This window comes from Stomoxys calcitrans, chromosome 4, assembly GCF_963082655.1.
Source record: "Stomoxys calcitrans chromosome 4, idStoCalc2.1, whole genome shotgun sequence".
Taxonomy (NCBI): Eukaryota; Metazoa; Arthropoda; class Insecta; order Diptera; family Muscidae; genus Stomoxys; species Stomoxys calcitrans.
In genome coordinates this window covers 37,724,570-37,785,517 of record NC_081555.1, presented here as the reverse complement: position 1 = coordinate 37,785,517, position 60,948 = coordinate 37,724,570, and the positions used below count along the sequence as shown (strand labels likewise).

General features: G+C 41.8%; 2 protein-coding genes across 3 annotated transcripts; one reads left to right on the top strand and one right to left on the bottom strand.

Moving 5' to 3' along the window:
* Nucleotides 1-410: 410 nt before the first annotated feature.
* LOC106083553 (calcyclin-binding protein) lies at nucleotides 411-1,626 on the bottom strand. Its single transcript, XM_013246642.2, has 3 exons — nucleotides 1,498-1,626; nucleotides 1,278-1,441; nucleotides 411-1,194 (listed from the first exon to the last, which is right to left on the bottom strand). Exons 1-3 carry the CDS (start codon nucleotides 1,513-1,515, stop codon nucleotides 696-698), a joined length of 681 nt encoding a protein of 226 aa, XP_013102096.1. The 5' UTR covers nucleotides 1,516-1,626; the 3' UTR covers nucleotides 411-695.
* Nucleotides 1,627-8,867: 7,241 nt separating this feature from the next.
* LOC106083569 (transcriptional activator cubitus interruptus) lies at nucleotides 8,868-37,056 on the top strand. 2 transcript variants are annotated; one of them, XM_013246683.2, is made up of 9 exons: nucleotides 8,868-9,418; nucleotides 9,604-9,755; nucleotides 9,874-10,086; nucleotides 10,160-10,208; nucleotides 15,960-16,342; nucleotides 16,431-16,975; nucleotides 33,641-34,108; nucleotides 34,192-34,356; nucleotides 34,595-37,056. In XM_013246683.2, exons 4-9 carry the CDS (start codon nucleotides 10,192-10,194, stop codon nucleotides 36,935-36,937), a joined length of 3,921 nt encoding a protein of 1,306 aa, XP_013102137.2. In that variant the 5' UTR covers nucleotides 8,868-9,418; nucleotides 9,604-9,755; nucleotides 9,874-10,086; nucleotides 10,160-10,191; the 3' UTR covers nucleotides 36,938-37,056. The 2 variants fall into 2 exon arrangements, with proteins under 2 accessions (XP_013102137.2, XP_013102136.2); XM_013246682.2 differs by having other exon boundaries at nucleotides 16,401-16,975.
* Nucleotides 37,057-60,948: the final 23,892 nt, after the last annotated feature.

Below are 60,948 nucleotides of genomic sequence, written 5' to 3'. Positions count from 1 at the left end.
CAAAATTTCCTATAGAAATGAAATTTTGACAAAATTTCCTATAGAAATGAAATTTTGACAAAATTTCCTATAGAAATGAAATTTTGACAAAATTTCCTATAGAAATGAAATTTTGACAAAATTTCCTATAGAAATGAAATTTTGACAAAATTTCCTACAGAAATGAAATTTTGACAAAATTTCCTACAGAAATGAAATTTTGACAAAATTTCCTATAGAAATGAAATTTTGACAAAATTTCCTATAGAAATGAAATTTTGACAAAATTTCCTATAGAAATGAAATTTTGACAAAATTTCCTATAGAAATGAAATTTTAACAAAATTTCCTATAGAAATGAAATTTTGACAAAATTTCCTATAGAAATGAAATTTTGACAAAATTTCCTATAGAAATGAAATTTAGCGAAATTTGTTCTGTATTTTTATTGACACTAAAAATATGATCTATGGCTAATAAAGTATTTATGAAACGAAAGTAATAATGTGGAATCAATAAATATTTGTACAATGCAGTTGTTTAAAGTTTAATAAGGGATGTTGCCCTACCAATAGCAATGTTTTCGTTTCAATTACCCGTTTATATTGGCTCTTCGAAGAGCAAAATAGAAAGAATTGTACATAAAACAATTCAAAAAAAGAACTCTAAGATTCATATGATACATGTTGTAAACATGGCGACGTAATGATTTTTTCTTAACTTAAAGACTCTAAAGGATTATGATCTCCTCCTTTTGCAATTTTTTCTTGACTTTCCGTCCAAGCTTTGGCAATCATTTGTTTTGTCGTTGAATCTCCTTGATTGTACATTTTCTTCATGATATTAACCAAAGCATCGGAAGGGTTTTCGCTACTTTGCTTCAATTCGTGATCAGCTTGATCTTTGAGACGCTTTTCGATCGAAGTCAGACATGGCCAGTGTTGGCCTTCAAGGGTTTTCTTCATGTAAATCGCCACCATGTCTGTTTTAACTTTGCGATAGCTCTTTGCAACGTCGATGGGATGTAGCAAGTTGTTAACCACCAAGACATGGTCTTTGCCATTGAAATTGTTTATATTCAAATTCAAAGAGTTTTCGGTGAAATGTATAACTACCGATGATTCATCGATATTTTGGATACCAGCCAATGTAACAAATATTTTCACGAACTTGTCACTTTGATCCCAACCGTATTCTTTCAGCTCGACGTAGAATCTATTGCAAGAAAAAAACACGTTGTAGCAAACAAACACAACAAAGAAATGTGGTCTTGAGAAGTAAAAAAAATTGTCTTCTACCTTTTGGGTCCTGCTTCCTTACGTTCTGCTGCCTGCTTTTCCTTCATTTCCAGATTAACAATCTCACGATCCACTTCAGCTTTTGCTTTTACCAAGGCATCCTTGACACGCTTCCTGGTTGCCTCTGCAAGCAATTTGCAGATTTCCTCGGAATCTTTTCGCAGCTGTAAATTACGTTTGTATTGAGTTTTTGATCCTTATTTGAGTTTTTGATCCTTACCTCTTCAGCAAGTGACATTTTGTTTAACCTTTCTCTTTCCTCTTGTTTCACAATAGACAATGTTATAAAATGTGGGAAAAACTGTTTGAAATTCGCGAAGTTTCGTTTTTAATGAAAAAACAATAACATATACCCAAGTAATTGATAACCAAATGGTACCTAATGGAAAAGCGTTCTAAACATGTGGGAATTTTATAACCCAACTGTTGTGAAGAAAATCGTACAACTTGTCTAACTTTGCGTGAACCATCCCTGTTGCCAAGAATATATCATAAAGGGAGAGTTTACACTTAAAGACCTGCACATATCATAGCCAGTAGAGGTACAAAATGTGGACTCACGCGAACAGCTAAAACAGTTGACCAGTTTGATGGTATTACGATGTAAATTCCGTATTTACATACACAGCAAACCACCCCATTTTATTGTACATTCTTTTCGTTTTTGTTTCTCTTTTCTCATTTTACCTTCACACCAGGTTAAGCCAAGCGATCAACCGACATAAAATTTTTTCATTTTTGGCAGTAATTGGCATTGAGGATGTCAACTTGTTTTCTTTTTACATTCATTCTTTGTTTACGTTTCTCCTATATGATGACATTTTCAATCGGCAGATTTGTCATCCTTAATGATGATCATTGGGCCTACCCTCTTTATGTTTTCGTAAGTGACCTAACCTTCTATTAGTGAATCCCGCATGCGCACGTATACACACAAGTTTCGTTGATGTGTTGAGAACAATCTCATTTTTGAATTGACATCTTGATAACGAGATGGCGGATTGCACCATATGATTTGTGGTTGTAGCATGACATAATTACCACTTAGTGTATCGTCAGGATTCACTAATAGAAGGTTAGGTCACATGTAAAAACATAAAGTGGATAGGCCCCATAAACATCATTAAGGATGTCAAATCTGACGATTGAAAATGTCATCATATAGGAGAAAACGTAAACAAAGAATGAATGTAAAAAGAGAACAAGTTGACATCCTCAATGCCAAGTACTGTCAAATAATAAAAAAAAGTATATCGGCTGATCGCTTGGCTTAACCTTATTCAGTGAATCCTGGTGTATCGTAAACAGCTGAGTACAATTTTTTCTCGCGAAGTCCACTACCTGTCAAAGAGTTTTAGTTGTGTGTGTATATTATAGTTAAAAACTATACACACACAAACAACGAGAAATGGCGCGTACTAGTTACATACACAAAATCAGAGTTGCACTACTTACTGTTTTTGACAGTAAATGTACTCAATAGTTTGTTATTGAGCAACTGTCACTACCTGGAAATTTTCCAGGGTTGTAGTACAAATGAGACCACCTTTAATTGTTTCATCATGGACTAAAAGTTAGCTAACTTTGTCCGTCAGATGCACCGGTGCCTTTGTTGTATTACTCAAACAATGTAAACCTACCTATTTTAACATTTTCGCAACTGTTTGGCGAATTTAAACACCTCAAATTGAACAAAATGTTTATGCAACGCAACATAACTCGCTGGTAGCGTTGCTGAACGACATGACGGTGGTCCCAAAAAACTACAAACACATCTGAAATGGTTTGGCGAGTGCAGGCTCGTATTCGACGAAATTCATGATCTGAAAATTTCCAGTGACAGAATGCAACATATGTATATTGAACAAGAACTATCATTCGAAAGAATTTACCATCTCAATCTTCCATCTGCCTTAGAGCCGTGAGCAAGTAAACATTTCGGTCGTGGACCATGAACTTACCAACAAGACTCAGGATAGTCACAAAAAGCATTTGGGTGGTGCTTGGTCTCCAAGAACGAAATTCACACGTAACCTGTTTTCCGCTTCGATATAGTATCCACGTGAATGCTATCCATATCCAACTGGTATACTGCTTGAATTAATGGTGCAGAATTGCACTAGTATTTGCGAAACTTCTGCTGTCAAATATGATTTTAAGTTTTTTGACAATATTTTCGGAACTGTAACACCAACAACTTAAGGAAAAGTTTGGACCTATAATGGTAGATATGGTTTTGTGTTCTGGTGAACAGCGCTTCAAAACTCCACCTACTGTTCGATACATATGTAGGCTTATGCCACTATGGGCATGCACCTAAGCCAGTAATCGGCGTCGACCGGAAAGGCTTCGGGTTAACCAAATTTATTGACGGCAGTCCTCTGGCCATCACCGCCAAATCGTCTACCCTTTCATTTCTTCTTACTCCGTAATGGCCCGCACCCAAACGATACGGATTTTGCCATTCTCAGAAAAGGCGTTATTATTATATATTATTGCCCTTATGACAATTTTACTGTCGGTAATGATGTTCACACTCGACGTCCTCGCGTTAGCACCACACCACTTACGCATTCCGTGATCGCCCGGATCTCCACCGTATTATGGTCAGGCAGTCTAAAAGAGATGTCCGTCCCTGGGTTCTCCCCCAGGCCCACTCTGTCCTATTGCTTTGATCCATCCGTGTTACATGATATTCCAGATGGCAATACTAGGGTTCCGTCAATCCAAGACTGTGCCGATGGCAGCAGTGCCTGGCACTCGGCTTCAAGGTTAATCTCAGATATTCGATCGGAAACCTCTTTCCTTCCTTCCAGGTTTCCTATCGTCGCCTCTATTATACCGCGATGGTATGAGCTGCTCCCATCCTCGATTCATTCTCCCATCGCCTTAAGTCTCATAGCCGCAGTGGCTGCCTCACACTTAATCTGTATGTTAATGGGTCGGATATCTAGAATAGTCTTCAGTGCTCCGCCTATGCCAAGACAACATGTTCTCTGAATCTGTTGTATGGTCCTTATGTTGCACTTTTTCTCCATAGCAGTCTTCCAAACTACTGAGGCGTAGGTAAGTATTGGTCTAATCACGCTCCTGTAGAGCCAGTCGACTATCCTCGGATTCAGACTACATAGTGCCTAACATCTGTGAGCCTTCTCAGTACGCTCCTGAATGTGACATTTCCAATTCAGTTTCCTGTCCAAGATCACACCTTAGTATTTGACCTTGTCAGATATTGAAATCGTCTTATTGAGAAAACGTGGTGAGGAAACGTTGGCTCACCTTCGTCTTCCTCGTGAGCAGGCATATTTCTTCTCTGGGTTAACATTGAGACCTTTGGGTCTAGCCCAGTCATATGCCATATGCAAGACCCTTTCGGCCCTTCTGCATTGCTCGTTCGGATCCTTATCCCTTAGAAGTATTAAAACATCGTCTGCGTAGCAGACGGGTTCAAATTCCTCAGTCAGCATCCGTAATAGTTCATTTATGGGGAGTGGCGATAAAATGCCCCCCTGTGGCGTGCCCTGTGCCACTTTCTCCCTTATATTTATGCCATGCGACACACAATTTATCCACCTGTTCCTTAGCATATGGTTTATCCAGTCTCTAAGGACCGGGTCTACCCAGTACTGTTCTAAGGATTTGATCAGTGTGTCGGTCCGCACATTGTTAAAAGCCCCCTCGATTTCAATGCATACCGCCAGTGTGTACGTTTTGGCATCGAAGGATTCTTCTATTTTATGCACAACCTCGTGCAAGGCAGTCTCCACCGACCTTCCCTTGACATAGGCATGTTGTTTATATTTGAGCAGTTCGCTGGATGTCCTACTCTTTATCATGGTATCCACAATACGTTCCATGGGTTTGTGTAGAAAGGACGTAAGGCTTATGGGTCTGTAGACCTTTGGTGTCGCATAACTTGCCTTGCCGGGCTTGGGTAAAAACACCAATCTTGCCTCCTGCCAGGCTTTTGGAGTGTATGAAAGTCCTATGCACGTTGTGAAAATTTTGGCCAGAAGAGGCGCCAGAAGAGGCGCCAGATAGTCTGCCTATTTCTGTAGTAACGCAGTAAACCATCAGGTCCGGGTGACTTAAATGGGTTGAAGCTCCTCAAGGATTCCTTCACCATAAATTCCGTTATTATAAACTTTCGATCAACGTCATTATTCCAAGATTCCGGTGTCTCCGTGAGTCCCTTCGTATCCTGTGGAAAATGGGTTTTCATCAAAAGCCTCAACATGTCCTCCGTTGTCCCCGGCCGATACGGGATAACTATGAGCATCACACAGCCTGGATCTTTGAGCTCCGACTTATGTGGTGCCCATCGTTATCACGGGAAGCTTAGCTGAAAGCTACCGGGCGCGTCCACAGGTTGCGGATGGTGGAAAGCTCCGTTTTTATTCGGAGTAGCTGCAAATGCGGCCTTGGGCAGTCAGCGATTTTCGAGAGGAAAGTCTCAGTGAGGAGTCAGGTGGCACTGGCTCTTAATTAAATACTGAGTGCCAATGATACTCGAGATGACAAGGCGAGTTATTTGCGCATTTAAATAATCAATGGCCAACATCAGCGTCTCTTCCCAGGTTAGGGGCGAATGGCGGATTTTGGAGCAAGCGGCACGCCACGACGAGGGATACGTGTGCAATCCCACAAACCAATGCGGTTGGGGCGCTTGGCCAGTAACCCGTCCCCGGAAAACTACTATGAGAAACAAAGGAATAGTAAAAACGGCGGAAGCACTGAGTTAGAGTTTGGTCCCTGATGTCTATACCGAACATATTGGACCATATTAAGATATAGCTGGCATATAGACCGATCTGACACTTAAGAGTCTTAAGCCCATATCAGCCGCATTTATTGTCCTTTTGGAACAATGAGTTGCAGTATTGATGTGCAGTTGATGTTCGGACAGAATATGATCAGTATCAGATATATATTTAAATATAGCTGTGATAATCTACCAATCTACTAATTTGAGCCCATTGAAGTAGAATTTTTTACCCGATTTGGTAAAATTTGCTACAGTGGTCAAAATAAAGATTTGGATATTCTGGCATATAGGCGTATTTTTTTCGCAGAAATTTAAAACAGTGTGTTGTACTAGACCTTAAATAAAGCCGTAGGCTCATAAAAACTCTTGTTGTTACCCGAAATTGTCAATATTTAGAATATTGGTCTCCTCAACATCTTTGCCTAATAGAGATCAGTATCACAAACAAAATAATTTCCTGTGTTACTACAAGGTATATTCATTTACAGGCAGTGGCAGTTGCCCAACAACAAAATATTGAGTGCACTGTCTGTCAAAATCAGTGATTAGTACAACTCTGATTTTGAGTATTTTACTACTTCGCGCCATTTTTCGTTATTTGTGTACACACACAACCAAAACTCGTTAATAGATAGCGTATTTTGCGAGAAAAATGTTTACTCAGCTGTTAACGGTACACTACCTGTTAATTATGTCATGGTGTAATGCTATCTTGTTCCATACGCCACTTTATTGAATTTTAGATCAACGCGCTTGAAGTTTGCAAAATGTATTGAAATCTGCCATATTTGGTATATTTACACCTTAATATCTCAAAAACCAAAAAAAGATAATTGAAAATGGCGTACACTGACAGAAAAATGACGTTACTTTGCCAATACCGTTTTTTTTAAGGACATTCTACATCAAAAACATGATAGTCTCTTGCATGACATAATTACCAGGTAAAGAGCTGAGTACCATTGTTTCTCATGAAGTGCACTATCTGTCAATCAGTTTTTGTTGTGTGTATGTATTGTAGTTAAAAACCATTACACACACAAACAACGAAAAATTGCGCGAACTAGTAACATACTCAAAATCAGAGTTGGACTAATCACTGATCTTGATCTTACTGCCACTACCAGTAAATGAATAACTTGGAATGTCTGAGAACTGGCCTGTTCGCACGGCACTGTTTTTTGGGGTTTTTTCCGTTTTGCACGATTGAACAAAAAATGTTTTTACTTTTCTTGTACGTGTGCAGAAAGTGTGCACACATGAGTAGATAATATGCGAAAAAGAAGATAACAAGAAAGAGAATACAAACAGAAATCTGTCAGTCAAATCTGGCAGGCTTCTAACAGCTGTCGGCTTTAATTAATTCAGCCATGCCAAAAATCCTAAAATGTACACGACCCATTAAGTGTGAACGCCCATTAAAGCCGCAAAAATTTGAATGTTAATTAATCCATGTCAAACAATTCAAATAATTAGACGATTAAACTAAAGCATATATGGTTAATATTGGGTTTAAGTTTGCACAAATCTGTTTTGTTAGCAATTTTTTTCAATATTTTTATTTTGTTATATTTGATTTTTTTTGTGACCACTGTTTCACCATCAATATTAGTACTGTTATAATCGTTATTAAAAATAACAATCATTTGCAAGCCGGTGCCGTAATGATTCTCCTTCCCTTATTTGGTTAATCTTTTTCACATATTACTTTTAATATACTACTGGAATTTAGCATAATTTATGTAAAAAGTATGTGTAATTATTCAAATGCGGTGTGTAGGCCTTGAATTACCGCGCTTCTGTAAGTATGGCAACCTGATAAATACGATATTGCCATATTATAGAATGTGTACAACAACAACTATTGTGATGTGCGTTTTATTTTTAGGCCTATAATGGCTTAATTAATGTTGGCTTTAAAACACACAAACACAATCACGACCAATACAGGGTTGCCATTTCTATGATAATGTGTAAGTATGTGGCATTCTATTCCCGAAAAATGCCCTGCGTATATGAAATGCATGTTTTCCATGAAATCTTTATATAAACAAAATTAAATCAAATTAAATAAAAATTAAAAAAAAAAAAATTAAAACAATTTAGCTGCCGTAGAACTGTCCATACTCAGGCATGTCAATATAACACAATGCATTAAATACAAGTTCATATATGTACATATATATTTATGAAACCTTTAGACTTTTATGGTTAAATTTGATATATTTTATTTAAATTGTACCAACATGTGTAAAATTTTATAGAATACATGTTTTGTATATACAAATTTTTATAATTTTTTTTATTATTATTCATTAACGACCGTACAAAACTTAATAAAGCCTTAAAATAGGTTTAGTTGACAGATTTTCTTTAGAGAATTGCCATATCAAATATATATAAAGTTTTATTATTACCGGTGTAAAACTTAATACAGTTTTATAGTAGGTTTATTTGACAGTTCTATAAAGGATATCTATCAAATATGCCTACTTTAACGCTACATTAAGTTTTGCGAATACGGGCATACCTTTTTTACCCTATATCTACCTTTGCATATTCTTTTCAATTATCCCGTTCCCGTTTATTCAGCCCTTTATGCTTTTACATTTATAAGGGTATTGGCAACTCTTTTAAGAAGAAACACGAAAAAATTTAAACAGGTTTATTTTGACGATCTTTGAAAATATCCTCCGTCACGTCACGCCTTCATTTCTTCTCTAGCTGGTAGCTGGTGGATGCCAAAGAGTTTAAACTTGCAATGAGATGACGTCCCTCTCTCTCAAGGTTTTTAATTGGATGCCAGCGCAAATGTTTCAATTAATTAACACGAAACTGAAACAGGTTATGTAGAGTGCCCAACTGGGCCATGTTAAATGCTGTGCACCATTGAAGTTCCACAACAAACTTCTTACCGCCACTCAACTCTAAACGGGGGAAAAATGAGAGCGAACGGCCTACCATCGTATAGAGAGAGATCTTGTACCAAAACAAAGAGCGCGACGAAACATCTTTATAATGCTGCGATGACATCTCTCTAACAACTCAATTATCTTCTGTATACCTACACACATATTAGTGTTGTTTTTTTTTTATAGCCGATATAATTAAGCCATCACAGCGTCTATTGTATACATACATTCATATGTATTTTCTATTGTTTTTGATCAGCTGCAATTATTTACATTCAACGAAGAAATGGCTAGCAACTCCTTCACACCTTCAACAATTTAGTAAAGTTAAAATACAAAATAGTTGTGCGCAAAATTCTAAATGAAAAGAAGACATTTCCTGGACCGCGAGATAAGTTCATTAACGCCGACAGCGCTCTATCAAATTACACGCAACGACGACGGAAGACATGATCAGATGAAAGGTAATCATAATAATGTAACATGCTAACAAAGTGTTATACATACTACATGGAGGTATTGGATTTATGTACATGGGAATAGCAGCGACAACAGTCCAGTCCATGAGCTACGCAAACGTGAAGGCTTGAAGTTTTTATTATTTCTTGTTTTTTTTTTTATTATTTTGTAAATTATTCCTCCCTCGAAGCGTGCATTGTGACAACGCGGTGACAACCAAAAGAACAAAGTGATCATTTCTTTGAATTCCATTCGGCCACAAAATTTATTTAGCTTTTGGATGTGGTCGAAGATTACTCTGGTTACATTTGTCGGTGTTAAAAGGCCTGAAGAAGCGACCAGGTGAGGCGGAAATCTTGTTTTTGTTTCAAAATACATAAATACCTGTATATATGTGAAAGTGAAATTGAAATTATTAATGTTTTCTTATGTATGCATTGGAATTTGTCCACTGATGAAGGATCCCCAAACATTTCGAAGGGCATACAATTGCACAGTGGCCATTTAACAGCAGCTGAGAAGAAAACCACCAAAAATAAGTTATAAAATCTAATTCCAAAGGTTTGGAATCTCAAGAAAAGAATTAACCTTCGTAAAGGCTGTGCATTAATCTTGCTAAGGAGGAAGGTCTATCATTTTCCCACTTGGGCCATACTACAACAGTTGGCCTTAGGTAAAAATTAGACAAAGCAAAGTAGCTTTTCATAAGGTTATTTGCTTTGTTTTTTTCTTCTTAATTTCTATAGGCAAAATTCTATAAATCCCTTAGATTTTTGATATGGCAGACCAATGGCCGTAAGTATTGAAACATATTTCCTCATTTTTATTAACATCTAGTTTTAACAAAAGTTTATTAATAATTTTCATGTTTGTTCATAACTAACCTTCAATTAAATGCCATTCTGAAGATAGTATCCAAAAATAGATCATTTTCCATTCACTAACAAGACAACATCACTATCTAATATCATAAAACTGAACTGAGAGTTCATGTGAAATCTTTCTGGTGTTGTAAATAATTTACATACATATTAAGTTACAAATATTTAAACGATTTTCTCTCCTCTTTTTATTTAGCCTTTTGTTTTTCCAAAGTCTTCCAAATATTCAAGAATTGATTTTTTTTAAGTGACCCATAACCCAATGTAGGTCAGCAATTAGAAAACTATCAAGAGGTTATACATGTATGCTTGCCCACCATAATCTGGCAAGGAATAACCATTGGAGTAGTTTAGATGGCGATGGACAAAACACAGTTCCAAATCCTTTCAGTTCAAGGCACTCAGATCGTATATAGTAGCACCTATGTTGACGCCTGCCTTGACGAAGTTGAGAATTTGGAAATATCTTTTGGATCTGCTTTGCTTTTGCTAGAGGTTAAGTCAATGGAGCTCTTGTAGCACAATGAGCTGCCAAATGGCAGGAAGTGTGGCATCTGTTCTGAAGAAGTTAGGATATTTAATGTTTATTCTGCTTGTGATCGACTTTTGCTCGGAGTGAAGTTCGATTTGATAGTAGGAATATGGCTAAGGATAAATACGTCCCTAAGTATAAATCCATCCCTAAGTGTAAATACGTCCCTAAGTATAAATACGTCCCTATGTATTAATACGTCCCTATGTATAAATACGTCCCTTTTCGGCACGGGAAAACTATGATGATCACACAGGCTAGAACTTTCAGCTCCGATCTGTGTTGTGTTCATTGCTATCACGAAAATAACGATTTGATAGTAGGAATATCGCTAAGGATAAATACGACCCTAATTATAAATACGTCCCTTTTCGGCACGGGAAAACTATGAGCATCACACAGGCTAGAACTTTCAGTCTCAGTGAAAGCCGAGCTGCACCGGCTCTTGCATAAACACTGAATGGACTATGATCCTCGATATGACAAGGCGAGTTGTTGGCGCCTTTAAATAAGCAATGACCATCATGTTCCCACGGTTATCGGTTCTTTGGACTGGAATGAGCTTGCTCATCTATAGGAGCTAGGCGACTATCGCCAACTCCACCTATAGACTTTTGGATACAACAACGTCCCTTTTCAACCTTATCTAACCTAGTTTTAGGTTTCAGTTGAATGGATACTTCGCAATAAAAGTGGTTTCATTCGGAGGCCAGTTTATCCCATTGTGATACCCCAGCGAAAATGGAAGTGTAGGTGAAAAAAAAAACTAGATAGAGAGATGAAGAAATATTAGAACAAAGAAGTATATATCTCCACCGTATGTCAGAGGTTAGCATATCCGCTTGGGTTTGAATCCTGGCGAGACCATCAGTAAAAAATTTCAGCGGAGGTTTTCCCCTCCTAATGCTGACAACATTTGTGAGGTTCTAAGCCATGCAGAAACTTCTCTCCAAAGAGGTGTCGAACTGCAGCACGCCGTTTGGACTCGGCTTATCATTGAGCTTAAAAACTTGAACTGGACTGTACTCATTGATGTATGAGTTGTTTGCCCCTGTTCCTTAGTGGAATGTTCATGGGCAAAATTTGCAATTTGCAGGGAGTACCGCCTTCGTCTACTCTAATTGATGTGTCATTATAATCGAGGATAACCAAGACAGTTCGCAATTTTTTTCAATAAGTTTTAAGTAGCTTGGAGTTCAGTCAGTATCTTTACCGTCCAATTACAGTACATTTAAAGACCGACCGACAGTTATTACGGACATGAATGTGTTTTGACATCAATTTGTAAACTTAATTGCCATAAAAATCTGACTATGACAATGGAGCTAACTTTTTTAGATAAAAAATCCGACTTCTAATATTATTTTGAAATCTCAATCGCTATAGGATTTTGGATTTGATATTATAGTGTATTGTTCGCTCCCTAAAACCCACAACTACAAGCAAAGTGGCATATCAAGCGGGTCTAGACAAGGTTCATGCAGACACGGTAGCAGATGCAAAGAACAGCTACAGTGTGAATGTAGTTCTTAGAAACCGACCGCCATCCATAGCTCCCGAAGATATTGACCTCTCCAGGCAAACCAGAGTAGTTCTGTCTCAATCCGGAAGGTTCAGCCGCTTCTACTACAACAGAACTAGGATTGATGCTTACGTGCGGGATGTGTGCCGCGATTGTGACCTGGGTCCATACGACGCACGTCATCTGTTTAACTGCCCAACTTGACTTAGACCCAGATCTCTCTGAACGCACCCCACCCCGCCTTAGTTGAAGAGTTCCTGTATCTGGATATTCAGCAGAACGATGTGGATGAAACACAAAACACACTGCTGCAACAACAACGACAATAAAGTGCAAAGGTGTTATTCCTAAACTCATTATCTTCTCTTAAAAAAAATGAAGTAGAGTCATGGCCCAGTACTTCATTGGTATAAATGGTTTTTGCAAATTGTAAATTTGCCCATGAACATTTCATACATGAACAGGGGCAAACTTCAATGAGTGCTATCTGATTCAAGTTTAAGCTCAACCTCTTTTTTATAGCCCAATTCGAAATGCATGTCGTAATGTGACATCTCTTTGGGGTGAAGTTTTTACATGGAGTAGTACCTCACAAATGTTGCCATGCTGAAAAATTTTTTCTGATGTTCTCGTCAGGGTATAGACCTTGCGTCCGTTAATAGACGCAGTGTTGGTTTTTAAGCAGCAATCTTATGATAATGAGCTGATCGTCCGCTGGAGCAGATTATGTTACACCAAATCGGGTTTTGTGGGAGAAAGGTCGTTTCGGAACGTAGGTCCGTTTGCTGCTTTGAATATCCTGTTGTTGTTGTCACCGCATTTGTATGAGGACGAGGCAATCTTTCAATTTCCATAGGTGAGTAAGCTCGTTCCGGTCCAATAGGACCAATCGCCATGGGAACGTTATGGCCTTTGGTTATTTAAAGGCGCCAATAACTCGCCTTGTCATATCGAGTACCATAGGCACTCAGTATTTAAGCAAGAGCAGGTACCGGTTGGCCTGCTTTTCCGCGGCTGCTGTTGCAGCTACTCCGTACATGGAGCATCCCACGATCCTCAACCTGTGGGCGCAGATGATGACCGGTAGCTCCCAGTTGAGCTTCTCTTTATGACGATGAACGTACAATCGGCTGCCATGGGATTGTCCTTGAGATTGTGACGATGCAGTGTGTTCTCATACTAATATCTTTTGCGATCAACGCTCAGCCACAAGAAATTTGGCCTGTATTTGATTTGGAAGACGTCGCTTCCCGACCAACGGCACATGCATGGAAACCAAAGAATCCTTTAGATGTCGAATCCATACTTAGAAGATTAAGGCATTGTTATCCCAATATTTTAACCACTAACGGGAAGATTATGGATACGGAGATATACTTATGGGAACGGGAGATATAGGGTATTTGTACTAAAATCTGAGTACCTCCAAGACCTAAAAAAGTCTAAGGGAGTAAGGTGTATAGAAGCGATGGAGTTGGGGATTCTGGATACGCTGTTGGCTACAGCAGTTATATCTAAAGACTTGTTTGAGAAAATATAGCTCGCATGACTATTGATGAGAGTTGTTGTTGCTTTTAAATCTGAAGATTGCAGAGGAGATGCAGTCCTTGGTCATAAACATACCAAAATGTCGATTCCGATATGTAAACTCGGTTACATGTACTAAGTACCAAAGAGAGAATAAATTTCAAGAAACATGATTTTATTGGGTTGCCCAAAAAGTAATTGCGGATTTTTCATATAGTCGGCGTTGACAAATTTTTTCAACGGCTTGTGACTCTGTAATTGCATTCTTTCTTCTGTCAGTTATCAGCTGTTACTTTTAGCTTGCTTTAGAAAAAAGTGTAAAAAAAGTATATTTGATTAAAGTTCATTCTAAAATTTATTAAAAATGCATTTACTTTCTTTTAAATAATCCGCAATTACTTTTTTGGCAACCCAATATTACATGTAACCGTGTTAACATATCGGAATCGACGGAATCGGGTACCAATGAGAGAATAAATTTCAAGAAACATGATTTTATTAATCTATACGCCAAGGAGATCACAAGTAAAACGTGCATAGTTGCTATACAATGAAGGGAGTGCTTTGGTGGTCACATACAACGTCGTCCGTTCAAAGATTCAAATTAGACTATAATGTTAGATATCTGCATCAAAACCAACCTATGACACTATTTTTGGGGTTCCATTGTTTACAATCCAGCACGGAACTTTGAGGTCCGATCTGTGTGGTGTTCTTTGCTGTCACGAGAAGCTTAGTTGCGAGCTACCGGGCGTCCACAGGTTGCGAATAGTGGAATGCTCCATATGGAGTTGCAGCGACGGCAGTCGCGGACAATCAGCGGGATCAAACGGAGAGTCTCAGTGAGAGGTCGGGTGGCACCGGCTCTTGCACAAATACTGTGTTCCTATGATGCTCGATAAGACAAGGCGGGTTATTGGCGCCTTTAAATAGTCTGTTCTCGCGGCGATCGGTGTTTTGGACCGGAATGAGCTTGCTCAACTAAAGGAGCTTGACGAGGATCGCCACCTCCACATGAAAATGTGGTTCCAACAACAACAACAATATTGTTTACCATCCTTCTTGCTGTAATGCGGTGGCAGTTCTGCTTTCAAGCATCGTTCCAAGCCAACCTACTATCAGAGGTGGAGCCCTTGTGCCCAACGGAAAAACCTAAATGGAGTCTAACGCGCCTCGTTTAAATGAATCACTTCCTATGCCCTAAAAGACTATATGGCTTTATAATGTGAAGCGCCATGTAAAACGTCCTCGAAAATGGGGTTGTCTTACATCTTGAGTGAAGATTGCAAATTCCAACCAAATGGAAGTTAGCAAGTTAGATTCCCCTGCAGCCGTTATTTAATTCGTAGCGTAATTTATCGTACCCAGGAAATTCATCTTTGGAGTGATAAAAGTAAATCTTGTGTTTCTAGGAAACTTCAGGGAAATAGACATCGTATGATAGAGGTGTGGTTTTACATTGAAAAGTCTAGTTGCAAAAAATAATTTCGTTTCCCGTTAAAAACTTGTGGTGATGGTGCATTTGCCATAAAACAAAAACCCCTTACTGAATTACTAACCCACTTGTATTGGGTTGCCCAAAAAGTAATTGCGGATTTTTCATATAGTCCGCGTTGACAAATTTTTTCACAGCTTGTGACTCTGTAATTGCATTCTTTCTTCTGTCAGTTATCAGCTGTTACTTTTAGCATGCTTTAGAAAAAAAGTGTAAAAAAAGTATATTTGATTAAAGTTCATTCTAAGTTTTATTAAAAATGCATTTACTTTCTTATAAAAAATCCGCAATTACTTTTTGGGCAACCCATATATTTACATATGTAAAAAAAACCTAATAAGCATATACTTTTAATATTCGACTGAGGAACATATAACACAGTTCCATTTTTTTAACTTTATGCAAACATTCATACATATATTACATATATCATAAAGACTTCCAGTTAAAGAAGTTGCACAATATGGTTCATATCGACTCTTGTTTTTTTAAATTTGTTTTTATGCCGAACTTTCATATTATGTTTATTTTGTGTTTTTATAAATTATTAAAATTAAAAATTCTTTTTCGACACATTCTATACCTCAAGGTATACCGATTTGCAGCATTTAACATCGAGGCGAGCGGCAGCTGTTGCCGCATCGTCTTTCCTCTCACCCCTGTATTCCGTTATGAACTGTTGCAACAACACCGGTGACCCTGGTTTTGGGGCCATGCCCATTTCCAGCACCACCAGAAATCGGGAACATGGTCGCGATTCGCCAAATGCTGTTACCAGCACAACATCAGCTTCCACCGAACCCAAATCGTATGTGTGCGACTCCTCGTCACCCGACATGAAACCCATTACATCTGATGCAAAGGTGCAAAATTCAATACAGTGCCATGAAATGCCGGCCGCCTACAGGATTCCCGGCTACATTGAACATTTATACTCGCTACAGTGCCTTAGTCCCAATGCCTCACTACATGGTATGTACAACTGAAGTGTTCACCTTTAGATAGGCCCATTGACTTTCTGAACTTTTAGACAAATTTCCTAATAAACATTTTCACATAGCTGGTTTGAGCATGAATTCCAGCGATTATTTAAGGTCTTGCAATATGGGCTCCGTGAGAGATCTACATCCGGCCATAGCAGTCAACCTGTCAGCAGCGAACAATGGCTATAACTTTGGTTTGAAAAACAAGAGCATCAACTCGCATTCCTTCATAGCATCGCGTAAAAGAGCCCTCTCCTCGTCACCCTACTCGGATGCCTTCGATATCAATTCGATGATACGTTTCTCACCGAATTCCTTGGCTGCTGCCATGGGTGGTTCCTGTGCCGGTGCTAATGTTCCCAATGCTTGTTATGGACATTTATCGGCTAGCAATTTTAGTCCCATACATTCGGCCATGGCACCACATTTACAACAATTACAAGCCCATTTGTTGAGAGTAAGTGCCGGCCTGCTACATCCATTGTCTTCGGCCCATCAGGTACCGGCTCCTAGTATGCTGCCTATGGATCAGAAACATCTGCTAAGCTCTAAGAGTGATGTCCTGCCAGTTACACCGGTTAAAGAAGAATTCTCAAGTGAAAAGGACCCCAGCGGAAAAAGCGTAAGAGCAAATATTTTGACTTTTTTTCGTATTTAAAATTTTTAGTCTAATGTAAGGCAATGTAAATGAAAGAAATTGGCTTCCAATTATTTGGTAATGTAGAATAAGATCACTTACATGGGTATGCCAGCATGACCATGTTTTGGACTTTGGTAATGTTTATTAGAAATGTTGACTACTGTATCAGGTTGGTTTTATTATCTATCCACCGATTGAATTGTGAAAAGTTTCGGAAAGTATAGTAAAACAAGAAGTATAGCGTTAAGCTTGACTTGACTAAACCATGGGCAACCAAAACTGTGGGCTGCTTGAAATTTGCCCTTATAAACTCAGTTTGAACCAGGATTAGTTTGAAAAAACCCATAATGGGTAATGATTTACACTTCTGGGGCGCAAGAGAACAAAACGGGGGAACGGACGACCCGGAATGGAATAGCTGTGAGCACCACACAAGCTGGAACATTAAGTTTCGATCTATGTGGTGTTTACTGCTGTAAAGATAAACTTAGATGCGAGCTACCGGGCGCGTCCACAGGATGTGGATAGTGGAATGCTCCATACGGAGTAGCTGTATTTGCAGTCGCGGACAATCAGCGGTATCAAGCGAAGAGTCTCAGTGAGAGGTCGGATAGTACCGGCTCTTGCACAAATACTGAGTGCCTATGATGTTCGATATGACAAGGCGAGTTATTGGCGCTTTTAAATAACCAATGGCCACCCTGTTCTCGCGGCGATCGGTCCTTTGGACCGGAACGAGCTTGCTCACCTACAGGAGCTTGAAGAGGATCGCCACCACCACCACATGAAAATGTGGTTACAACAACAACAACAACAACAACAACAACAAGGACATTGTAAGCCTCGGTGGTGCAGATCCGCCTGAGTTCAAATCCTAGCAAGAACACCAGAAACAAATGTTTAGCGGTGGTTTTCCCCTCCTAATGTTCAAAACGTTCAAAAAAGCTGGTCAAACATCGCAATACCCTCATGCAAATATGAGGTTAAAGCCACAATCTTAACTAGCATGTTGCTTAGCTACAAATCAATAAATCGCTTTCTTTCAATTACGGGGTTCCTGTATAACATGTTTGGCTATGACGCTAACGCCTGGGTTCGAATCCTGGCGAGAACATCGACAAAAATTTCAACTGTGGTTATTCCCTCCTAATGCTGGCGACATTTATGAGGAATAATGCCATTTGAAAAAATTGGATGGCAGCCATGTGAAAATTTCTCCCCAAAGTTCTGTCGCACTGCGGCACGCCGTTCGGAATCTGCTATAAAAGGAAGGCCCTTTATCATTGCGCTTACAACTTGAATCGGACAGCACTCATTGGTATGTGAGAAGTTTGCCCTGTTCCTTAATGGAATGTTTATGGTCAAATTTCCATTGTGTAACCAAATGACTATCCTCTATCGATGTTTCCAGCGGAAAAGTTGTTCACTTGGTGTACAAGGATCATCATTGGAGTCTAAATAGAAGAAATCTAGATTGACATGTATATTAAGGCACTTACGAAGTGAAAATATTCATGCAGACGTGGCACCTTGCAATCCCTGCCGTCTTTCAATTTCAGAATTTGAAACTTTGAATCTTTGATAATGCCCAAGTTCGAAGATTTTGATAACTATATCTGGCTAAATGCTCCCGTTGTTAATAACGAGATGCAGATGCCGAGAAGCTTATATGATTCAGCTTATATGAATCATTGCAATAGATGAACCCATATGTCCAGCATCTCAAAAAACAGAACGTCATCAAATTGCTGGTTCAGCATTTATCTGGAAACCAAATGTGAATCTTCACTGATACCATCTTATTGCCTCAGCGCAAGAGAGCACATTGGAAAATTTATTTCACATCACCTATCGATGACCCGAAGTGAAGCAAGAACTGAGAGTCTTAGGGTCCGGAGGTATCCAAACCTCAACATTGAACATAAATTGTGACCATTGGACAGGCTAGCTATTCCCGCCGTAAAATTGCCGCAGTGTCTGTATAGTAGCACAAAGCTTCGTTTCAATAACTCTACAAGAGTTGTGGAGAATATACCCTAAGACTTCTATTAAGATCTATGTCTCTGTGCCTTGGTTTATAGTGGACGTATCCCTACCTTTATTAGCACGTACAGGCACCGGCACTTACGCAGGGACATAATAACCAAAGTTATTAGGGGCGTGGTATGGAAAACAATTCGTTGGCTACTGCAATTAAAGTTACTCCGTATGAAGCATTCCACTATCCGAGGGTGATAACGCAGACCAAGCCTATAGTTCCGAAAAGACGACCACCAAGTCGTCATTGAAAAAGTGCTTGTGTTACTCGATATGGCAAGCCGCCTTTAATTAACCAATGGCTTTCATGCGGCGATCGTTCCTAAAGACCGGAACAAGCTTGCTCACCGATGGCATTTGACGAATATCGCTACCTCAACATAGAAATGTGGCTACAACAACAACAACAGACCAGATTTCGACTCAGAGCTCGACACCAACTAAACAGAATTTGTGGAAGCAGGGTGAAGCAGACTTCTACAGGGAATGTGATAACGAGGAGGAGTTGGAGGTTGTCTTGTACCTTTTGTGTCATTGCCCCGTAGAATAGAAAGTTCTCCGAGAGCCGAGGAGTTTTATGGTTTATCGGGGAGTTTATGTTTATCGTTTTCCCCTGAGATTGGAACAGCAACGGTTGTCGTGCATCTCCCAAATCACCCTGAATGGACCCACAGGTTGCGGTTGGTGGAATGCTCCGTATATGGAGTAGCTGTAACTGCAGTCGCGGACTATTAGCGGTAATGAGAGCCAGGTCGGCGCATATTCTTTCTTAAATACTCAGCGCTTGTGTTACTCGATATGGCAAGCCGCCTTTAATTAACCAATGGCTTTCCCGCGGTGATCGGTCCTATAGACCGGAACAAGCTTGCTCACCTATGGGACTTGACGAAGATCGCTACCTCAACATAGAAATGTGTCTACAACAACAACAGACCCGGTTTCTACCCAGAGCTCGACACCAACTAAACACCCAAAAGTAAGAATTTGTGGAAGCAGGGTGAAGCAGACTTCTGCAGGGTATGTGATAACGAGGAGGAATTGGAGATGGTATTATAACTTTTGTGTCACTGCCTCGCAATTGCGAGGTGTTGATACAGGAATATCTCTTTTCTTGCCTTGATTCTCTCCAGGCACTCAGTCCTCTACTCAGAGCCCGATAATCCAACTAAACCCCCAAAATAAGAATTTGTGGACGCTGGGTGAAGCAACTTCTGCAGGGTATATGATGACGAGGAGGAGTTGAAGATGGTCTTGTACATTTTGCATCAATGCCTGGCTAATGCGAGGACCTTTGGAGTTCGGTAGAACTCCACACGCTAGAACGGTTCGGTAGAACGCCACATGTTGCAAGTATATTGAATCTTCTTCTGTCTGAGATCATCCTGATCCGGCAATGGTTCTTAGATCCAGTTCTAAAAATCTGACTGCTTAAACGGGATCGGTCCATAGTACATCTGCTTCTTTGGTCTGGCTAGGCATTTAAATAGGTGATTGGTGTCATGGGGTGTAGTGCCGCATTCAGGGTAGATATTTGTAATAGTATCGTCTAACGTTCAACGGTACGAGTTCAGTTAGTCTTGCTGGGCAGTTAAATGGGTGATTGGTGTCATGGGGTGTAGTGCATACAGGGTATATATTGGGTTGCCCAAGAAGTAATTGCGGATTTTTTAAAAGAAAGTAAATACATTTTTTATAAAACTTAGAATGAACTTTAATCAAATATACTTTTTTACACTTTTTTTCTAAAGCAAGCTAAAAGTAACAGCTGATAACTGACAGAAGAAAGAATGCAATTACAGAGTCACAAGCTGTGAAAAAAATTGTCAACGCCGACTATATGAAAAATCCGCAATTACTTTTTGGGCAACCCAATATTTGTAATAGTATCGTCTAACGTTCAACGATACGAGTTAAGTCTGTTACATCATCAGGATCTCAGTTGGGCCAGAGTGTTTTGGTCCCACTGTACAGGTCTCTCTCCTCATCAGCAATACAATTTTTTCTCTATCTGTTTCCTCGTCCTCTTTTTCTCTTCTCCCACAATGAACCTAAGGTCCTTGATGGAAGCGGCCATCAACCGAGGTTGCTAGTCGTATGCACTCCAGCCTAATCTAAGTTAAGAGTAGGTCGAACTACGGCTGTATACTTCCCGTGTATTATTATTGGTCCTCTTTCTCTTTCAACTCTGTACTTTGCCAATTGTGTTTTGCCCTTTGGGACAGTCACAAGGATAGCCCTATTCCGTTCAGAATTGGTTTTAAAAAATCGAGAAGTTTTCTTCTGCTTTTCTGTGCCATATTAAGCCTCTCTTTAATAAAAAGTACTGTACCACTATTCCTGATAGAACCGATAGACTTCTATACGGATGGTTCCAAACTTATCGACCAGGTGGGCTTTTGGGTGTACTCTAGAAAACTAGAACTGGTCATATTGAAAAGATTACCCGACCACTGCAGTGTGTATCAAGCGGAGATCCTTGCAATTAAAAAAGTGGTGGAATGGTTAAGATATAATGTCATTACGACGATTGGCATAAATATCTGCTCAAACAGCCAGGCAGCTATTAAATCCCTGGAGAACGTATTTCTGAACACAAAAACCGCCCTCAAATGTCGCATCTCTCAACTAGATGGCTGAACAATTCAAAATTCACATGTTCTGGATGCCGGGCCACAGAGATATCCCAGGGAATTGTAAAGCGGACGAGCTTGCGAAACAAGGAACTACCCTACATATTTCAGGGATACTGGAATCTGTGGGTATGCCTTTAGCGACATTAAAGCTAAATTTTCAGGAACAGGCCCGCAGAACAACGAACGATAGATGGTCACAAAGAGCGGGCTGTGAGCATTCCAAAACTATGTGGCCTAATCTAGACTTGAAGTGGTCTACTGCTTTGCTGTCATTGGCTAGAACAGACGTCTCAGTCATTGTGTCCGTCATTATAGGTCACTGTCTAAACGGAAAACATGCTGACAGACTGAAGGTTACCAGTAACGACTTTTGCAGAAGGAGTTCCAGTTTAGGTTCTCATTCCTTTGAAAACCTGTCTGATTTAGCGAATGTGAACATTTGCAAGTTATTGGGCTTTTTAAAGTAATCGGGATGGTTCAACGGTAGGAACTAGAAGCCATCCTGCTTCTTCCGTTCTTGTGGTAACACAATGGACGAAAACGTCTAAGTCAGTCTGATGGCAGGCTGCCACTTAAACCTAACTCTCGAAGCATAGCCTAAACGAAGTTTTCCTGGTCTAAGACCTCAATTTATCCTATATATCGACTAACGGCAGGAGTAGAGGGCTCTTAGTCCATTCATGGCTTTTCTCGACTCAATTACAACCCAATCTTTAGTCAAGAATTAAGCCTAGGTATTTTGCCTCTTGAGATTCCGGTTTCACATATTCCGACGACTAGGACGCAGAAGGCGACGACGCTTGTGACCCACTGCTGGCTATGTTCGCACAGCACCTTGCAATATATCCAGCATGCCTAAACTCCCGTAGTGAAGTAAGGCCAGAGCAAGATCGGAAATGTACCCACTCCATGCACCGGTTACACCTCACTGACACCGACTGATGATGGAGGCGGTTTTGGCAACCGAACAGAACCAGGGTTCAGGGTTCTTTTCAATCCCGGCGCGGACCAGAAGCGTGCGAAGAAGGCACTCCGGGATGTGCCTCTCCCATGACGAAAAAAGACGAACACGTACCATGAGGCGGCAGCTCTTGCCGATGAGGCGTTCCATCGGGTCAATCCGGCGCGTACGACCGGCTGCCGTGGGACAGCACGATACACGTCACACGTTTAACTGCCCAGCCAGACCCTCTCGACTCAGACCCAGATCTCTGTGGACACTCAACTGAATCAAGCAGTCGAATGATAGAACACAACAAACTTCTGCAACAACAACAACAACCCAATAATTAAGCCTAGCAGGGACAAATCGATTCTGTCCGGGATTGGTCTTCTGAAATTGAAAATCATTCATCTTCTGTTTTTCAGTGCCAAACTTAAACTTCTAAGAGCACCCAGAAATAAGTCCGTTGTAGTAGAGTAAAATCTTCCTCTCTGGATGATTCACTTATTCATTCACTTATTCTCCTCGATAGACCTACATTGCTACCAAACTTTCCCACCATTGCAAAAATAAATATTTTGATGGTTTTTTCATCACGAAACAAATATTTCGTACAACCTCTAGAAGGTCTTAATTCATCTTTTCGATCTATGCAAAGGAAATTTATGCTAGAGATGTGTAACTACTACACTTTCCAATAAGTTGGCTACCCAATCAAATAATAGATAAAACTTTTATTGAGATACGCCTTTGGATAAATTAAACATAAATGAATGGGGGATTATTAGTTCGCTTTGCCTTACACTTGATTCAGAGGCCAACGGTGGTGCATGTAACCTCGCCATGATAAATTTAAATCAATTTCCGAAAAAGCAAATTTCCATTCTAATGCAATTACTTTGTTTTTTTAATGGTTAAAATTTGTTCGAATATCTTTATAAATACACTCTACATGGCGTCTCGTTTGATCTTTAACATATTAATATGTTGTAGTGGACATATTTTATATGGGCCATCAGATAACAGAAAGCGATTGGAATGTCATCATAAAAAACAACACCGTCGACAATCGTATAATTTATGTATGTATTTCAGGTATACACGTTGTTGTTGTGCATATCGAAACATATTTTGTGGCTCACGCGAACATAATATATGTATATTGCTTGATTTTTACCCCAGCCCTCCATAATGGTGTGTTAGATAAAATGTTTCAAAGCATGAATGAATCTATTAAGGGGTTCAAAATTCAAATGAAAAGAAGACCATACAAAGGGTTGTAGTATGAATCGATTTATGAAGAATTAGATTGGATATGCATGTAGATAACTTCATCAAGACACAAAGGGGAATAAAGCTTAATTATGGAGTAATGGAAATCTTCTGCAATTTCTAAAGTAATAAGGTCTTTGACCACCATGGAAACTTTTTTACATTTTTATTGAAAAAAGGATTATGTCTCTCTGTTTGCACTTGTTATTTTTACCAGGAGCAATTCTTAGTTTGTAAGAGAGGGTGAGAGAGGGGGATGGTAAATGGAAAAAAGAAAGCCTTCCCCTTTCTTCCCTACTGCAAACAGAACTACTCGTTCTTGCAGTTAAACTGCAACGGACTGCGTGGCAAGATCGATGAGTTCGTAGACTTTATGAGTCGAAAGAGCATATCGGTCGCAGCGATCCAGGAGACAAAGCTGACCAACACCTGCAGCTTGCACAGTTGTCACGGTTACAATGTGCAACGTAAGTATCGCTCATGGAATGGAGGTGGGGGATTGGCCTTCGTTATACACCATTCCATGCAGTATAGACCTATCTCGCCTGCGCTTGACGCTAGTGACCCCTATATGGAATGTATGGGGGTAGCAGTCAGGTCTGGTACTGCCGAGATAGAGATATACAACGTGTATATACCGCCGCTTGGTAGCTGTGTCCCGATTAATGGCCAGGCTTATAACCCCGACATAAGTGGGTTGCTATCTGGCCATAATCGTCTGGTTCTGGGGGATTTTAATGCGCATCACACGTCATGGCATTCTCCCCTAGGTAACGACTAGCGTGGCATAGCTTTGACAGAGCAGATAGATTGCACGGTGAATGAGGATGCCCCCACTAGGATTACGAGGAGGTGCAGCAGCTCGCCAGACATCTCAATTGCATCCCCTGACCTCCTGAGTGATGTATCCTGGCAAGCCGTCATCTCTTTGGGGTCAGACCACCTCCCCATAATTCTCACCATCGACCGACCACCCGACTTCATAACCTCTGAGCGCCGACGTTCATCAATTACAAGAAGGCCAATTGGACTGGCTTCAGAGAGTATACCAATCGCCGCTTCAATGAACTGCCACCCCCCTCTGATGTGCTTGTGGCCGAAAGGAAATTCCGAGACATCATTAACGCAGCAGCCGCTCGCTTTATACCAGCCGGTCGAATACCCCAAGTGCGACCCAATTTCCCGGCGCAAGCAGTGGTACTCGCAGACGAGCGTGATGAGATTCGTGGTATGGACCCCGCTAACCCCAGAATCAGCGAGCTGAATCTGGAAATAAACAGGGTAGTCAACGAACATAAGCGGAATTTGTGGCTGTAACACTTGGAGCAATGTAACTTAGGCACCGGTGTAGGCAAACTGTGGGCCACTGTTAAGTCACTCTCGAACCCCGGTAGACGGGATGACAGGACCTCAGTCAATTTTGGCGAGATAACCGTGACTGATCCGAAGAGATGCGCCAGGTTGTTCAACCGTCAATTTATTGTGCATCCCGAGAGAGACAGGGCAAGGAGGAGAGCCATTCGCCGTATTCGTGGTCTCCGAGCCAATGAACAGCCATCCCAATTTACCGTGGGCGAAGTTACGAATGTCATCCGTGACGCTAAATCTTCCAAGGCGTTAGGTCCCGACGGAATCTCTACATTTATGTTGAAGAATCTGGATTCACCTGGAGTTGAGTACCGTACAACTGTCCTCAACCTGTTATTGAACACTCTTATAGTTCCCGATGTCTGGAAAATGGGCAGAGTGATCCCGCTACTGAAGCCTGGAAAAGACCCGAGTTTGGGGGAGTCGTACAGACCGATCTCCCTTCTCTCACCAGTGGCAAAAACGCTTGAGGGATTACTCCTCCCGAGCCTCGTAGTAGAATTTCCATTCGCCGAGCATCAACATGGATTTCGGAGACTGCACAGCACAACAACTGCTTTGCATGCCATCACCACACACATTTGCCGTGGCTTTAATCAACCCATGCCACGTGATAGGACGGTCCTCGTGGCACTGGACCTATCGAAGGTATTCGACACGGTCAACCATGCCAAATTATTTGAGGACATTGCCAACACGTCCCTCCAGCCAGGCCTGAAACGATGGGTCGCGAATTATCTGTGTGGTCGCCAGTCATTTGTGGAATTTAGGGATAAGAAGTCGAAACACCGTAGAGTGAAACAGGGAGTTCCCCAAGGTGGGGTGATATCTCCGGCTCTGTTTAACCTCTACCTATCCTCCATCCCACCTCCTCCAGACGGCATAGAGATCGTATCATATGCGGACGATTGTACGATCATGGCATCAGGCCCCCCACCCATTGATGACATCTGCGATAGGTTGAACGTCTACCTCAACGAGCTTGCCTCATATTTCGCTGCAAGAAATCTGAAGATATCCGCCACCAAATCTTCAGCCACACTGTTCACTACAAATACGCGTGAGATGAATACTGAGCTGACTGTGATGGTCGATGGAGAAATGATTCCGACCATCAATTGACCCAAAATACTTGGCGTCACATTTAACAGCTCTTGCAAAGTCAAAAGTAGAAACAAAGTCCTCAAGTCACTCGCTGGCAGCACTTGGGGTGCAGACAAAGAAACCTTGTTGACCACGTACAAAGCAATTGGCTGGTCTGTGGTAAGTTATGCAGCGCCAGTGTGGTCTCGTCAACTTTGTGACACGCAGTGGAATAATATTCAGATCTGTCAGAATGCCGCCCTCCGAACTGCGACGGGCTGTCTTCTCAGTTCTTATGATCCTACCAGTGCGAAGACATAACTATATGCTGTCTATGCAATACCTTTTGGGCTGTTATCGCAGAAACCATCCAAATCATCACCTTGTGGATAGATACCCACCGCCCAGAAGCCTTAAGGTAGATCTACACGATCTAGAGCGTGAGGTTTAGCGCTACAAGAGAGAACCTCAACATCAAGCGGCATATCAAGGGTCTGAACAACATTCATGCAGACGCGGTAATTGGCTACCGGGTGAATGTAGTCCTTGGAGAACGACCGCCACACATTGCACCCGAAGAAATCGACCTCCCCCGGCAAACCAGAGTGGTTCTGGCTCAATTACGTTCCGGCAGATGCAGCCGCCTCAATTCCCACAGAGCTAGGATTGATGCCGACGTGCAAGATGTATGTCCCGATTGTAACCAGGGACCGCACGATACACGTCACCTGTTTAACTGCCCGGCCAGAGCAACTCGACTCAGACCCAGATCCCTGTGGACGCACCCCATTTTAGTCGCAGAGTTCCTGGGTCTTGACACTCAACAGAATCAAGCAGATGAAAGATAGAACACAATAAACTGTTACAACAACAACAACAACCCTTGGTGAGGGTCCTTCATCGGCAAGGGCTGCCGCCTCTGTGTACAACACACTACTTAAACAACAACAACCTTTAAATCCCATTGCAGCCGGTTGTACATACCGGATTGACCTGATGAATTTCTCGTTGTTGCAGCAGTGTATTGTACACTGAGGCGTTGTACACAACGATGAATTCTTTCATCGGCAAGGGCTGCCGACTCAGTTACAATACAAACTAAAACAACAACAATCTTTGGTCCATTGTGTTCGTTTAGTGTTGTCAGATTAGGGGAAATTTTCCCAAACAGGGGATTTTTTCGTGATTGGGAAAATTTTTTTCTCATTTGGAGTACAAGAAATTTGTTAGGGAAATACGTAAAAATTGGAAACTTGCTAGGATAATTCAATTAGGATAGCTTTAAAATTAAATTAAAAAATTATTAAAAATTTTCTTGCGTAAACGAATTGTCTTTATATTAAGTGCTGGCCAATACCTTTGGATATGTGATTTAATAGAAAGCATAATGTTGTTGTTGTTGTTTTTGTTGTAGCAGTGTGTTATACACTGAGGCGGCAGCCCTTGTCGATGAAGAACTCCATCGGGTCAATCCGTTATGTACAACCGGCTACCATGGGATTGTATAGAATATAGAATAGAAAGCATAATCATCTACACTGGTGTTTTCTGCTAGAACGCAATTGGCGAGATGAGAAGACGTACATTAATATGACAGACATAGCTTTTGGTCCATCAGGAGGCATAGGGTTTAGTCCATCATACTAAAGCTGGAAATGTTTCCAACAATTTAAGGTCCAACGGCTAAGGTCGTGGCATTCAAAATATTAACATAGCTCTCGACCCCATAAAATATTTACATATATTCTTGATCGTCTTGATATTCTAAGTTGGATAACCATGTCTGTTCCTCCGTTCGTCTTTTGAAATCACGATAGAGTCAAACTAATGAAGCTATCTCTTTCAAATTTTGTATCATTTTCAAATGGACCATATCGGTTCAGATTTAAATATATTGCTACCCATATAAACACAACAAACAACGCTGTCTTGGTGCGCCATTCAGCCTGGGCCCGTCCATCGGTGGGCCATATCGGTTCAGATTTGGATATAGCTACCCATATAAACACAACAACAACCATCCAGCCTGGGCCGCCCATCTGTTTAAACAGAGGGATCCTCCAGCTCATAGCTCTACAGATTGCTGTTGTTGTAACAGGGTGTTGTGTTCTATCATTCGCTGGGTTCTGCGACTAAGGGGGTGTATCCAGAGGGATCTGTATTTGGCAGTTAAACAGGTGTTGTCCCAGGTCACGATCGGGACATACATCCTGCACGTTGGCATCAATCCTTGCTTTGTAAGAGTTGAGACGGCTGCATCTGCCGGATCGTAATTGACCAAGAACTACTCAATTTCTTCAGTTGCGATGGCTGGCGGTCGTTCTTCAAGACACGGTAGCAGATGCGGTGAATAGCTACCGGGTGAATGTGGATTCACCCGGTAGCTATTCACCGCATCTGCTACCGTGTCTGCGTGAATGTTGTCCAGACCCGCGTGATATGCCGCTTGATTTAGAGATTCTCACTTATAGCGCTGAACCTCTCGCTCGTCTCTGGGCGGTGGTTGCTTATCCACAAGATGGTGATTTATATGACTGCTGTGAAAGCAACACATATCGAGCATCGTAAGCCGGTGCCGCCTGGCCTCACACTGACGCTCTACGCTCGAAACCGCTGATTGTCCACGACTACCGTTGCAGTTACGTCGTATGGAGCATTCCACTATCCGCAACCTGTGGACGCGCCCTGTAGCTCGCAGCTAAGTTCTCGTGACAGCGATAAACACCATACAGATCGGCTCTCAAAATACCAGCCTGTGTGGTGCCCATAGCTATCCCGTGCCGGGCACATCGTGGTGATTTAAATGATCGTAATTGTGTCTTCGCACAGAAATAATCCTTGTCACCTGATGGATGTGATCCACATGAGAACTAAGGAGTCAAGCAACCGCATGTCGTAAAGCGGCTTTCTGGCAGGTCTGGTTTTTATTCCTTTGGGTGTCGCTCATTTGGCAGGACCACATTGTCACACAAAAGTTTACCACAAAAAGGCCAATTGTCTTATACGTAGTCAATAAGCTTTCTGTACAACCACTCAACTACATTTCGATAAGCTCAGCTGGGAGCTACGGGGCGCGGCCACATGTAGCGGTTAGTGGGATGTTTCGTATAGGAGTAGCTGCAATTGCAGTCGCGTACATTTAGCGATATTGAGAAGTTGGGCGGCACCAGCTCTTGCCTAAATACTGAGTGACTATAGTACTGGATATGGTAAGGGGATTTATTGGCGTCTTTAAATAACCAATGTCCATGACGTTCCCGCGGCGATCTGTGCCATGTACCGGAACGATATTGCTCACATTGGAGCTTGTCGAGGATCGCGGAAATGTGGCTACAACAACAACTACGTCTTCTCGTTCATGTGTAACAACGTCCGGAGAAACTTGTAGCACTCCTGTACAAAATTTTACCTCAAATGGCCTTAAACCAGAGCGTACGTTTTGGGCGAAGATTTAATAGCGAATATCTTAACATTTTTGCTTCAATCTCATATCACCTTAAATCAGAACGTACAACGCCGCCTGACTGTCAAAAGATTACGAAACAACAGACGGAGGAAGATTTCAAAATCGTACCTAGAGCCTGCAACGTGGAGAAAATTTCCGACTAAAAACGTTCCACTCACCAATCAGTTTTTAGCTCTTCAGAACTCAATAAACCCCCTGTCCCAGTAACTTTGTCCATTTCGAACCCATCTGTTTATACAGACTGCCCAGCGAAGAGCCGCCATAACAAACCCTCCTAATCGGTAGGATACCGTTCATTAAAGAACAGTCTGTGTGGTGGGTCCTACCTTCAATTTTAGGTTGAACCTCGAAGTAAAGTGGCATCAAAGTAAGTTTATTTTTCCAGAAATCGGAACTGTCGCGATGCTCCCATCTGCCTTAGTAGAACTCTCTGTCTAGAGCTCGATACCAACACCTATAAGTTAACACGGTCGAACTATGCTCATCCAATGTATTGTCCTCGGCCTAAGTTGCCAAATCCTAACTATCGAGTTACGGCATTCACTACTTCCTTGAGTCTCTCCTCTACGTTTCTACTCTATTTATATTTTTGCCCATGAATCTTGCTTTTGTGTTTTGTCTGTTGGGACAGAGACAGCTGTATTACTTCGAGGATTGTCTACTTTCTGGGTGTTCTGCCAAACCCATTTGTTGTTGTTGTGGGAGTATGTTGTACACTGTGGCAGCAGCCCTTGCCGAGAATGGACTTCCATCGGGACAATACGTTATGTGCAACCGGCTGCCATTGGATTGAACCTCTTGGTATTAACCCATCAAGAACAAAAGCTGTAAAAGTGTAAAGAAATTTGCCTCCCACTATAAAAGCTATGTCGTCTGCGAAGGGAACAATTTTCGCCCTCTTTTCTCCAACGGAATATCAAATCCCATTGATAACTAACAGCCACAGTAAAGGAAAAAAATCTATCCCTGCATAGTTCCAACAGTTACCATCTTCCTAATCTAGCCATCTGCTAGTAATGGATTGATAATTCTGTCCTTCAGACCCTGTGCGCCAACAGATTTGGGAGATCGTTTTGTCCGTCAGAGAGTTGTGCATAGATTCTAACTACAAGTAGGCTGCCAAAATGAAATCACCTTTCCCTAAATTCCCTTTTACGGAACCCCCCACATCGCGAACTGTCAACCTTTTGGTCTTTTATTCAGGCATCTTGGTAGTTGCTTACAAATAATCGGTCAAGATGGTCAATCAGTTTTTCAAGTGGCTTTATAATAAAGCATAAGTTGTTGTTGTTGTAACCACATTTTCATGTGGAGGTGGCGATCCTCTTGAAGCTCTTGTAGGAGAGCAAGCTCGTTCTGGTCCAAAGTACCGATCACCGCGGGAACAAAGTGGCCATTGGTTATTTAAAGGCGCCAATAACTCGCCTTGTCATATCGAACATCATAGGCACTCAGTATTTGTGCAAGAGCCGGTGCTATCCGACCTCTCACTCTTCGCTTGATACCGCTGATTGTCCGCGACTGCCGTTGCAGCTACTCCATTCCACTATCCGCAACTTGTGAACGCGCCCGGTAGCTCGCAGCTAAGCTTCTCGTGAGAGCAAAGAACACCACACAGATCGGACCTCAAAGTTTCAGCTTGTGTGGTGCACACAGCTATCCCGTGCCGGGATTACGCATGAGTGATTTATTGGGGCGTAGTCCTTCAATAGGGATGCATAAGAGTTTCCCCTTAGTCAGCAGATTTAGTTGGAGGGCACTTTGAGTCCTTAGGTCCATTTTGTTCGACCTAGAAGAATGTAGAAGGGGAAAAAAAGTAGGGGAAACGCATACAGAGACATATCCCAGCAGAAATTACATACCCGGAAACCAACACAAAAGAGACAAAAATGCAGGGAAAAAAGTAGACCGAGTAGAAACTCTCACCGGGGAGATTATGGTCCAGCCAGTCAATTTAGGCCTCAACAGAATAACAAGAGACTGCAGTAAGATAGATGATTTTGTTGTAGCCACATTTGCATGTGGCTGCTCAAGCTTCTTTAGGCGAGTCAACTCGTTCCGGTCTATAGGACCGATCGCCGCAGGGACATTATGTCCATTGGTTACTTTAACGCGCCAATAACTCGCCTTGTCCTATAGAGCATCATAGGCACTCTACCTGTGTCCATTGCGACGTCAAAAACCTGTCGTTACACCTGTAACCCATATACTAGCAGTACTAAGTCATGTTCCTCAGCCTCAGGATAATCGATGTCCTCGATCTTTTACTTAATTAAGGATTTTGAACAATTCCAATGGTGTTGCTTGGTATGATTTGCTTCATTGTCCTTTACCTAGGTACCGGCTCCGCCAAACAGACTGAGCCACCTTACCTGGTATGGTGAGAGGTCTGATTTTCTCAAACTACTGCTATTTGCTGCTGCAATAATAAATGGGAAAGCCTTCAAAAAGTATTTTGCCCACCATTCTACCTATTTTGTAGGTCCTTTGCAGGATTTACCCAGGGTCAGTTTAAAAATTTTTATACCCTCCACCATAGGATGGGGGGGTATACTAATTACGTCATTCTGTTTGTAACTACTCGAAATATTCGTCTGAGACCCCATAAAGTATATATCTTCTTGATCGTCGCGACATTTTATGTCGATCTAGCCATGTCCGTCCGTCCGTCTGTCTGTCGAAAGCACGCTAACTTCCGAAGGAGAAAAGCTAGCCGCTTGAAATTTTGCACAAATACTTCTAATTAGTGTACGTCGGTTGGTATTGTAAATGGGCCATATCGGTCCATGTTTTGATATAGCTGCCATATAAACCGATCTTGGGTCTTGACTTCTTGAGCATCTAGAGTGTGCAATTCTTATCCGACTCAAATGAAATTTTGCACGACGTGTTCTGTTATGATATTCAACAGCTGTGCCAAGTATGTTTCAAATCGGTTCATAACCTGATATAGCTGCCATATAATCCGATCTTGGGTCTTGACTTCTTGAGCCTCTAGAGTGCGCAATTCTTATCCGATTGGAATGAAATTTTTCACAACTTATTTTGTTATGATATCCAACAACTGTGCCAAGTTTGGTTCAAATCGGTTTATAACCTGATATAGCTGTCATATAAACAGAACTGGGGACTTGACTACTTGAGCTTCTAAAGGGCGCATTTCCTATCCGATTTCGCTGAAATTTTGCATGACATATTTTATTCTTACTTTCAACAACTGTGTCAAATAAGTTTCAAATCGGTTTATAACCTGATATAGCTGCCATATAAACCGATCTGCGATCTTGACTTCTTGAGCTTCTAGAGGTCGCAATTATTATCCGATTTGCCTGAAATTTTGTACAACGGATCCTCTCATGACCATCAACATACGGGTTTATTATGGTCTGAATCGGTCTACAGCCCGATACAGCTCCCATATAAATCGATCTCTCTATTTTACTTCTTGAGCCCCCAAAGAGCTTAATTCGTATTCGAATTGGCTGACATTATACACAGGTCTCCAATATATAATTTAATTGTGGTCCAATCCGGACCATATCTTGATATCGCTCTAATAGCAGAGCAAATCTTTTCTTATATCCTTTATTTTGCCTAAGAAGAGATACCGGGAAAAGAACTCGACAAATGCGATCCATGGTGGAGGGTATATAAGATTCGGCCCGGCCGAACTTAGCACGCTTTTACTTGTGTTTTTTAAAACCTTTTCTTTTATTGAGGCCAAGGGAATAGTTTTCCTTAATTCGTATTTTATACTTAAATTATTTGTTAAACTTCTAACTTCCATTCACTGTAACTTCTAACTTCTCTTCACTGTTTATTTCTATTCACTGTTGTTCATTTAGCATCATGAGGAACCACCACGTCTTCCAGTCGAACCCATTTCCTCGTCATGTAGTGATGTCACACTTCAGGAAGCTGACAGTGCTTCAGCTGTGGAAAACAAAAAATCACGAAAGTGCTATACAAAATTCTCTGGCCAATGCCATGAAAACAAAAACAGCAAACCTCAAAGTGAACCTTCGCCCAATGCCACACCACACTATGATTGTGCCAGTGCAGATACCACCGACCTGAAAGATGAACCTTTGGACTTTGAGGAAACCAATTGCCATTGGAAGGATTGTGAAATTGAGTTTGGCAACTTGGAAGACTTGGTGCGTCACATCAACAACCACCATATACAAAATAATAAGAAAACTTTTGTATGCCGCTGGGAAAACTGTTCGAGAGGAGAAAAGCCTTTTAAGGCACAATACATGCTGGTTGTGCATATGCGACGTCACACGGGGGAGAAGCCGCACAAATGCACGGTTGGTATTTTGATTTTTGATTTTTTGGTGTTTTTCTGTTTATGGCTCTACTCACTTTGCTTTTTTTGGTTTGGTTTGTTTAGTTTGAAGGATGTGGCAAAGCTTATTCTCGTTTGGAAAATTTAAAAACACACTTGAGATCCCACACAGGAGAAAAACCTTACACTTGCGAATATCCAGGTTGCACTAAAGCTTTTAGCAATGCCAGCGATCGAGCAAAGCATCAAAACCGCACGCATAGCAATGAGGTAAGTGAGGCAAATGTCATGTTGGTTGAGCTATGCTTGCTCTTCGATTCGAATTTCATTTTACAACATAAGAGCAGTAGGTTTTTTTTGATGGTTAAACACCAAAGTTACTTACCACTTACCTATGTGGATGAGAGCTGGGCAATGTATTCATCTTTGCTCAAATGATTTTTCTCTTGCCATGAAATGTATTGCACTTAACACAACTTGTCTGCGCTTTGTCTTTGCAACATTTCAGAAACCTTATATCTGCAATGCCCCGGGCTGTTTGAAGCGCTACACTGATCCCAGCTCATTGAGGAAACACGTGAAGAGCGTGCATGGTGCCGAATTCTATGCCAATAAGCGGCACAAAGGCTTCAATGAAAACAAATACGATGGCGATGATAAGTTGAATGAGAAGAACAACCACATACGGGAATATTTCCAAGGCAGCAGCAGCTCGGGCAGCCAAAGCATCAAGAAAGAGTTCAATGTGAATCCCTCGCCCAAAGCACATATACGCGGCATGTTCCAAAATCCCATTATCAGATCGGCTGCGGTTGCCGAAGTACTCGAAGGCGAAGACAATGAATGGAATGGCCCAATGGGTGGCTATGAGTATGCGGCCAACAGCGACTTTGCCTCGAACGAGGAGAGCTATTGGGCAACATATGCCGATGGGGTGGATGTAGCCGAACTGCCACTGGTGCTGCGAACAATGGTGGGCATTGGTGGTCCCGGTGACCGCATGAATTCGCTCGGAGGTGGAGGAGGAGTTGGGGCATCGAGAATTGCCGCAGATACTTCACCGCAAAGAATGCGGTCACGTTTGCAAACTAAACACTTTGGGGCTCCCAGCATGGGCATTGGCATGAGGGAACTTAATCAGCGTATAACCGAACTGAAAATGGAAACAAATGTTGAGGAGACCACCACAGTGCCATCTTGTACAAAACAGTTTTCCGAACTGGATCCCTCCAGTCAGGCCATGCGGCGAGACAGCCAAAACTCGAATACCAGCAGCTATTATTGCAGCATGAACAGTCGGCGCAGCAGTCAGTGTTCACATCAGTCTTCCATGTCGACCATAAGGCCACATACTTCGTTTAATGCTGGTTCATTATATGATCCCATTTCGCCGGGATGTTCGAGGCGTTCCAGCCAAATGTATAACATGAATACGGCGCAAATGAATCCCATAAGGGAGCGTGTCGATCAGGATCCCATGATGGCCCACATGGGCCAAGGCTATAGAAATGATCACCACCTCAACAATCCCTTTGTCAATGTCAACAAGGAGAAAATGTCAAATCTACCCCCTCCACCTTCGTCGCATTTGATAGCAAAGCATTTGCATCAGTTGCAGTGTTCGCTACTCTCGTCCACATATTTAAGACATCTAAGGCAAAATGGACGCTACTCCATACCCAGTACTTTGAGATTGTCCTCAGTGCTGCCGGCTAAGAATAAGCCATTGTTGGATAGGCGTTTCTCCGAGGCTCCCAAGGCAGTGAAATTGATTATGTCCTGCCCATCTTCCTTCACGTATTCACTGTTGACAACGCAGCTTGTCAAAGCCATAGAACAAGTGAACAGGTCCCGGTCCGCCGAGGCCAGGGAACTTATGGAGGTCTCTTTGGATCACCATCCCAATGAGAAGATCAACCTCGATGAGGTGGATGAGGATGAGTTGATTGAGAATAAATTACTAGTCCTGCCCGACGAGATGTTGCAATACCTAAACCAAGTGGCCAAGCATGCCGAACGCAATAACGCCGAGACACAAGGCATGAACACAAATCAGACGAGATTTTTACAGCCCATGCATAACAGTACAATGATGCCTCCAAACCCACCGGCTGCCAACAATGGCAATAACTCACATAGGAACTACGATATATATTCCTATGATGGCCATCACTATATGAAATATCCGCCATATTACGACTGTGCCAATTACTATTCCCAATATCCCATGAGTACAAGTCACCAAAAGCGTGAAAGTTGTCCCGCAGCAGTAACGGCAGCCACTTGTGCTAACAACGATCCAGTCGACAGCTCCATGACCAGCCTAGTGGATTGGAGAACTGAACAGGGGCAAACGGCTGGAGTTCGCCATGCGCCCCATGAAATACAATGTAACGATATATCCCAATCACAAATGTCACCGGCTGTATGCACCAATAATCCCGCCGGCACCAGCGCCTACAATCAATACACCAGCATTTCCTCAACCACCTTTCACAATGAGAGCAGTACCAATCCCTCATACGCGAACAATGCGGGCAATGCCATGCAAACTGATGCCTATCAGCGTACTCTGGAATATGTGCAGAACTGCCAGAGCTGGTTGAAGTCCTCCAACAAGAATGCTCCCAATGAGAATGCTTTATATTGCGACCCCAACAATCCGGCTATGGGCCCAGTTGCCGCAGCAGGGGGTGGTGTTGCTCCTGCTGCCGCCGCTGCTGCCCCTGTGGCTGGCCAGACAAATATTGCAGCAAGCTGTACTTATCCCACCAACAACATGGTCATCAATGACATGAACTCATCGCTGACTTCTCTGTTTGAAGAGGATCTATGCTTCAAACTGATATAAGTTTACAAAATGACATTATTTTTACACAATATTTCCTAAAGAACTAAACTACTTAGTAAGTACTCGTACTTTGTCATACAAGCATACCGAACATACATACATACGAATTCATTCATTCATCCATTTTGCCTTTCATTACTACTTAATATTAATTAAAGTAAAAAGAAAAACAAAACAAAAAATCAAAAGTGAGCCTTATATGATCTAATGTCTTCCGTTCATACAATTTTACCTTTGTACTTTAATTTTTTTTTATAAATATATACTTTTTTTTAAATTTAAACATTAATGCATGCATACCATACATACATACATATACGTTGGCATATAAAGTCTTTTTTTTATGTTTTTATAATTGCCAATTTTGTCGAAATTCTTCCATTCATATAACAATTGGCATTATAATCAAAATTGTAAATCTTTGCGCATTTTTACATCTTCCATTCAGAACAAGAGAATACTCAATACTCGGTAAAACTAACAATAATGAAATTGTTTTGCAATACTCTTAAAATAAAAAGAAAAATTATACAACAAAACTTTTTTAATTAAATAAACAAAATACATATATGAATCTTATGTTTCTCATTTCTATTTAGTGTTTGCAAAAACAAAAAAAAGCTTTTTGATTTAATCAAAAACCAACCCAACCATGGTAAGGTTACGTTCAATCCCATGGCAGCCGGTTGTACGCACCGGATTGACCCGATGGAATCTCCATCGGCAAGGGCTGCCGCCTCAGTGTACGTGTTCGTCTTTTTTCGTCATGGGAGAGGCACATCCCGGAGTGCCTTCTCCGTATGCTTCTGGTCCGTGCCGGGATTGAAAAGAACCCCGGACCCTGGTTCTGTTCCGTTTGCCAGAACCGCCTTCATCATCGGTCAGTGTCGGTGAGGTGTAACCGGTGCTTGGAGTGGGTACATTTCCGTTTTTGCTCTGGCCTAACTTCGCTACGGGAGTATAGTCATACTGGCTATGTCGCTAGGTGCTGTGCGAACATAGCCAGCAGTGGGTCACAAGCGTCGCCGTCGTCGCCTTCGGCGTCCTCGTCGTCGGACTATGTGACCCCCCCGACCTCTCCCGTACGGCAATTTATGCAACGACAGCACCCTAGCCCTACTATTGCCAGGCCAGTGTCGGGAAATGTATCGTTCTTGCAGTTAAACTGCAATGGACTGCGAGGCAAGATTGATGAGATTGTAGATTTTATGAGTCGGAAGAGCATATCGGTCGCAGCGATCCAGGAGACAAAGCTGACTAACACCTGCAGCTTGCACAGTTGTCACGGCTACAATGTGCTACGTAAGGATCGCTCAAGGAATGGAGGTGGGGGATTGGCCTTCGTTATACACCATTCCGTGCAGTATAGACCTATCTCGCCTGCGCTTGACGCTAGTGACCCATACATGGAATGTATGGGGGTAGCAGTCAGGTCTGGTACTGCCGAGAAAGAGATATACAACGTGTATATACCGCCGGTTGGTAGCTGTGTCCCGATTAATGGCCAGGCCTACAGCCCCGACATAAGTGGGTTGCTATCTGGCCATAGTCGTCTGGTTCTGGGGGATTTTAATGCACATCACTCGTCATGGCATTCTCCCCTAGGTAACGACCAGCGTGGCATAGCTTTGGCAGAGCAGATAGATAGCTCCACGTTTTGCACGGTGAATGAGGATGCCCCCACTAGGATTACGAGGAGGTGCAGCAGCTCGCCAGACATCTCAATCGCATCCCCTGATCTCCTGAGTGACGTATCCTGGCAAGCCGTCATCTCTTTGGGGTCAGACCACCTCCCCATAATCCTCACCATCGACCGACCACCCGACTTCATAACCTCTGAGCGCCGACGTTCATCAATTACAAGAAGGCCAATTGGACTGGCTTCAGAGAGTATACCAATCGCCGCTTCAATGAACTGCCACCCCCCTTTGATGTGCTTGTGGCCGAGAGGAAAATCCGAGACATCATCAACGCAGCAGCCGCTCGCTTTATACCAGCCGGTCGAATACCGCAAGTGCGACCCAATTTCCCGGCGCAAGCAGTGGTACTCGCAGACGAGCGTGATGGGATTCGTGCTATGGACCCCGCTAACCTCAGAATCAGCGAGCTGAATCTGGAAATAAACAGGGTAGTCAATGAACATAAGCGGAATTTGTGGCTGGAACACTTGGAGCAATGTAACTTAGGCACCGGTGCAGGCAAATTGTGGGCCACTGTTAAATCTCTCTCGAACCCCGGTAGACGGGACGACAGGACCTCAGTCACTTTCGGCGAGTTAACCGTGACTGATCCGAAGAGATGCGCCAGGTTGTTCAACCGTCAATTTATTGTGCATCCCGAGAGAGACAGGGCAAGGAGGGGAGCCATTCGCCGTATTCGTGGTCTCCGAGCCGATGAACAGCCACCACAATTTACCGTGGGCGAAGTTACGAATGTCATTCGTGGCGCCAAACCTACCAAGGCGTTGGGCCCCGACGGAATCTCTACAATGATGCTGAAGAATCTGGATTTACCTGGAGTTGAGTACCTTACCACTGTCCTTAACCTGTCATTGAACACTCTTATAGTTCCCGATGTCTGGAAAATGGGCAGAGTGATCCCGCTACTGAAGCCTGGTAAAGACCCGAGTTTGGGGGAGTCGTACAGACCGATCTCCCTTCTCTCACCAGTGGCTAAGACGCTTGAGGCATTACTCCTCCCGAGCCTCGTAGGAGAATTTCCATTCGCCGAGCATCAACACGGATTTCGGAGACTGCACAGCACAACAACAGCTTTGCATGCCATCACCACACACATCTGCCGTGGCTTCAATCAACCCAGGCTATGTGATAGGACGGTCCTCGTGGCACTGGACCTATCGAAGGCATTCGACACGGTCAGCCATGCCAAATTATTTGAGGACATCGCCAACACGTCCCTCTAGCCAGGCCTGAAACGTTGGGTCGCGAATTATCTGTGTGGCCGCCAGTCATTTGTGGAATTTAGGGATAAGAAGTTAAAACACCGTAGAGTGAAACAGGGAGTTCCCCAAGGTGGGGTGATATCTCCGGCTCTGTTTAACCTCTACCTCTCCTCCATCCCACCTCCTCCAGACGGCATAGAGATCGTATCATATGCGGACGACTGTACGATCATGGCATCAGGCCCCCCACCCATTGATGACATCTGCGATATTTTGAACGTCTACCTCAACGAGCTTGCCTCATATTTCGCTGCAAGAAATCTGAAGATATCCGCCACCAAATCTTCAGCCACACTGTTCACTACAAATACGCGTGAGGTGAATTCTGAGCTGACTGTGATGGTCGATGGAGAAATGATTCCGACCATCAAGTGTCCCAAAATACTTGGCGTCACATTTGACAGCTCCTACACTTTCTCCCCACATGCCACAGCAATCTGCAATAAAGTCAAAAGTAGAAACAAGGTCCTCAAGTCACTCGCTGGCAGCACTTGGGGTGCAGACAAAGAAACCTTGTTGACCACGTACAAAGCAATTGGCCGGTCTGTGGTAAGTTATGCAGCGCCAGTGTGGTCACGTCAACTTTGTGACACGCAGTGGAATAATATTCAGATCTGTCAGAATGCCGCCCTCCGAACTGCGACGGGCTGTCTGCTTAGTTCTCATGTGGACCACCTCCATCAGGAGACAAAGATCCTACCAGTGCGAAGACATAACTACATGCTGTCTAAGCAATACCTTTTGGGCTGTTATCGCAGAAATCATCCAAATCATCATCTTGTGGATAGATACCCACCGCCCAGAAGCCTGAAGATTGGTCTACACGATCTAGAGCGTGAGGTCCAGCGCTACAAGAGAGAACCTCTAGATCAAGCGGCATATCAAGCGGGTCTGAACAACATTCATGCAGACACGGTAGCAGACGCGTTAATTGGCTACCGGGTGAATGTAGTCCTTGGAGAACGACCGCCACCCATTGCACCCGAAGAAATCGACCTCCCCCGGCAAACCAGAGTGGTTCTGGCTCAATTACGTTCCGGCAGATGCAGCCGCCTCAATTCCCACAGAGCTAGGATTGATGCCGACGTGCAAGATGTATGTCCCGATTGTAACCAGGGACCGCACGATACACGTCACCTGTTTAACTGCCCGGCCAGACCCACTCGACTCAGACCCAGATCCCTGTGGACGCACCCCATCTTAGTCGCGGAGTTCCTGGGTCTTGACACTCAACAGAATCAAGCAGACGAAAGATATTACACAATAAACTGCTACAAAAACAACAACAACAAGGTTACGTTAGATGTCGCTAGATTATATATTCTCCATTAACGCAAATTGGTCCATATACTTTACGCAGAATCTTTCTCTCAAAAACTCCAAGCGCTGCCTCGTCTGCTTTCACAAGTACACAGGCCTCGGAGCCAACATCACGGGTAGCACCAGTCTCTTGTATAGTGTTTTCTTCGTCTGTCAAGAGGTGGCCTTGTTTCTAAACCGCCTACTTAATCCAAAGTAGCATCTGTTTGCCAGTATTATTCTTCGCTTTATTTCAAAACTGGTGTCTTTCTCTCAAACACTCCAAGCACTGCCTCGTCTGCTTTCACAATTACCCATGCTTCAGAACCATATAACAGCACTGGTAGTATCAGGCTCTTGTATAGTGTTTTCTTCGTCTGTCAAGAGGTAGCCTTGTTTCTAAACTGCCTACTTAATCCAAAGTAGCATCTGTTTGCCAGTATTATTCTTGGCTTTATTTCAAAACTGGTGTCATTTGTTTCGGTAACGGCGGTGCCGAGGTAGATAAAGATATTGACTATCTTAAAGTTGTGGTTCCCAACTTTGTTCATTTTCTTTATCTGTTCGGTTGTGCAAGGCTTTTTTGGGAGTTGAAACCATCCATTTCGTCTTATCTCCATTTACTGCCAGACCCATTTTCACTGACTCTCTTTCGATTCTTTCAAAGGCAGCAGTTACTACTTTCGGTCGGCATAGGCGAGTAGCATGTGTTCTCTTGTGATTAGTGTGCCATATCTATTCACATCTGCATCTCGTATAATCTCCTCCAACAGGATATTAAAGAGATCACACGATAGGCTGTCTCATTGTCTGAAACCTCGTTTGGTATTGAATGGTTCGGAGAGATTCTTTCCCATTCTTACTGAGGAAAGTGTTTCAGCAAGTGTCATCCTGCAATCTTATTAATTTTGCAGGAATACCAAACTCAGACATGGTTGAAATACCGTTGAACTTACAGGGCTATCGAAAGCGGCTTTATAATCAACAGAGGTAGGTGTTGATTTGTCCTTCTCGGGTCTTTTCCAGTTTGAATATCTGTTCCATTCCTTTCCTTTGACGCTGTGTGAATATCTGGCCTATGGTGGAATTACCAGGTCTAAAGCCGCATTGATAGGGTCCTATTATCTCATTGACTTAAGGTTTTAATCTTTCACATACTATGCTCGAGAGTCTCTTGTATGCAATGGTACGGAGACTTATTCCTCTGTAGTTGGCACATTCCGTCTTGTCTCCTTTTTATGTACGGGACATACTATGCTGAGGTTCACATCATCGGGTATGCTTTCTTCTAGCTAGATTGCGTAGATTAGCTGATGCATATGCCTTATCAGCGTGTCGGCTCCGGTCTTAAATAGTTCAGCGGGTAACCCGTCGGTTCCTGCTGCCTTGTTGTTCTTTAGTCGAGACACTGTTACTTGGACCTCGTTCTGACTAGGAGGTAAACATTCTATACCATCATCAGGGATTCTGGTTCGCTGCAATCGTCGAACACTAGCCGTTGGGTAAAATATTCTTTCCATATTCCCAACACACTATCTGTGTCAGTTACCATACTATATTTGTATCTGCAGGAGGATGTGCCTGCACCAAAGTCATCGGTTTGATGTTTAATTCTTTGGTACAATTTCCGCACTTCGTTCTGACTCCTGTACATTTCAAGATTAAGAATATGGAGATACACTCCAGTAAGGTGCAAGACAGCAGAAACGACAGAAAAATGGAAACGCACAAGATAAAAAATCGGAAACCAGGCGGACAAGGTAGAAGCTTTCATCGGTGAGAGAATGATCCGGCCGGTCGGTGAGAGAATGATCCGGCCGCTACTGAAACAAAAAGTACTCCACCGTCTCCATATCTTCCTCGCCAACGTACGCCCTGCACAACTCCGTTTCTCCGTGTCCACAGCGACGTCACAGATCTCACTTTGCAAGGACTGCTTAGTCAGGACTGCTATCAGTAATCCGAAGTCAAGCTTCCTCAGTTGCAGGATAAGCGATGTCCTGCTTTGTGATATACTCGAACACAGGGTCTTCGCCATCCGGCATTCCACAACACCAGCCAGCGCCTCATTCTTCCACCCTACCAAAAAGTGCGCACAAGCGAGGGCTCCTTAAAATCATAGCACACGCATTGCTTGTACGTTCCTGGTCAGTTCCTGAGCAGCCTTGTTGCTCGCCACCCCTTGAAGACTCAAGACCCATTAGTGCTGCATAGCCTTCCCCATGGTTCGAAGAAGCTCATTTCTCCCTTTTTTATACCCTCCACCATAGGGTGGGGGTTTACTAACTTCGTCATTCCGTTTTTAACACATCGAAATATTTATCTGAGATCCAACAAAGTATATATATTGTTGATCCTCTTAACATACCAAGTCGATTTAGCCATATCCGTCAATCTGTTTATCTAGGTCGAGGAGTAGAACTACATACGTGCTTGATAAAGGGTGATTTTTTTGAGGTTAGGATTTTCATGCATTAGTATTTAACAGATCACGTGGGATTTCAGACATGGTGTCAAAGAGAAAGATGCTCAGTATGCTTTGACATTTCATCATGAATAGACTTACTAACGAGCAACGCTTGCAAATCATTGAATTTTATTACCAAAATCAGTGTTCGGTTCGAAATGTGTTCATTCACCGTTCAGCGATGAGGCTCATTTCTGGTTGAATGGCTACGTAAATAAGCAAAATTGCCGCATTTGGAGTGAAGAGCAACCAGAAGCCGTTCAAGAACTGCCCATGCATCCCGAAAAATGCACTGTTTGGTGTGGTTTGTACGCTGGTGGAATCATTGGACCGTATTTTTTCAAAGATGCTGTTGGACGCAACGTTACGGTGAATGAACACATTTCGAACCGAACACTGATTTTGGTAATAAAATTCAATGATTTGCAAGCGTTGCTCGTTAGTAAGTCTATTCATGATGAAATGTCAAAGCATACTGAGCATCTTTCTCTTTGACACCATGTCTGAAATCCCACGTGATCTGTCAAATACTAATGCATGAAAATCCTAACCTCAAAAAAATCACCCTTTATTTGGCACAAATACTTGCTATTAGTGTAGGTTAGTTGGGATTATAAAGGACCAATCACGAATCTTTAATTCTTGAGCCTCTAGAGGGGACAAATTCTTATCCAATTTGACTGAAAAATTGCATGAGGTGTTTTGTTACGACTTCCACTAACAATGCCAAGTATGATCCATAACTACCATATAAACCAATCTCGAATCTTAAGTTTATGAGCCTCTAGAGGGCGCAATTCTTATCCGATTTGGTTGAAATTTTGCATGAGATGTTTTGTTATGACTTTCAGTAACTATACCATGATCCAAATCTGATCATCATCGGATACTAATTGCGCCCTCTAGAGGCGTATCCGATTTTCGTGAAATTTTCATAGAATGTGCATAATGATCCCGAGGTGAAAATAGGGTACTACATTTTGTGATATCTTACACAAATTCTCAGAAACGCCAGATCTCGGAGATGGGTGGTGCGATTTAAGTTAAGGTTTAAATTTTGTGTGCTTTCTTATAGTAACTTAAAAACCAAAATTTAGTTTTCAAATTTCATATGGGGTACTTAGGGAGGCCGCCCCACCCCTAAAACCCACTAAATAAATATGTACATCAATCACGAGAACAAAAGGCATTCGAGATTTGAAAGCGTATCTGAAATCTTATTGTCGGGAGATCACTTCAACCCCCAAACAGGACTTATTTACTAACCATGGCAATATGGGGCTGAAATGAGAGGTATTTGAGCGAAGAATACGAATCTGATAGCCAAATGTGGGACCAGTGTTTGGGGGGCCGCCCCTCCCCGAAAATACCCCCCAAAGAGGATAAATTTACGACCATTGTAATATGGGTCTCAAATGAAAAAAAGGCCTTGGGTAGTAAAGTACGAATCTGATATCAATATTCGGGTAAAAGTGTCTATGGAGCCACACCACGCCCATAACATTAACCAAATAGGACGTATTTGCTGACCATATGGGGCTCAAATATGAAGTATTTTAGAGTACAACACGAATCTGATATATATTTTCAGGGCCAAGTCACTGAGTGGCCGCCCCAACTCCCAAAACACCCCCCAAACCGAACATGTTTGCCGACTATGGAAATATGGGGCTCAAATGAAGTAGTCCTCGATCCTTATATCAACATTTGGGACAAACTGTCTAGGGGACGTCCCCTTCCCTAAGAACCCCCATAAAGGACGTATTTGCTCATCATGACAATTTGGGTCTTAAAGAGAGTGGAGCTCGATATTGATTGTATACTGATATACTGTCTTTTGCAATAAGGGGCTTAAATGAAAGGTATTTGAGATTATAAAACAAATTTGATATCCAATTTTGAGACCAATAACGATATGGGGTTCAAATAAATGATATTTGAGAGTAGAGCACGATGCTGATACATTTTCAGGGCCAAGTGCTTGGGAGACCACCCCACTGCCATAAACATCATTAAATCGGACATATTTACAGACCATGTCAATGTGGATCAAATGAAAGGTATTTGAATTAGATGACCAATTTTGAGGTCAAGTGTTTGGGGGACAATAGAGGAAACAATAGAGTTGGATACCCTATCAAAGGCCCACAGTTCCTTCGTCCTCCTTCGATCGACGGTAGGCCAGGGTGTCCTGATAGTTTGTCATTCATGTACAGATTCCCATCTCGCCCCTATATCGAAATGTCACAGGCTTCCGCCTCACAGACCATATACACTCGCCCGGCAGTCTCAAAGATCGATGTCAGGTGTCTCAGAAAATACCCCCAATCCCATTTTCCTGGCACCATCCTGGAGCCATATATGAGACTCTCCCTAAACCAATGGCAATATGGGGTTTAAATAAATGTCCTTGAGAGTAGAGCACGATGCTGATATTTTTTCAGCACTAAGTATCTGGGGACCACCTTACCCCCAAAAATACCCCTAAATCGGACATACATATTTACCGATCATGGCAATACGGGGTTCAAATTAAAGGTATTTGGTAGCATGATATTCATACCCACTTTCGGGAGTCCTCCTTGGGGGTCCACACCACCACCTTAAAGGCCTTCCCACTCCCAAAATCTCCATGGAAATATCGAGCTCAAATAAAATTTTTTAAGAATGAAGTACATCTAATATGCAAACTTAAACGACCCTAAGCCCTCCGAGCGAATTCATAGACCAAATGCAAATTTTGCCCATGAACATTCCACTAAGAAATAGGGGCAAACTTCTCACATATCAATGAGTGCCTTCCGATTCAAGTTTTTAGTTCAATGATATGGGGCCTCCTTTTTATAGCCGAGTCCAAAAGGCGTGCCGCAGTGCGACACCTCTTTGGAGAGAAGTTTTACATGGCATAGTACCTCACAAATGTTGCCAGCATTAGGAGGGGAAAACCACCGCTGAACATGTTTTCTGATGGTCTCGCCAGGATTCGAACCCAGGCGTTCAGCGTCATAGGCTGACATGATATCCTCTGCGCTACGGTGGCCTCCAAGCATAAGTACTTACAAAAAAAGTTTGGCCGGGCCGAATGTATTGGGTTGCCCAAAAAGTAATTGCGGATTTTTTAAAAGAAAGTAAATGCATTTTTAATAAAACTTAGCATGAACTTTAATCAAATATACTTTTTTTACACTTTTTTTCTAAAGCATGCTAAAAGTAACAGCTGATAACTGACAGAAGAAAGAATGCAATTACAGAGTCACAAGCTGTGAAATAATTTGTCAACGCCGACTATATGAAAAATCCGCAATTACTTTTTGGGCAACCCAATTGTTAACCCACAACCATGAATTCTGCCAAAGTGTATATGTGTACTTAAAGCACCAAATTGAAGCTTCTGTGGGTCGTAGAAAACTAATCGGAAGTTTTTATGGGAGTTTTTATGGGAGCTAAATCATATTATAGAGCAATTTGGGCAACTTATTCTGCCAAATAAGGTCCTTGCTGAAAACATTTGCACTCGTTGTTTGTGTGCTTGCATTGTCTTGATTAAAACGGTCATAGCTGGCAATCCTTCGGCAACCGCTGGCTTATTGCGTCCATATATTCCCCTATCATACAAACAAATTTGTCAAAATTGATTTCAATTGTTATAGAATACCTTATACATGCATCCAGGGTTCACCAATAGAATCGCTGGGCTTCACCTTATTCAGTGAATCCTGACATACATCTAATTAATTTTCCCAATGCGTGCTAAGTTCGGCCGGGCCGAATTTTATATACCCTCCACCATGTATCGCATTTGTCGAGTTTGTTTCCCGGCATCTCTTCTTAGGCAAAAATAGGATAAAAGAAAAGATTTGCTCTGTTATTAGAGCAATATCAAGATATGGTCCGGATTGGACCACAATTAAATTGTATGTTGGAGACCTGTGTAAAATGTCAGCCAATTCGAATAAGAAGTAAAATAGAGAAATCGATTTATATGTATCAGGCAATAAACCGATTCAGACCATAATAAACACGTATGTTGATGGTTATGAGAGGATCCGTCGTACAAAATTTCAGGCAAATCGGATAATAATTGCGACCTCTAGAGGCTCAAGAAGTCAAGATCACAGATCGGTTTATATGGCAGCTATATCAGGTTATGAACTGATTTGAACCTTATTTGGCACAGTTGATAGAAATCATAAGAAAAGACTTCGTGCAAAATTTCATTCCAATCGGATTAGAAATGCGCCCTCTAGAGGCTCAAGAAGTCAATACCCACGGTTTATATGGCAGCTATATCAGGTTATGGACCGATTTGAAGCATACTTCGCACAGTTGTTCGATATCATAACAAAACATGTTGTGTAAAATGTTTTTCCAATCGGATTAGAATTGCGTCCTCTAGAGGTTCAAGAAGTCAAGACCCAAGATCGGTGTATATGACAGATATATCAGGTTATGGACCGATTTGAACCAAACTTGGCACAGTTGTTGGATATCATAACAAAACAAGTTCTGATAAATTTCATTCCAATCGGATTAGAATTGCGCCCTCAAGAGGATCAAGAAGTCAAGACCCAAGATCGTTTAATATGGCAGCTATATCAGGTTATGGACCGATTTGAATCATACTTATCTCAGTTGTTGGATATCATAACAAAACAAGTTGTGAAAATCTTCATTTAAATTGGATTAGAATTGCGCCCTCTAGAGGTTCAAGAAGTCAAGACCCAAGATCGGTGTATATGGCAGCTATATCAAAACATGGACCGATATGGCCCATTTACAATCCCAACCGACCTACACTAATAAGAAGTATTTGTGCAAAATTTCAAGCGGCTAGCTTTACTCCTTCGAAAGTTAGCGAGCTTTCGACAGATAGACGGACGGTCGTACGGACAGACGGACCGACATGGCTAGGTCGACATAAAATGTCACGACGATCAAGAACATATATACTTTATGGGGTCTCAGACGAATATTTCGAGTAGTTACAAACAGAATGACGAAATTAGTATGCCCCCATCCTATGGTGGAGGGTATAAAAAATACATCTGATACCATGTTAAGAACCTTGGTTTTAAGTAATAATTTCTTTATTTATTAATAATGGTTTTTTACACAATTTTCTTTATTTATATTTTTGAATTGATTTAATAAATCATAGCAAATGCGTTCCTTAAATGGATAATTAATGTGACTTAATTATTTTATTTTTTTTTTTGCCACACACGTTGTGTAATTGCTCTCTTTTTTTACATTTCCAGTTTGATTGTTTTAATTGTTTATTATTAAACGACTACGGCAAACTATTTGTCGCATAATACTCATGGCGTCTTTTAAAAAATGAACACTTACATGTACACAAAACGTTTTCTAGAGTCCTTTTATGGTTTTAATTTATTACATTTCTCGACAATTTATTTGTCATTATAAAAACATCAAGATTTTAAAGTAAAAACGTTTGAATGTATTGGGTTGCCCAAAAGGTAATTGCGGATTTTTTAAAAGAAAGTAAATGCATTTTGAATAAAACTTAGAATGAACTTTAATCAAATATATAATTGCCATTTTGTTCGATAACCTTTTGCCATCTTCCTGACAAATTTAGTATTCCACTCTCATAGAACTTCTGGCCTTTATCATCATTGGCGAAAGTTTTACCATTTAAGGAGTTCTGCAAAGATCGAAATAAATGGTAGTCTGATGGTGCAAGGTCAGGGCTATATGGTGGATGCATCAAAAGTTCCCAGCCAAGCTTACTCAGTTTTTGGCGAGTGACCAAAGATGTGTGCGGTCTAGCGTTGTCCTGGTGGAATATGACACCTTTACGATTGACCAATTCTGGTCGCTTCTCCTTGATGGCTGTATTCAATTTGTCCAATTGTTGACAGTAAACATCCGAATTAATCGTTTGGTTCCTTGGAAGCAGCTCAAAATATACCACAACTTTCCAATCCCACCAAACAGACAGCATAACCTGCTTTTGGTGGATATCAGCCTTTGAAGTGGTTTGAGCTGGTTCACCATGCTTGGACCATGATCGTTTTCGACTAACGTTGTTGTAAACAATCCATTTTTCATCCCCAGTTATGATTCGTTTTAAAAACGGATCGAATTCATTGCGTTTAAGGTGCATATCACAAGCGTTGATTCGGTTTGTTAAATGAATTTCTTTCAATACATGTGGTACCCAAATATCAAGCTTTTTCACCAGTCCAAGACTTTTTATGTGATAATGAACGGTTGATTTTGGACTATTTAACTTCTCTCCTATCTCACGCTCAGTTACATGACGATCCAATGCGATTAATGCTTTGCTTTGTCATCATCAACTTTATTTGGCCGACCTGAACGTGGCTCATCTTTAATCATATTTGCGAAACCAATTTTGACACTGTCTTCCTTTTAAGGCTTTATCACCATACACTTCTCGTAACATTTTAGCAACCTGCTCCGCCTTTTTTCCTTTACGGAAATAATAAAGTAAAATATGACGAAAATGCTCCTTAGTGGGCTCCATATTAAAATTGACGCCAAACAAACAAATGTAAACAAAATTTCGCGCACTTTTTTTCTAAAGCAAGCTGAAAGTAACAGCTGATAACTGACAGAAGAAAGAATGCACAAGCCGTTGAAAAAATTTGTCAACGCCGACTATATTACTACTATATTACCGACAATTACTTTTTGGGCAACCCAATAGTACATCACCCTGTGTGTATACTAGGGTGCCCAATTTTTTAATCTACGAAGCTGTTTGCCTAATAAACCATAGCTCTTAAATCAAAATCGGATTCTAATCTGAATCGATTTTGAAGAAATGGGTAATAGCAGATTCCAAGACAATTTTTGTGGACATCGGGTGGTTTCCCAGATACTTGGTGCTTTATATGTTAATATAGAATTATAAGGAGGGTGGGTGGATTTTGGGGAGAAGGAAGGCCTCCTGAGACTTGATGTAAATATGAATATCATATTCGTTTTCTATTCTCAAATACCTTCCAATTGAGTCCCCTATCGTTTCGATGGGTCTATTTTTAAGGGATTGTTTGAGGTATATACCGCATGAGATTTTATGGCCAATATTGATGTCAGATTCGTATTCTACTCTCAAATATGCTTCATTTGAACTCCATATTATTCCGATCAGTTAACCTTTCAATTGGGGTGAAGTTTTGTAGTGAGGGGTAGGGGGGTGCCCGCCATCCGATATCATGATGGAGTTTTGTATCTACCCAGTGGGTAGAAAACCCATTCGTTCCACCCTAATATTCAACAAATACGCATAGAACAGCACATTCTTAATTGGCATTTATCATTATTAATTTCTCTGCTCCAAATGTAACGAATAAATTAAAAAAGGAATTAAAAATGTAAGCCTAAGGTGAGATTAGTCAAAAAGCAACAACATCGATATGAATATATATCACTGCCAATGTCAATTTGTTTGTAAATGGAAAATCTGTTCCCCCTACACTCCCACTGCATTTGGAAGATAATCTTTGGCGGGATTGTATGATGAAGCTTTTACAACTCGACCACTTAAAACCCCATTCCCTCTCTGTCTATGGCTAAAGTTTTACAGCATGGCCTTATAAAGGCAAATGCGAGCAATAGACCAAACTTGACTTAATGCTCGTTTTGATTGTTTTAATTTGCAGGTGTGACTTGGACAAAATCTAATTATTGACTTGTCTGATAGGACCATGTTTGGCAAACTGAGTGCATGTATAGATAGATCACCAAGATAGTCGGTATCTTTGTTGGACTATGGCAATATCAAGAGGGGGTGCTGCTGGAAGCAGAACATACAACTTTAAAGTCAATGCAAGTTCAGCGCTATGGCCAATGTGCAACATGACTTGTTGCCAATTATGATGTCTGTTGTTTAGGCCAAAATGGGTTGAGTGATTCATAAAATATTGAAACGAATTTATTTTAATTGACTGTGAAACGTTACCTTAATGGGAGGTCTTTAAACGTGACTGCATGTCTTGGTTATTGGCACAATGTTGTGGGTTGAAATTAGAGAACGGAAGGATTAAGTTTGAGCTTCCTGAGGGAAGGTTAATTTTGCTATACTTGAAAAAAATGTTGACAAAATATTCTAAAAAACAAAAAGTTTTGTCAAAATTTCTAAAGAAATAAATTTTTGACAAAATATTCTATAGAAATAAAATTTTGACAAAATTTTCTATAGAAATAAAATTTTGACAAAATTTTCTATAGAAATAAAATTTTGACAAAATTTTCTATAGAAATAAAATTTTGACAAAATTTTCTATAGAAATAAAATTTTGACAAAATTTTCTATAGAAATAAAATTTTGACAAAATTTTCTATAAAAATAAAATTTTGACAAAATTTTCTATAGAAATAAAATTTTGACAAAATTTTCTTTAGAAATAAAATTTTGACAAAATTTTCTATAGAAATAAAATTTTGACAAAATTTTCTATAGAAATAAAATTTTGACAAAATTTTCTATAGAAATAAAATTTTGACAAAATTTTCTGAAGAAATAAAATTTTGAAAAAAATTTCTATAGAAATAAAACTTTAAGAACATTTTCTATAGAAATACAATTTTAACATAATTTGCTGAAGAAATAAAATTTTGAGAAAAATGTAAAATTTATTTTCGACAAAATTTCCTCTAGAAAAAAAATTTGAAAAAAAATTCCCTATAGAATTAAAAACTTGTATACCAGGCCCCAAATTTTTCTATCATATTCGTGCTCTACTCTTAATAACCTTTCATATAAGTCACATATTGTACCCTTCGGTCTATATGCCCGTTTCAAGGGTGTTTAGGGATGGGTATGCGAAAAGGGACCTCCTTTTTATAGCCGTGTCCGAACGGCGTGGCGCAGTGCCACACCTCTTGGGGAGAAGTTTTGACATGGCTTTACCATATCAAATCTTACAGAACCTCACAAACGTCGCCAGCATTAGGAGGGGAAAACCACCGCTGATAATTTTATTCTCGATTTTAGAGGGCTCTAAAAAATGTTTGGCCAGAGAACTTTAAACTCTTTTGGGGTATTACCTACTGACGTTATACCATGCCCCTAACTTGGAATAACCCACCTTCAGACCTGGACCCGAAAAAAATCCAAATTCTTGTTTGTGAATTTATTATATACAAAAGCAACGCATTTGCAAACCATTGCCCACTCCTTCGAAAATGCAGTGGAATCCGTACCTTGATGCCAAATTTCACCCTAAAGGAACTCATGATACAACCAGAAGCTTCGAAATACGAGGATTGCCTTTTATATTTTGGGATTGGGCAACCTTTGTGTTGCAATCTGCCAACGGACAGCTCTATAGTAAAGCTTGACATTTTTGAGGTTATACGTACTCAGAATGTTTTTGACACACGTGCGCTGTTTGTGTTGTTTACAGTAACTGAAAAGATTCATCTCGCCCAAAAAATGGAATTAAATCGTGAACATTTTCATGTGATTATTTTTTACAACTTTCGACGTGAATTAATTCAACAACAGTGCATCGGTGAACTTAATTCAATTTTTGGCCATGAAGCTCCATCAAGGACCAGTGTTTATCGATGGTATGGTGGATTCAACCGAGGTCGTAGTTCAATCCAAGATGAATTTTGTGTTGTTCCAAAAACCATTGATGCTGTGCGCCAACTGATATTGCAAGATCGTCATGTGACCTATCCTAGGTTGAGACAACTTTGGGTATTAGTGGGACCAGCATACATTCCATATTGTATGAACATTTGATCGTCAAAAAAATTTGTTCGCGTTGGATCCCACACAATTTGTCAATCGCTCAAAAAAAGGCTCGGTCGAAAGAAATGCAACAAAAATATGATCGCGGTGCTTTGGAACACGTCTACGACATCGTGAGAGGCGGTGAATCGTGGATTTACGCGTATGAGCCCGAAAGTAAACAGAAGTCCACTGTACGGGTGTTTTAAGATGAGCTAAATCCAACAAAAGTTGCTCGCGCACGAAGTACTTCCAAGCAAATTATCGACTGTTTTGATCGGAAAAACTGGACACGTCGCAATCGCTCTACTAGAACAACGCAGAACAGTCAGTTCTAGGTGATACACAACCATTTGTTAGCCAGTTGTCTTCGCAGAAATCAGGAAAACCAACCGTGGAGGACGGATCACTCTTCACCACTACAATGCGAGATCTCACACATCGGCTCAAAAACAACTGCATTTTTGAGCACTCAAAACATCGTTTTGGTGAACCATCCGCCGTATAGTCCTGACTTGATGACTGACCGAATGCCGTTTTTCGAGACCTGAAGAAGCGGTTGAGTGGAAGAAGAAGCAACCAGAGTGGCAAAGTGCTTCGACAATTGGTTCAGACGCTGAGCTTTTCGCAGTCAGTAGCAACGCGCCAAGCTAAAAAAAGGAGAAATGTAGAGAGAGGAAAAAATCTATCCTCAAGAAAGCAGGCAGAAAGGCGTGAGTGTGAGCAAATCGAGATGTTAGGATGTCAGAATAAAGTCCAAAAATTAGACATCAAGGCAACAGGAGCCGATAGGTTGCCATCAGAACTATTAAAGGAAGTAGGAGACACGCTAATATGACCCATGCTCCTCGCATCAGTTCGTCTGCGAAATCTGTCAAGAGAAACTAATAACTGATGATTGGAACCTCAGCTTACTATGTCCCGTACAAAAAAAAAGGAGACAAGACTGTGTGTTCGAACTAGAGAGGAAGAAATCTTTTTCTCATGACATCATCATGATGGCTGGCTGACTATTAGGAATCTCGTTAAGGAAGCGTTGAGGAAGCTGGCTGGAAGAGCGAAGTCCAATGGGATTGGCATCAAACGCAGAAAGACTGCGGTGGTACTTTTCACCAAGGGGCGAAAGCTGGATGTTTTTAGAGGGCCTATTCAAGATGCGGTAGAGTTACCGCTCTATTAGGAGTCTTTATTGGGTTCCCTGGAATCGGGGAATTATACAGGCATCGGGAGTTTATAGCGTCTTTCAGACGGGGAACAGGGCAGCAGACGAGATGGTCAGAAATACAACCTATCCATCAATTTCCACAATGACCGCGCGAATAAGGCACGGGCTGGTGTTGGGGCTTGTTGAGTGGCAAAGGATCTGTATTTCGCAGAACTGTACTTTGGGCTGAGGAAGTATTTGCCGTTTTAACGTCATGTCTTTGACATCACGCAACACAAAGAGTGACGGACTTCAGCAGGGTGTGTGATGATGATAAGGAGACTGTCGATCATCACTTATGTAGGTAAGGTTAGGTTAGGTTTAAGTGGCAGTCTGCCATCAGACTCACTTAGACGTTTTCGTCTATTGTGATACCACAGGAACAGAAGTAGGAAGGTGCCTCCTAATTCCTACCGTTGAACCATCTAGATCGCTTTAACAAGCCCAACACCTAGCGAATGTTCACATCCGCTAAATCAGAGAGGTTTTCTAAGAAATGAGAACCTAAAGTGGAACACCTTTTGACTGCTAGTGCGGGACACACACACAGAAGGTGTTCTACAGTCTCTTCTTCTTCGATGTTCTCATAGCTTCTGCAAAAGTCGTTGCTGGCAACCTTTAGTCTGTCAGTATGTTTTCCGAATAGACAGTGACCTGTCATGACGGACACAATGACTGAGACGTTTGTTCTAGCCAATGATAGCAAAGCGGTAAAACTCTTCAAGTCTAGTTTAGGCCACATAGTTTTGGAGTACTCACCGCCCGCTCTTTGTGACCATCTATCATTCGTTGTCCTTTGGGCCTGGTCCTGAAAACTTAGCTTACCTGTCGCTAGAGGCATACCCACAGATTCCAGTATCCCTGGAATGTGTAGGGTAGTTCCTAGTCTCGCAAGCTCATCCGCTTTACAATTCTCTGGGATTCTCTGTGGCCCGGCATCCAGAACAGGTGAATTTCAGCCATCTTGTTGAGAGATCTGCGACAGTCGAGGGCGGTTTTTGTGTTCAGAAATACGTTCTCCAGGGATTTAATGGCGGCCTGGCTGTCTGAGAAGGTATTTATGCCAATCGTCGTAATGACACTATATCTTAGCCATTTCAACACTTTCTTAATTCCAAGAATCTCCGCTTGATACACACTGCAGTGGTCGGGTAACCATTTCGATATTGGTAGAATACACCCCAAAGCCCATCTGGTCGTTTCGTTTGGAACCATCCGTATAGAAATCTATGTATCTTCTGTTACCAGGGATATCGTAGTTCCAATCGGTTCTATCAGGAATAGTGGTATAGTACTTTTTATCAAAAAGCGGCTCAGACAGGGTGTAATCCACACTGCCTGGAACATCGGTTATTGTATCAAGGAGTCGCCACATGATCAATGCATCAACGTGTATCAACGCGTAGTTCTAGTGTTTCCTCACTAGACAATGTCCATATATTCTCTGACTTCTGAATATACCCCACCGTAATAGTTCTCGAGGACAGAGTCTTCCTTAGCCTAGAGGCCTCAGATGTATTCTCTATGGAGCTGCAGAATTCAACCCAGGATTTTTTCTGAGCCTTTCTCCACTCGCCCTTATAACTCAGCCTTGTAGATGTCTCAATCGAGTGGTGCTCTTGTGGCTTTTGCTCTGTTGAAGAGTTTTCTGTTGTCCTTCCTTAGACCAACCAGTTCTGGGGTCGACCATGGCGGTCGCTGTTTACCCCTTGGCTTGGCACTAGGGCATGCTGACATAAGCGAGTCATTCAGGGCCTTCATGATCCGCTTGACCACTATGTCTATATTCTCCGTAGTTTCCACTTCCTTTTCTGGTCTAGAGGGGTAGACGTGCAGAATTTGCGCCGAAATTTATCCAAATCAGATTTTCTTCTGGTTTGAAGGCGGCATCTCTGAATCGTGAGGCATATATAGGGAAACCAGCCAGTAATGAGACTTGTTTATTTCAAGGATGGCTACTACTGAATCTTAAGTGCTTAGCGACGGAAGAAGAAAAACATGTAGACTGGTCTTTGCAAGAATACAGGCTCTGTGTCTCCCATTCCTCATACCCTTGAGAAGTTTAAATCCCGGAACTCTTAGTCGACGAACCATTCCTCCACACACCCATGGTTCCTGGAGAAGAACCACATCAAATCCCCCTGCCATCAGGAGGAGCTTAAGTGTCGCCGAAGCGGCCTTACAATGACAGAGATTTATCTGTAGAAACCGGACCATAGTCAGGATTCAGAACTTCCACTACTTTTGTGTTAGCCTCATCTTCTGATTCCACCAGGAGTTCATCCTCATAAGATTCGTTAGAACATGTCATGATGAACTTCCGTACACCTACAGGGGCAGGTGAGAAAGTTGTGGAACCACTTTTCCTTAAGACATTGGACACTTGCGGTGTGGACGATTTCTCCTTAGATGCTTCACTAACTGCTGTTGTCGAAGTACTTGTTGAGTTCCTTGATTCCCCGCGGGCGCACATCTTGAGCTCAGTCCAACTTTGTGACCCACCCACACAGGGCTTGTCGGGTCCCATTTCGATGCCATCCCCTCCTGTCTCGACTGTGGCAGGGGGATTTTTAGTCTCCTGCAATCCGCCAGACTTTAGCCATGTGGTCTATAGTTCCTCAGGCAAGTGTTTAGCAACAACTGCTGAGTCGTCTCCTGATTCCCCAACCCCATCGCTTCTATAGACCTTTAGTTTCAATTTATTGAAACAGTAGGATACAACCCCTTTAGACTTGTTGTGGTCTGAGACAGCCGGTGTTTAGTACGATTATAGCATATCTCCGGTCACCATCAGCCTCATCCAATCTACCAAACTTTCAGTCGGTGGTTGAAATATGGGGATTACATTCCCTAAGTCTTCCAAGTATCGCTTCAGGATCTGAGGAAATCCTTGGTATCCAAACATGCGCCATTAGTCGAGAAGGAATATCTTCCTTCTTGACTAAATCTAGTGATGCACCTAGCCAGATCTCAATAATTTTTTTTAGCGCACAAGGATATTTTTCAATTGAGCGTTGATCTCCGAAGGCAATTTTTCTGTATCGTCCCCAATACCAGCCTGCATCGTCACAAACTGGAGGAGACCCAGGAAATTTCGCAAAGACATCGGAGTATACTGAAGACAGACCATTGACTATCCCAATCCAATTATTTCCAGGAATGCAGCCCTGTTCTTCTCCGTTGTCAACAACTGCCATCATCAAACTGTCCCTAGAGACATTAGCAAAACGTCCCTAGCGACATTAGCAAAGGTTTTTGCACCCAACTTACTGTTGTTCGCCCTAGTTCTTTTAGGCATGGTATGCGCTCCAGGTGACTGCAGCCTTTTGACTAACTGCGGTGCAGTTTCCGAATCTAGACGCGTAGTCTTTGGGGTAGCCTGTGCAGCGAATATCCGAGCTCAATTTAGGGAGTCTCTCTCCCTATTAGTGAGAGTCTTAGGGTCATTCGCACCAAGCCTCTCAATAAACCTGAGAGCGATGCGTCTTCTATTATTCCAATTTCTTAAAGGGCGTGTTGGTTTGCTGGGGAAGGCCGATGGCCTAGGCAAATTATTGGCATGCGAAGGAAGAATAGGTTCGGCCTTGTCCTCAGGACTCGAGCTAGGTGTCTTCGTCAAAAGCCCCTGCTGACCAGTTGTCTGTCGGCTAGTGGAGCCTGGAGCCGACGCTCCACCAGTCGTGGCTTCAATAGCAGACAACATGCTACGGCCTGATACCACCACCGCAGCTGTTGTGTCTCTGGAGTTCATTCTAAGCCCTCTCCCTATTAGTAAGAGTCTTAGGATCATTCGCACCAAGCCTCTCAATAAACCTGAGAGCAATGCGTCTTCTATTATTCCAACCTCTTAAAGAACGTGTTGGTTTGCTGGGGAAGGCCGATGGCCTAGGCAAATTATAGCCATGCGAAGAAAGAATAGGATCGGCCTTGTCCTTAAGACTCGAGCCAGGTGTCTTCGTCAAAAGCCCCTGCTGACCAGTTGTCTGTCGGCTAGTGGAGCCTGGAGCCGACGCTCCATCAGTCGAGGCTTCAGTAGCAGACAAGATGCTACGGCCTGATACAACCACCGCAGCTGTTGGGTCTAGGGTGTCCTACTCGTGGGCTCTAGATCTGCCGCTCCACTGGAAACAGACGCAGGCCATCAACCGCCTTATGAATACCTCTATAGCAGCTTTCCTTGAGTGACTTAAATTTTTCTTCCAAAAATGATGACCTATTACGAGTTACAGGAAAATTTCTGCGTAGTGATATAACAAAATGTCCGCTCCACTCAACGGTTCAAACAAGAATCCAAAAAAAAAAATCGGTAAATAACCCCATATAGGGCCCATATAAACCGATCTCCCAATTGGATTTCTTGAGACCCTAGAAGCAGCAATTGTTGTCCGATTGCGCAGAAATTTTGCACTTGAAGAATCCAAAAAAATCGGTAAATAACCCTATATAGCTCCCATATAAACCGATCTCCCGATTGGATTTCTTGGGTCCCTAGAAGCAGCAATTGTTGTCCGATTGCGCAGAAATTTTGCACGTAGTGATCTGTTGCAACTTCCAATAATTGTACCAAATATGGTCAAAATCGGTTTATAATTTCAAATTTTGCCTGAAATGGTGACGGTTTCCCAAAATACACCCTAACAGAACTTACCATGTTTTTACTTGTTGGTGTTAAATGCATACAAAATATTCCCAATAGACTACTACCACCAGTACTACCCTGATTTTCTGCGAATTAGTCAATATTCTATAATTTGTAATTTTCCCCAAACTTGACTGCTGTTTAATTGGCTTATGACCACATAGCAAATAGATTTTGTCGGCTAACTCGCCCAAAGAGCTCCATGAACATGCTGCAATGTGTGAATAAGTCCTACTGGCCTCCTCATGGGTTGTAGTTGTTGTTGTTGTGGCTGTTTTAGGCAACACCATGTTGTGGCAGTTATTCACACCCGCCTCAAATAAATTGTCCGTTATTAACCCAAAAATATTAATTTACGACATTAAGTCCCCGCACGCCAGACCACATCACAACATCATATTTCTTAGCATTTAATAGATTTTGGGGTCTGCCAAAGCAAAGTCCAATGTCTTAGAGACCCAAATGGCAAATGACTGTTTTTCCGTTGCTCCTTATGGCCAACAGGCAGACGGCGGCCACAGCCACAGCCAAAACACCATGTGACCATGTTGTTCATGTAGAGATCAATGTTGTTCTCTGTCTGTCTGTCTGCCTGTCGGCTTTGTTTAATCATATCAGTTAAGTTTTCCTTCCACTGGAGAAGAAAATCACCCCTCAACAACAACTCTAATATGTGGTTAGTTTTAATGATCATTAAGTTTTAATAAAAATTTACACTTTAAAGTGTGTTGGAAAATTATTATGAATGAATTTACCGGGCTATGCCTAAGGCTAGCATAGACTTTTTTTTTGTTGAACCCAGCCTCCGAGTTGATTGGTAAATTAGCTTATCTGGCCCCAAAGTGCATATAGACATGCCCAATAGATACGAGTACCGCGCTTTCCCGCATATGCTGCTGGTTTTTGATTTATGATGTGTAAACTTAATAACATTGTCTTGCCACTTAGACCACATTAATATGACTGGCCAGGCTAGTTGGTCAGTGGATTTTAATGTCCAATCCGGTATTTGGGCAAATGTGTCTATAAAATCTTAGGCAAAAGATTAGTGATTTATAATGCGTAATTCTTTGAGATGGAGAAAAAAAACTTTATTTTTCCGCCATGGCAAATTTTCTGGTATGTTACGAATGCCTTATCGGATTTAAACATTAACTAATGTGCCTAAATAAATCACATTTACTTTAAACAAAATAGAACAAGCAGCATGTAATCGATGGCATGCTTCTGATAATGCATAAATTCACAATAATAAGCCCCGATCCCTTGATTGATATGGTCAACCCTCTCCTTCCCGACCAATGCCAACTTACATGGAAACCAAAGAATTTTTCAGTCTCTGAATCCATACTTGGAAGACTGAGGGACTGCAACACCAATCTTTCAACCACCGACAGCAAGATTGGTAGATTATAAGAGGCTGGTGAGAACCAGGGACATGTTGTATTTGTACTAAACTCCAGATGCCTTCAAGACCTCCGCAAGGGGGTCTACTCGCAAATACCTTTCATTTGAGACCCATATTGCCATGGTCGGTAAATATGTCCGATTTAGGGGTGTTTTGGGGCTTGGGGTGGTCCCCCTAGCACTTGGTCTGATAATTGGATATCAGATACGTTTTTATACCCTCCACCATAAGATGGGCGGTATACTAATTTGGTCATTCTGATTGTAACTACTCGAAATATTCGTCTGAGACCCCATAAA

Coding starts and splice junctions, on each gene's coding strand:
- LOC106083569 (XM_013246682.2), top strand. Junction 34,109..34,191: donor AGAAGCCGCACAAATGCACG/GTTGGTATTTTG, acceptor TGGTTTGTTTAG/TTTGAAGGATGTGGCAAAGC. Junction 34,357..34,594: donor ACCGCACGCATAGCAATGAG/GTAAGTGAGGCA, acceptor GCAACATTTCAG/AAACCTTATATCTGCAATGC.
- LOC106083553 (XM_013246642.2), bottom strand. Junction 1,195..1,277: donor AAGGAAGCAGGACCCAAAAG/GTAGAAGACAAT, acceptor TTCTTGCAATAG/ATTCTACGTCGAGCTGAAAG.